At 31.1% G+C, this 69351-nt stretch overlaps 2 protein-coding genes and 2 pseudogenes across 3 annotated transcripts; 1 reads left to right on the forward strand and 3 right to left on the reverse strand.

Moving 5' to 3' along the window:
* Nucleotides 1–2396: 2396 nt before the first annotated feature.
* LOC125862674 (purine permease 3-like) lies at nt 2397–4941 on the reverse strand. Its single transcript, XM_049542798.1, has 2 exons — nt 4179–4941; nt 2397–2803 (listed from the first exon to the last, which is right to left on the reverse strand). Exons 1-2 carry the CDS (start codon nt 4920–4922, stop codon nt 2465–2467), a joined length of 1083 nt encoding a protein of 360 aa, XP_049398755.1. The 5' UTR covers nt 4923–4941; the 3' UTR covers nt 2397–2464.
* A 17172-nt stretch (nt 4942–22113) lies between these two features.
* On the reverse strand, nt 22114–24533 carry LOC125862672 (purine permease 3-like; annotated as a pseudogene).
* Nucleotides 24534–48473: 23940 nt separating this feature from the next.
* On the reverse strand, nt 48474–50169 carry LOC125862680 (7-deoxyloganetin glucosyltransferase-like; annotated as a pseudogene). The gene is made up of 2 exons (XR_007446069.1): nt 49584–50169; nt 48474–49498 (listed from the first exon to the last, which is right to left on the reverse strand). The product of XR_007446069.1 is annotated as a 7-deoxyloganetin glucosyltransferase-like (transcript).
* An 11356-nt stretch (nt 50170–61525) lies between these two features.
* Nucleotides 61526–63393, forward strand: LOC125862675 (7-deoxyloganetin glucosyltransferase-like). The gene is made up of 2 exons (XM_049542799.1): nt 61526–62136; nt 62328–63393. The coding sequence occupies exons 1-2, from the start codon at nt 61614–61616 to the stop codon at nt 63263–63265; spliced, it is 1461 nt and encodes a 486-aa protein (XP_049398756.1). The 5' UTR covers nt 61526–61613; the 3' UTR covers nt 63266–63393.
* The last annotated feature ends 5958 nt before the right edge of the window (nt 63394–69351 follow it).

Here is a 69351-nt window from a genome sequence, read left to right on the forward strand (position 1 = left end):
AACTTTTATAAAAGATTTTTTTTTTTTAAAAAAAAAAACTAAAAATTTGGGATGGAGAAGTACGGTGAGAGGAAGGGGTGGAGTGGCGTAACATAAATACTTTACATTTATTTTATAATTTTTTTTGAGAATAGTAATACTTTAATTTTTAACTTTAACTAATACTAATAACTTTAACTAATACTCATAATTTTTTTTTAATTTTTAACTTTAACTAATAGTTTAGATGTGTTTTTGCCCCTTATCTCAATAACAATCATATAAGTAATTACTTCTTATAAAAAGTACATTAACAATATAATTCTTCATGATGTAAGTATGTGTATAGTTATATTTTATTTTCATATATTGTCGTCTCCAATTAACTTGATTCGTTCCATGTACGACCTATTAAAAAAAATAAGTGCTAGCTCGCTCTCTATCATAATTTTTTTCCATTTCGATGTTCGAGCTCAAAACCATTCATAAGAGTGGTGAAATTTTGTCCATCTCATCAAAGTCGCTTGTAATATAGTATATGTATAAGTTAAATCCACTTGAATGTCAACAAGATTTGAACGTCCAAAAAGATTATTGTCGAATAGATAACAAGCCACTAACATTGTAAAAGGAGGAAAAGTAGACTAGGTAGAGTATCCAAATCCTAGTCCTAGTAATAAGGCACTATATAATATCATATGATCGATTGTGTGACTTTGTATCTTTCATAAAAGTTATTCAAATTATACTTATGAATTCATGAGTATTGATATAAAAATTAAAAGCATTGTTATTTAGTGGATTCTTCAATTTGATGAAAGCTAAAAGTGTATAAAGTTTAATATACTTTTTGTCAGAATTAAAAATAAAGCAAATAATGCTTATTGCTATTGTATGATATTTTGGATTACCCTATTTTTTAAAACTTATATTTGGATTTATATTTTGTCAATTGTGAAAAAGTGGGCAAGCACTAAGGTGCCATATAAAAAAGAAATTTTACACTATTATGGATCATTTTCAAGCATATGTAATTCTTAAGCTTCACTGTTCCTTTAATTTGCCTCAACATGTAATCCAGAGATAGTGGCATGCCTCATTCATAAATGTTTATTTCCACATAAGTATACTTCTAGTTTTCTACTATCATTTTCAAGAATCAGCTCATGTGGTTTTTTCTTCTTCTACTTTATTTATTTATTTATTGCGACCAGGGAATATAGGTGAAAGGATCGAATTACAAGATGAAAAATCAATTTTTCATCAACAAGGTGAAACTTCAAGTAACAATCCATCGGGAGCATAGTTACATTGACCCCAACATGGATGTATATATTAATGTGATACATAATTATACATCATATATACTTGGTTAAATACTAGTTATATAATATCGATATAATATATAACTCTTTATACAATATTGCATTACATATATATGGCATACACATGCTTTATTGAATTTTTTTCGTCACATATACAATTACGAATTCTATATTTTAGATGGATTGAATTATGATTCATCCATAATCTAATTCGTTTAAACCCGTTCAAATTTGACCCAATTCATTTATTTATCACCCTACTTTTCTAGGTGTCATAGATTTAAATATGGCCCCTAATTAAGGTGAAGAAAGAGAAAAATGGTGAATGTAATTCAGCTCAAACGAAGTGAGAGAATATTTCGATTTTCTCAAGACCTTGTGAAACTTAGCTTGCTTTAGCAGCCATGTGATGATCGATTCAACTGTACTTCGTGAAGGTCCATCATCAGCCTAACCACAGCTAACCATACATTCAACCATTCTGACTCCGTATTGGAAGGTCTATGCATGGACCCTCCAGACAATTTACAAGATATTACATGGATAAATACAAGGTCTAACTACTCAATTAAGAAAATGTAGGCTACTTGGGTGCCAAACAGCTGTTGAAGGACTATGAATGCAACTCCTTGCTCTTTGGGGATAAATCTTGACGAGCGTTGACCAAAATTCAGTGGGACTTACCCTTCCTTATGCGGAAATCCCTCTCCTCCATTGCTCTTGAGCTTAAGGTGGCTTAGGGGAATTTTCAGAGTAACCCTCGTTTATTTTGCCAAAGAAAAGAGGGAAGAAAAATAAAAGACATCGGGTCTGATTCTGTCAGCCCCGCTATAGATGCTCTGCATGCGCTATAGCAGCGTCGTCATAGCGGTAGGCATCCCCCTATGGCGGGATGACGTTAGCCCAGATCAGTTCAAATTTAATAATTCCATCGTGCATCCCAAATTAAAATATGACACTGAAATTCAAGAAATTTTTGGAACCCTCACGAGGTGCATTTAAATAATGATGGACCGAATCGTTATAAAAATAAACGTCTTAAAAGAATTCCACAAACCAAGACAACCCAAACTTCCATACGGGCAAAATTATAATGCTAATAAATTACTTATATAAAATTCTGCGTACATCACTAACTAAAATTATAACATTAATGTTACTCAAACTTGGTCTGGCAGGGTAGCATGTTTTGTTTTTGTAACCTTGTTGGTCATGTTATCTTTATATTCTCCATAGAAATAAGAAGCAAAACCCCAAAGGCACATAGCTAAAGCCATCCACTTATCAGAATTGAAGCTCTCAGGCAAGAAAATGACAGAAAATATTTGTTGTATTGGAACAAGAAGAGCATTTACTATCCCAAACAATAGTGCTGAGGAGCAGTAAATCATTCCAAGACATCCAATCATCATAGATTGTAGAGATATTGCTGTTAATGCTAATATCATATAGTACTTTCTTTGCCCTAATCCAAATTCTTCAGTTTCTCTAGTGATGGCCTGCATATTTTTTTTTAAAATGATTTTCTTACACCATCAGCCGTCAGGTCATTCAAATGATATCTATAGGTGAATAATATTCTTAATATGTGGGATATGCAATTTTATAAATAAGACAAGTTACCAGCTATAACAGATGAAAAGGACTTGATAATGTAGATATTCAATACATCGACGACGTATATATTTTAAACTCTCAATATTAATTTAAGTGTCTTAGAGTGTAAAAATACTAAAAGATATTTTTTAATTTTGAAATCTTAAATTAGAGATGTTTGAATCTTATGATCTTAAAAAAGTTAGGTAAAATATTGGAATATTAGAGAGTTACCCAATATAGAAAAAGAATGATATATTTTTTTTAAACCCACTAAAAAGAGTAAAATGCTATGATTGAAGATATCTCCTTGATTATCTTTGAAAATAATTAAATAAAAGCTATTTTTAACTCTATTTAATTCTTTTTCCCCTTTATGTTGCTCTACATATTTCCACTATAGATGCCACTTTCTGCTTTACTATACTATTGATACTGCTTGATCATCTTTTGAAAAGGAAGCCTTTTTTCTTACCACACAAAAAAAAAAGTTTTTTTTTATGTGATCACTCTTATAAATTAAGAGAAAGAAAGCTCATGTCATTAGTAACTCTACTTTTTTTTAGTTCCTTTTGTATACTAATCCCACAGTTCCACTATTTAGTTATTGCACTTCTTTTTTTGCTGTGGGATGCTCCAAAAAGTTTGAAACAATTTCATTGATAATACTTTTTTTTTCTTTATAGAAGAATAGCAGATTTTTATATTTAATATTTAAAAATATTAATTTTTAACTTTTCATCTTATCCTTTACTAAGATTTTGAAACTTTAATAGTTACAAATATTATGGCATATTTAACATCAAAAGTTTTCAAAAACATTTAACCTACAAATATTATGATATGTTTAATATTATAAATTTAAAAAATCTTTATTTATTTCGTAGTAAATTTTGTGCTAGATTCAAACTGTCACACAAATCGGAACGAACAGATAGTAGTACTTGCAAAACTATATTGCATATTTCTTTTGATTATTAATTTTTATATGATATTTTCTTTGCCAGACTAATTAATTTCTCATATAAGATAAATAATTTGACTTTTATAACTGACAGTATAAAATAATTTTTATACACTATTATATCACTTAAAAATAATTACGGATAATAGCTCATAATAATACACTAAATTACACTTATAATATAAAATTTATATATACTTCTAATTTGCTAGTTTATAAAAGTAAAATAACATGCCTAAATGTTAAAAATACAACGAAGTAACAAAAAGTTGCATTTTTTCTAATAGCTTAAACTTTTGAGTGAGACGTATTACCTGAAAATCTTTGTTGATAATCATTGCGACGATACAAAATAAAGATGAGAACATGGATATAAGAAACTGTATTTGCATGACAAGATCAAAGGTGACAACAACTCCAGCTTTAACATGACTATACTCAACTCCTGCATTTATAAATCCATGAAGAGCCGCACCAATAATTGTCATCACAAACCCTAACGTGTATTGTCCATTTGATTCACCTATCGGACGATCTCCATTCATGTGTAACCCTAATATAATTGACCCTAACATCATCAACACCACCGCGTTCACGGAATAATGTGTGAACTTATGTTTCACCATGAAATACGCGAAAATCACGGTAAATGCAAGGGACGTTGAAGAGAGGAGAGAAGAAATCGAAACGGGAAGATATGACGCGCCAATAGTGTAGAGGTAGCTACAAATACCAAAAAGGATACCTAAAATAGCACTAAATATTGCTAATTTAGGTGTGACAAAAAATCTAATATTATTGTTATTGGTCTTTTTTTTGACATAAGAAATATAAATTGGTAAAATAAAGATTGGGAATCCTGCTGTTAGCAATGAAGATTGCAACCATTTTCTTTTTCCACCATGTAAATAATAAATTCTAACAAGCAATACACCTGATATTTGGCCAACTGAAAGGAAGATACAATATATGAGAATTAGAAGTGTCTTAATTGACATGAAATTCTTGAGTTTCTTAGGCTTATTGTAGTTGCCCTCTTGCTCAATTTCCATGTCCATATTTTTTTTGTGAATGTGTTTGAGAGATATTAATTTGTGGGGGTATATTTATTAGTGGTACATATAAGCCAAAGAGGAAATTAAAGTGACTTTAGATTGAGGTGTATTTGTCTTTTGAGGGAAAATGTTTTTTAACGAAATTGTTTTCTAGTATTTGGTACGACGAGAATCATTTATTTTTTTATGAAAGTCTATTTTCTAATAACTATTTCAAATTTTAACTTCATATTATTACTTATTTTAACTAACACTTAAACATACCAACAATGGTTGTGTTGCAGTGGTGAGACTGTTTCATCCTTAATCAGAGGTCTAAGGTAAGTGCTCTCTAGCATAAACTTTTCCATTTTTAGACTCAAATTTGAGATTATTAATTAAGAATAGTGAATAATAAGGTGGAATAAGATCCTTCAATTTTGCTCCTTTAGTTAAGAGTAGATTATATTCTATCCATTGCACCACCATCGTTGATAATATAGTATATGTATAAATTAAATCCACGAGGATGTCAATATTGGAAGTCCAAAAGGATTATTATTAGTATTGTACAATTGAGATTTCTAGTTGTTGCACAAGCTACTGACATTATTGTATAGGAAGAAAAGTAGAGTATCGTAGTAATAAGGCAATGTAACATCATATGATTGTGTGGCTTAGCATCTTTAATAAAAATTATTCAAACTATACTTACGAATTTAATATTGATATACAAAAGCATAATTGATTCTTGAAATTAAAGAAAGGTAGACGTGCTTAATGACGAATCTACTTTTTGTCAAAAGCAAAAATGAAGTCACTAATTCTTATTGCTATTGTTATGATATTTTGGATTGCCCTATTTTTTAAAACTTATATTTGGATTATTTTTTTGTCAATTGTGAAAAAGTGGACAAGCACTAAGGTGCCATATGAAAAAGAAATTTACGCTATTGGTGGAGAATTGAATCGATTGATAAATTGAATCGAAAAAGTGTTATTCGATTAACAAGTTTTTAATGATTTTATAGAAGAAAAAAATTGGGTTATTGGTTTGGTATTGATTTTTAATATTGGGTTATTGGGTAAACCAATAACCCATTAAGACTAGTAATTTACTACTTTTACTTGTACATAAATATTAAATATCAACCTCAATATCTTACTAGTTATTTCTTTGTCCTTTAGCCTTCAATTCACACTTCATAGTGACTTTAGGTTCACAACTTCACATTTTACAAAATGTCAAAACCTAATTAAAGTAAGAACCAAACATTCCTCTTAATTTCTCTTTGTGTTACACTTGTATAGTTCTTTTCATATTTTTATTATTGTTTCTATTTTATGAGCATTTGTAAAGTTACATTATTGTGTTGTCACGTCAAATTTATTAAAGAAGTCATATATTTGTTTTATAAGTATTTTCTTATTGGTTAAACCGAAAATCGAACTGTTAAGGACCAAAATCGATAAGAAATATCGGTTTAGTTATTGGTTAATTTAACATATTTAAAAACTAAAAATCAATAGACCGAATCAATAATATATAAAATCGAACCGATCAATACACACCCCTACTATTATGGATCATTTTCAAGCATATGAAAAAAGTGACGTTTTCTTGATTGCGATTCTAAATAAGTTGTGTAATTCTTAAGCTTAATTTTTCCTTTAATTTGCCTCACCATGTAATCCAGATAATGGTTTTTTATTCTACTACTTTATTTATTTATTTATTGTGGTTGGGAAAATAGGAAAGAGCATTGAATTACAAGATGGAAAATTAAATTTTTACCGATAAGGTGAAACTTCAAGTTCCAACTCATCAGGAGTGTAGTTACATTGACCCAGGATGATTTTTGCACAGGCTCACCTATCATTGATAGCCATCGGATCTTACAAACTTGATCTCATACAAATGGAGTCTCTAAGGCATAAGCAAAGAAAGAATTATTTTGTATAGAACTGATTCAGTTAAGATGTTATAGATAATTTTGTCTATTATGCTAGACTTGTAAATTTGTTCAAAACTTGTATAGTTTTTGTCAGAATCTTAGTTTTTGCTAAGCAACTACTGAAACAATGGGTCGAGCTTAAGCTCTCCTTAGCTTTGTAATTTTATTCATCAATATAGAGGTGTCACCACCATATGGTGTTGACACCCAATTTTGGACGTTCACAATACAAATTAATCATCGAGCTTCTTAAATTCCAAATGATTTCAAACAATTGACTTTATAAAATTCAAAATGTTTTCTTTAGTTATTTTTGTCACTTTTTATAATCTTTAGATAATATATATGTTTTACATAATTATGTATATAATTAGTATATTTTATGATTATTTGAAAACTATCTCAAAAAGATTTTGTTAAATATTTGGTTAAGTTTAGTTGTACAATAGTTTACATTTAAGTTAACTATTTTATTTCGTTAAGTTTAAGAAACTCGTTAATTAATCTTGTTTAATTCGTCTTGATTTGGCCGAATTTAACTAATTAGCTCAATTTGGTTATATTCTTAAATTCAATGGGTCAATTGCAATTCACTTGGACTTATTCCTAATTCTTCAGCCTACAATTATTCCCAAACTAGCCCACCTTCTGCAGCCTAAAAACAACAATACAATGACACATACATACAACAATTCCAAACAACAACAATAAGCAGTACCCACGCGACCCCACCCCTATACACTTCGTTCCTCTTCGTTCCTTCACAGTCCAGCAACGGGAAGAACAAACCCAGATGCCCAGAAAACATGAATCCAACCCAGAACTCAGACCAGCAGCCCAGCAAATTGACCTAGTATCGTTGCATCGTCCTCTCCCTCTCTCCCTTGTCCTCTCCGTACGAAAATCTTCCAGGTGTCACAATCTTGTAGCTCGTTTGTCCTTTGCTCAAATCGGACGACCATGGTTCTTTTTCCGTTGAGGAATTGTACAAGGATGGTACAAATTTGAGCTGGCCAGCCTTATCTTGGGAGGGATTTTTTGAAATTCGAATTTGAAATTTTACCCATTCTCCCTCTCAATTCCCCCTCATTTCAGCCCTAATCTCCCTCTATTTAAACCTTATTTTATCTTCATTATAGGGGGTTGGAAGGAGAAGCCATTAAAGAAGAAGTATACAAGAAAATTACTAGTCACATACTGTTTCCAATCAATCGAAATATAAAGAAATAGGCTCCGAGTGATAAGAATTTAGGAGTTCAGTTTAGCTTTGGATTTTTCTCTTTTGTTGTTTGTTGAAGCTTTGTGGTGAAGTCGTCGCTGGCTCTTGGTTCCAATGTCGCTGCCTGGAAAAAGGTAACGCCTTTTCCTTTATAATCTTCTTCCCGTCTCTTTTTGTATTTTGATGTGATTCTTTCGATGTCAGAAAGTCTTGCTATGTGGTTGTCCTATATCTTCTGTTTAAATATCTTTAGTGATGTTTTAGTTTGAATGTCTAAATCAGCTCGATGATTGTCTCTGCTATGTTATATTGTGTTTTCTTTTAGATTTCTCAATTATTTGCTGATTAGATGTTGTTGCCACCTGCTTTCTTGTTCAAGTTTGGTTACCATTTAGAAGGGATTAAATTCTCATTTTTGCTTAAACCCTTTTAGTCTCTTAGTCGCTACTCTATCTCATTGATCTTCTACTTCATTTAAAATAGATGTCTAATCGAAGGAGGTTCGACATCTATTATATATAGATGAAAAATAACTTTAACCATGTATAAATAGTAAAAAAATTCGCCCAAGGGGGTTCATATCCTCCCTTACTTCTAGTTGTCTCAAGAATGAGTATTGATGATGCCATGTGATTATCTTTGATTTTGATTTTCTTTAAGTTGTACTCTTTTTCTCCATTCTGTTATTCCTATGTTTGTTATTAATTAACTTATTAATTCATTAATCTTAAGTGACTACTATGTTCTCCCACTATGTATATTTTTTTTTCTTTAAAATTGTTATTGTCCGGTGTGTGATTCCCTTTGGGGGAATTGTTTGTTAGTATGCATCTTTCTTGAGTCAAAAATGCGTATTTTTTATTAAGTTAGTTTGTTCTTCTCGCATTTATGTTAGTTGGATTATATATTAACTCCTTTCATTTACTTTGTGGCATGTGAACTTTACCGGAGTCTTCATGGGCTTTATCTCCGTTTTCAGCATTTTCTTTTGGGCCATGGAGGCCCAAACTTGCCTTTCTCGGGTCATCCAGCCTTGAAGAATTGAAGAGCATATTTCTGAAAGTTGACATACAGGTGTTCGAAAACAAAAATACAAGGATGAGAAGCAAAAAATGGGCCAAAAGCCCTCCTTGAATTTTCAGCTTTGTTTTGTGTTGTAATTAGGCCTATGCCTTTTATTTTATTTTATCTATGATTATCTGTTAGTTATTAGGACAGGTACAAAGACGAAAATATGGGGCCAGGGCACAAAGAAGGAAATCAACCTCTTTGTTAGTCTAGGACAGGGCCAAAGGCCCAAAATATAGAATTAGGCCAAGTACTGGCCAAGGTGGACAGAAAACCAGACTTGGGCCTACGCCCTCTCTCCCTCTTATTTTCTATTTGTTTCGCATTTATTTGATTATTTATTTGCTAGGTAATTCTAAGGTTTTTCCTTAAATCAATTCCCCAAAAGATGAACCAGCCATATCTTTTAAAATTAATAAGTACATTTTATTTTATTTGACTTTAGAATATCTAGTACTTATGTAATATCCTTATACTATCCCCCATTTCCCTTTAAAAAAATAAAAAATAATAATTTCAACTCTTAAGTTGTTATCTTTTCAAACAAAGCATGCCTATTATTAGCCAAATAGTTAATTACTGGATAATCGCATATTAGTGGGCATTTCGGATGCTTTCAAACCCTTCTCGAAATACTAATATGAACCTCAAACCCCTTTGAATATTTTCATTAGATTTCTGTTTTAATCTTTTGAAAAAGTAGTTTTCTTAATTTTACTTTAAAATTAAGTGGCGACTCTTAAAATCACTCTAAATATCTTTTTAAATAAAACAGAATGACGACTTTGCTAGGAATTTGAATGAGTTCTAACCTTAAAATTAACTTATTTGACTATTTATTTAAATTGCTTACTTGTTTCAATTCTTGTAAATTATAAATTGTTGCATTTCAAGGCATCCGATTTCGCCAAATGACAAATAGATTGCATTAGAAAAAAAAAGACGGTTATGTGTCTTACCACGATTGTCCTTCAGAAAAACACTATTTGAATTCTTTTGAAGTGATAAACGAATAGTTGGTTTGTGATCATCCAACGTTGTTTATTATACTTCACCCCGCAGTTTGTCCAACTTGGGTAACCAAGTCTTATCTAAACCAACTCTTAGTCAACTAGTGTAGAGCGAAACTTAATTCCTTTTAGCGCATTGAACTAAGATGACCCAACACCCAAGGCGTGTTGAGCTCATTAGAAAGACCACCTTGAGTCCAAAACGGCCCTATGGCCTAAACGGATGATCATACTTATGTGTTAAATTTGAAGGATGTATACGTTATTTGAAAAGTCATTGTCCCTCGGAGTTGGAAGTAGATTTTAATAGCTTTTTCCAGTCTAAAAAGGATTTACGCAAGCTACTATCCAAAAGGGATGAACATTCGGTGATGGAAAGAAGTTCACGATCAAAGGACCTTCCATGGATGCATAGTTTAGGGTTGTACCCCTGCGCGAGACTGATTATTTGTATCCTATATTCCCCATTGTGTATCCCTATTCGACTTTCATAAAATCTGTATAATTTGGATTTTTGGGGGCAATGAAATATTTCAGATGACGTTAGACATCTTTTGAATCGTTAGGCCTACCCTGGCATAAAAGAGTCACATATTTGTTTTAAAATGCATAATATTTGTTTGTGTGCTATGTGATTAACTGCTTGTGTGAATATGTTGCTTTATTTGAAGATATTCTAGCTTACTCCTCTTCGAATTGTTTTTAGAACCCCTAAGCACAAATATCAAGTCACTATCAAAAGTGCGTCCAAATACTCTTCGAATCTTTAGTTTCCTAACAAAATTTGAACTTCACTTTCAAATTCATACTCTCATATCTCAGAAAAGGTCGATTTACTCAAGTCAAAAAGAAAGGTCAAACCATGTAGGACCTGAATTCTCCTTCGTGAGATACGTAGGCAGCCTTCCAAGGCTCGGTCCCCATTTTTGAGAAATTCTTACAAAGAATTAGATCTTTCAATTAAAAAATGAGAAGTATGTCAATGAAAGATACAATCGACTTTGTCTCGACTCAAGTCTACTTTTCTGACTCACCAAGCTCAAATCAAATAGACAAATTTCTATCTATTTAGTCATTTTTCTAAATATATGGGCTAGTTTATCTTCATGTGGAGCAACTTTTATGTGTTTGTGGTCATATGTGTGATATTTCGTATAATTTATCATTTACATAGACTAACACGTTTATCTTTTGAGTTATTTTTCTTTGTCAGGAATTTAGAACTGATCTTTGTTGATAAGCTGGCTGGTCATCCTTATTTCACAAGATCTAAAGCCCCCAAAGATTCCTTCCCCGATCAAAATTTGCACAAAGAAAAGGCAGTAATGGGTGATAACAATGAAGAGATTGCCCTGACTGATGTTGTTGTGGCTCAGCCCACTGTCGCTGATCAAAATGAATTAATTATGCAATTGATGCAACAAATTGCCGAAATGAGGGTTGAAATGCAAAGAAGACAAGATCTACCGAATCTAATTTTTTCGGTCAGCCCTCCACGAGATGGAAGACCTCCACTCTATTTTCCTCCTCCAAGCACAAAATAGGTTCAGAATCCACCCTCTAACCCCGCTCAAAATCCCCTAATCATCGATATAACCGCCCCAAATCCACATCATGCCTCCGTCTCTTACCACGAGCTACCTCTTCCTCAAGGTACCAACCCTCAAACTTTCCCTCCTCATCAAAATGTCAACCCTCAAGCTTGCCCTCCCTATAAAAATCATAATGTCAACAATCCGCAAACCTTCCCACATCACCAAAATCAACATACCAACCCCAGACTTTTCCCCAAAATTACCAAGTCACTCAAAATACCCAGAATCTCTTCGTTTCTCCGCCAATGCCTCAAAAGACTACTTTCCAAATTCCAATTCCAAATGAACCCTATGCCAACTGTTCTGAGCTTGATCACTATGAGGAACAAGAGAGAGAATGGAGGTCAAAGGAAGAGGCAGTCAAACTGAATATGAAAGAAGAGATCAGGAAAGCCATGAAAGAGCTGCATTGTATTCTTGAAGTCGATGGGTTGAGTTATGAGGATTTGTGCATCCATCCGGATCTGGACCTCCCAGAAGGGTTTAAAGTGCCAAAATTCCACACTTTCGGAGGAACAGGGAATCCCTTGGCACACCTGTGGGCCTACTGTGACCAGCTCGTGGGAGTTGGAAGGAATGAAACTTTATTAATGCAGCTTTTTAGTTGAAGTTTGAACGGAGAAGTGTTAGAATGGTTTACCTCTCATGAGACAAAACAGTGATCTAGCTGGAATGCACTAGCTAAAGATTTCGTCGAACAGTTTACCTATAATGTGGAAATCGTTCCTGATCACTATTCTTTGGAGAGAATTAGGAAGAAATCCACTGAAAGCTATCGTGAATATGCGTATAGGTGAAGGTAGGTGAGGCTATCAAATATGGGATTAAAATTGGAAAGTTTTTTCGCGTTGCCGCCCCAATCGAATCTTCAGGACTGCTGAAAAAGAAGAGAGAGGATGTGTCTTCTATTTCCTACGCATCTGATGGAAAAGGACACTTCAGAAAATCCTCACCTTACAAAGGTCATACTCGAGCTCCACAAAATTCATATCCAGCTTGTTATACCCAATCAGGTTATCAAACTCCACCACCGAGTTACCAAATTCTACCTCCTAATTACCAAACTCCACCACCGAGTTACCAATTTCCACCTATTGTTTACCAAAATCCACTTCCACATTACCAAAATACCCATCCATATTACCTAGCTCTATCAGTTAATTGTTCAAATATCCAATCAAGTTACCAAACTCCACCTCCGCACTATCAAAACACTCTGTTTAGTTACCGTGCTCCACAATACCCAAATTTTCAAACGCAAGCACCAACTCACCAAAATCCTCTAAACTACCGTCAAGTACCTTCACATCCAGGAAATAATTACCATCCTCCTAGCCCAAATCTTGAAAAGAAACCTTCTAGAGTATTCACTTCTTTGGATGAGAGTCGAACACAACTTTTTGAGAGATTGAAATCAGCTGGCCTGATACAGACAATTGATCTAAATAATATCAATGTCAACTCCAAGCTTTATAGATCTGATCTTCATTGTGCTTACCATTCAGAAGGTGCTGGGCATATTACCAAGGATTGTATCAACTTGAAGCATAAAATTCAGGACTTGATAGATCAAACGGTTGTCACTCTTCAGACTGCCACTACTAATGTCGATAGTAACCTTATGCCGAATCATAGAGGGGTAACTATTAATATGGTTGAAGTCGGAGAAGATTTGAATGTGAAGAAAGTTATTATCTCAGCCAATCTTGAAAACCTTGAGAAAGTTGTAGCCCCTCCAACCAAAAGAGAGAAATCCAAATTCGTGATCATGACACCTCATCAAGCTACTGTTTTGGTGCCGAAGGAAGGTCAGAACAAGCAGAAGTTCGATCAAGCTTTTCCAAAATCATTGCCTCACTTATATCAACCTTTTCCAATGCAAAATGGTCTAGAGGAAGGAATAAAAAATTGATTCAAAGAAGGTGATATAGTGCTTAAATAGATGATTGAAACACTAGTCATACTAGACAGCGAGTCAAAGGAGCAAATGCTTAATTGGACGTCCCCTTCGCTCTTGACTACTAGCTCGTCTTAGTAGTCATAGACATTTTTTATGTTATTTCTAAAATTGGTGGTGTTCCGAATGAGGCTCGAGACCCATCATTTACTTTATTTTTGCCTCACTATGTTTTAATTTCCCTCCTTATATTTTGAAAAAAAAAACAAATGATTTATCGTCATGGCCAGAATTCTTATTTTCTTATTTCAAATGAAAAACTTTTTTATTGCGAAAATTTTGCTTTTCTTGCTTTGTATTTACTACCTAACAATATCTATCTATGATTTCAGTGAAAATATTGTCAAATCTGTCAATATCATGTCATGTCACAAGCTGAATGAACAAAATGGGGTGGATGCAGAGGAATTTGAGGACTACAATGAGAAGATCACGGTACCCAAACACTTGGTTGAGGAGTTCAGACAGTTCGAAAGTCACGAAGAGCCAAATTTAGAAGAGATAGGAATAGTGAATCAAGAAAATGATTAATGCATCAAAGAAATCAAAATTGGTTCCAATATGACAAAAGCACAAGAAAGTGAACTCATCAGTTTGCTTAGAGAACACATCGATACATTTGTTTGGTGATGCTACCTGGTTGAGCATGAACATTGGATCTCACAACTCACCAATCTACTTAAATGCTGTAAAAAGATAGAATGTTTGAAGACTCGATTTCTATCTTTTCCTTGCAATCGCTTTTATTTGCTTGTAATCGTTTATGTTTAGAATTTATCCATTTGTAATGAACTACGTCTGACCTGAATTCTCAAGAATGAGATACGTAGGCGGCCTATGTCGGCCTCGGTCACCTCTTTATCCCTTTTTAATGCTTGTTTTTGTACTTGAACTACGTTCGGTCTGAATTCTCAAGAATGAGAAACGTAGGCGGCCTATGTCGGTCTCGGTCATTTCCTCGTTTAATTTCCTATTTTTGTTAATCTGTGAGGGGAAACTACGTTTGACCTGATTCCTGCCTCAACGGGATACGTAGGTGCCACAAGGGTTCGGTCATATCTCCCATAAGATTTCTATTTTCTTTTATAATAGAAACCGGGACAGAATTTTTGAGAAGGACTCAAAAATTCTCAAGAAGAAGATCTCTATACATTGAAAGTTGCAACTGGGAAAGAATTTTTGAGAGAGTCTGAAAAATTCTACGAATCATATATCGATAGTGGGAGATACTCCAAGACATCTAACTAGACATAAATTTTTAGGATGGCCTCAAAAATTTCTTCAAGCATCACTAGAAGTTTGTAGTCAATTTTGGATATTTGGAGAATGATTAGAAGTTTAAAACTAATTTCAAATGATCTCTGACATCGTTAAAGTTCATAATCAATTTCAACAATCTCCTGCATCGTTGGATTTCAGAGTCAACTACAAAACTTCCCAATTATAGTAGATTCCGGGAGAACCATTTCAGAAATTTCCCAAGCTTTAAAGATTCTTGAATTCTCCAGAACAAGATATGGGACACACTAAAGTTTTGAACCAAGGACGTTCATTTAAGCTTGACGTGACATGACGCTTGACAGTGATCTTTTTCAGTTACAACTGTTTGAAAACTATTTTCTTAAAGATTTTACCTATATGTTTCAAATATTTTTTACATAAAATGTTTTGCATTGTCTATCGAGAAGCAAGAGATCAGAGCGATCAACTGAAGATAGCAAGACAAGGAGCAAGCGATTGAAGAAGTCAACACAGATCGGTTTGTTTAAAAAACTAACAATTTTTCTGTGGATGCAGGTCTATAAGATTGCCTCAAGTTCATCATGTTTCTCCATTCAACGAATATGGAGAAGTCAAAACGGCGAGGTACACCCCAAAATTGATAACTTTTCTGTGGATGCAGGAAAGTCATTGGAGTTTTTCAGAAGAAAAAGAAAAAGTTCAGAATACGAGCAACAACACCTCATTCAAATTCCCAGCAAAACCTGGGTCACTACGAAAATAAAGTGTTAGAAATGGGAACAAGTGAAAACATCAGTCTCAACATGTACAACCATCTTCGATGACAAATTCTGTTGATATCATATGCGATAATGTGAAATACCCAGAGGGACATCGTATTTACCATCCGGAAGGACATTCATAGAGTATTATCAAATGAGATAATATCATCACCCAGAGGGACATTATCGTTATTTTATTAATGGATCAACTACATCCTATCGACGGATCTTTATTATCATTATCCTATCAATAGATCATCAACATTATCCTATCAATGGATCAACGTTATCCTACCGATGGATCTTCTTCATTATCATTATTCTACCAATAAATCATCAACATTATCCTACCAATGGATCAATATTATCCTATCGACGGATCCTTTTCGTCATCAACATTATCTTATCAATGGATCAACATCATCCTACCGACAGATTTTCATTATCATTATCCTACCAATGGATCAACATTTCCTTACCAATGGATCATCATCGTCCTATCATTAAGATCATCGTCATCATACCAATGGATCATCAACATGTACATTATCCTACCGACGGATCTTCATTGTCATTATCCTACCAATGGAGCATCATCATCATCGTCCTATCATTATCATTATCATCATCCTACCAATGGACCTTCATTAATATTACCCTATCAATTGATCATTGTCGATCATCCTTTCGATGGAACATCATCATCATCATCATCCTATCGATGGAGTAGCATCATCATCCTATCGATGGAGCATTATCATCATCATATCAATGGAGTAACAACATCATCCTATCGATGGAGCATCATCATCATCCTATCAATGGAGTAACATCATTATCATGTCGTTATTGTCATCCTATCAATGAGGACGCATTATCCTATCAATGGAGCATCAACATCATCATCCTATCGATGAAGCATCATCATCATCTTGTCGATGGAGCAACATCATCCTATCATTATCATCATCTTACCAATGAAAGCATTATTTCCATTAGTAAGAACGTCATCAAGAGAGTCATCAACATATTACATCAGTCTATATTTTATTATTTTGATATCAAAGAAAGAGTACATTCGAAAAATTATATTGCAAATATGAGATACAAGTTTTATTGTCCTAACGTCAAGATGAAGGAACTGACGTTAAATGTTCAATGAGAGCGACTAAGTGTCAACATGGTAAAAGATGTTATCTTTCCATTTGAATTACATTTTTATGCTAATGAGTTTTATCTCAGTCTTTGTCGAGAGCATCCAAGAGGATGAATTCTCAAGTCAAACCATAGGTGCGGACGACATCAATAAGGATGCAGCACAACGTGGAACTTTTTCTTAGTAACGAACTGGGACCTAGTCCGAAGAGGAGTATCAAACTCTTAGGACGCGAGCTGAGGAACGAATTCCACCACAATCAAACCACACCCCTATCAGAAGGCATGTAGGTTTTTCTTAGGTTTATTGATTTCAGTTTCGCATCGGGAAAAGTTTTGGCTTTCGCCAGAGGCAGCTTTTCGATCTGAGTGACAATGTACAAGAGCTTTAGAAATTATGTCAGTGTAAGTTCTTAATTATGGATGCGAAGAGCTCCACATTCATGGCTAAGAGGTTGCAAACGTCTTTTTCATACTCGACTTATTTGTCACTCCTCCAGATCCAAAGGTTATTTTGCATACTAAATTTCTTTTTCAACCGATTGAGTCGAACTATAAGCAGCCTGATTCCTAAGGTCTAAGGATATGTAGGCAGCATCAGTGTTGAAACTCGGTTGTACTCCAACACTCGCTCTTAAATCTTATTCCCAAGTGTTCCGGTCTCTTCATAATTCGATATCGGGATGACTCTTGAGTTCATTCAGAATTGTGCGTTACATCAAGCGTATCAAACAACAAGTGACCTGAATTCTCATATAGCAAGAGATATGTAAGAGACCCATTTTAGGGGTTCGGCCATATTTTCTAAAGTCCGTACCAAAATCTTTTTCCAAAAGATGAAGATGTGGTCGGCCAAAATTGGATTTGTCAATTTTATTTGTCTCGGATCTCTTTCATCCATTCAACTCAAACGAGGGACAGTTGTTGACACCAAATTTTGAACGTTCACAATACAAATTAATCATCGAGCTTCTTAAATTCCAAATGATTTCAAACAATTGACTTTATAAAATTCAAAATGTTTTCTTTAGTTATTTTTGTCACTTTTTATAATCTTTAGATAATATATATGTTTTACATAATTATGTATATAATTAGTATATTTTATGATTATTCGAAAACTATCTCAAAAATATTTTGTTAAATATTTGGTTAAGTTTAGTTGTACAATAGTTTATATTTAAGTTAACTATTTTATTTCGTTAAGTTTAAGAAACTCGTTAATTAATCTTGTTTAAATTCGTCTTGATTTGGCCGAATTTAACTAATTAGCTCAATTTGGTTATATTCTTAAATTTAATGGGTCAATTGCAATTCACTTGGACTTATTCCTAATTCTTCAACCTACAATTATTCCCAAACCAGCCCACCTTCTGCAGCCCAAAAACAACAATACAATGACACATACATACAACAATTCCAAACAACAACAATAAGCAGTACCCACGCGACCCCACCCCTATACACTTCGTTCCTCTTCGTTCCTTCACAGTCCAGCAACGCGAAGAACAAACCCAGAAGCCCAGAAAACGTGAATCCAGCCCAGAACTCAGACCAGCAGCCCAGCAAATTGACCTAGTATCGTTGCATCGTCCTCTCCCTCTCTCCCTTGTCCTCTCCGTACGAAAATCTTCCAGGTGTCACAATCTTGTAGCTCATTTGTCCTTTGCTCAAATCGGACGACTATGGTTCTTTTTCCGTTGAGGAATTGTACAAGGTTGGTACAAATTTGAGCTGGCCAGCCTTATCTTGGGAGGGATTTTTTGAAATTCGAATTTGAAATTTTACCCATTCTGCCTCTCAATCCCCCCTCATTTCAGCCCTAATCTCCCTCTATTTAAACCTCATTTTATCTTCATTATAGGGGGTTGGAAGGAGAAGGCATTAGAGAAGAAGTATACAAGAAAATTACTGGTCACATACTGTTTCCAATCAATCGAAATATAAAGAAATAGGCTCTAAGTGATAAGAATTTGGGAGTTTAGTTTAGCTTTGGATTTTTCTCTTTTGCTGTTTGTTGAAGCTTTGTGGTGAAGTCGTCGCTGGCTCTTGGTTCCAATGTCGCTGCCTGGAAAAAGGTAACGCCTTTTCCTTTATAACATTCTTCCCGTCTCTTTTTGTATTTTGATGTGATTCTTCCGATGTCGAAAAGTCTTGCTATGTGGTTGTCCTATATCTTCTGTTTAAATATCTTTAGTGATGTTTTAGTTTGAATGTCTAAATCAGCTAGATGATTGTCTCTGCTATGTTATATTGTGTTTTCTTTTAGATTTCTCAAGTATTTGTTGATTACATGTTGTTGCCACCTGCTTTCTTGTTCAAGTTTGGTTACCATTTAGAAGGGATTAAATTCTCATTTTTGCTTAAACCCTTTTAGTCTCTTAGTCGCTATTTTATCTCACTGATCTTCTACTTCATTTAAAATAAGCTATCATTATTGTTATGTTGTGGCTGTCTTTTTTTTTATCAACTGAATCTTAACAATTTTCAAGGGTACCTTTACTTTCTCATCTTCAAAGTTGCAACAAAATAGGTCTTAATGCTTCGTGTAGTTTGAGATTTATTTAAATAATACATATTTTTTTTATATAAGCAGTGGGAGTATGTGCTTGATAGAATTTTAAAAATTTTGTTTGAATATTGTGATGCTTGTCTTTCTCTTGATCATTGCGGCCATGGCTCAAGCATTATCTAAAGTGATTTTATCTTTTGATGGGCTTACCGATTGTAATCAGAATCTGCGTAATAGTCTGCCCTCTTATTTAGTTTCTATGTTGATCTCTTCTAGTTTTTTTTTTCTCTTGAAGCGATAGAGTTTCTGTTAATTTTCATTTTTAGTTTGGATTGTTAGTTTGATAACTTTATAAAGGGAATAGTCAGTGGTGGATCTAAGATTTTTAATAAGGGGGTTCAATATGTGAAGAACTAAACACAGGAACTAACCGAAGGGGGTTCGACATCTATTATATATAGAGATGAAAAATAACTTTAACCATGTATAAATAGTAAAAAAATTCGCCCAAGGGGGTTCATATCCTCCCTTACTTCCAGTTGTCTCAAGAATGAGTATTGATGATGTCATGTGATTATCTTTGCTTTTGATTTTCTTTAAGTTGTACTCTTTTTCTCCATTCTGTTATTCCTATGTTTGTTATTAATTAACTTATTAATTCATTAATCTTAAGTGACTACTATGTTCTCCCACTATGTATATTTTTTTTTTCTTTAAAATTGTTATTGTCCGGTGTGTGATTCCCTTTGGGGGGATTGTTTGTTAGTATGCATCTTTCTTGAGTCAGTCAAAAATGCGTATTTTTTATTAAGTTAGTTTGTTCTTATCGCCTTTATGTTAGTTGAATTATATATTAACTCCTTTCATTTACTTTGTGGCATGTGAACTTTACCGGAGTCTTCATGGGCTTTATCTCCGTTTTCAGCATTTTCTTTTGGGCCATGGAGGCCCAAACTTGCCTTTCTCGGGTCATCCAGCCTTGAAGAATTGAAGAGCATATTTCTGAAAGTTGACATACAGGTGTTCGAAAACAAAAATACAAGGATGAGAAGCAAAAAATGGGCCAAAAGCCCTCCTTGAATTTTCAGCTTTGTTTTGTGTTGTAATTAGGCCTATGCCTTTTATTTTATTTTATCTATGATTATCTGTTAGTTATTAGGACAGGTACAAAGACGAAAATATGGGGCCAGGGCACAAAGAAGGAAATCAACCTCTTTGTTAGTCTAGGACAGGGCCAAAGGCCCAAAATATAGAATTAGGCCAAGTACTGGCCAAGGTGGACAGAAAATCAGACTTGGGCCTACGCCCTCTCTCCCTCTTATTTTGTATTTGTTTCGCATTTATTTGATTATTTATTTGCTAGGTAATTCTAAGGTTTTTCCTTAATTCAATTCCCCAAAAGATGAACCAACCATATCTTTTAAAATTAATAAGTACATTTTATTTTATTTGACTTTAGAATATCTAGTACTTATGTAATATCCTTATACTATCCCCCATTTCCCTTAAAAAAATAAAAAAATAATAATTTCAACTCTTAAGTTGTTATCTTTTCAAACAAAGCATGCCTATTATTAACCAAATAGTTAATTACTGGATAATCACATATTAGCGGGCATTTCAGGTGCTTTCAAACCCTTCCCGAAATGCTAATATGAACCTCGAACCCCTTTGAATATTTTCATTAGATTTCTGTTTTAATTTTTTGAAAAAGTAGTTTAAGTGGCGACTCTTTAAATCAGTCTAAATATCTTTTTAAATAAAACATATGGTGATAAATATTAAAAATTTAAAAAAACCCAGGATGGATGTATATATAATATATACATCAGCAATACACAATTAATTAATTATACATCATATATATTTGGTTATACATTATATTTATATAATACTCCATATGGTTTATATTGGATGAACGCTTTCTATTTAACATGGTGATTAAGAAATCAATAATAGATTGATCAAATTTACTATTTTGTCCTTTGTTCATATTAATTAGCCTTTTAAAAAAAATTAGATCTTTAAAATTTGTTTAAACTTCCAAAAGTCATATAATTATAGGGGTAAAACGAGAAAATTTAATTAATTCTATTTTGATTTAGTAAGTGATCAAGTAATACGAGACGGAGGGATTATTGATATAATATATAATTATTTATAAAATATACACTTATCAATTAGTATTACACAGAAGAAATTAATCATAGACACTAATATAATTAAATCTGCTCTTCATAGACAAACATGGAATTTGCAACCCCAGGTAAGATCAGTTCAGGATCATGGGATCCTTTTCTATCAGATAGGAAGGATTATAGCACAAAATGTACTTCATAGATTCTATATATATATATTTACATGAAGAAGAAATCACGTAACGAAAGAGCATTAAATACAATTTGTTGCTTAAACTAAAGCAATACATAAAACATTTGATGACCAAGTTAGAAATAAACATGAAACTAGCCAGTATAGTATCTAATACTGTAGCTCCGCCTTCGATAATATATATACACTCATAACATATATTCACATATCGGGCAGAGGGGTTGAAGCTTCTTTGTTGAAAAATGGTACTATATATGCAGGTAAATAGGGTAAAAATGATTTATTTTATCTTTTTTGCATATAATATATATAAGTAATTGCTAAATTTCCTTGGCATAATTTTTTTTTAAAAAAATTCCTGGCTCCACCACTATAGATACTCAACATGCTGCCATCGCTTAAAAAGTATTAAAATAAACATGCATCAATTTACAATCGAAAATAGACGTCTTAAAAGAACTCCACAATCCAAGACGACCCAAACTCCCATACTGACAGAGTTGTAATACTAATAAATTACTTACATAAAATCCTGCGTACACCACTGAATACATACAAAAAAAGTAACATTAATGTTATTCAAACTTGGTCTGGCAGGGTAGCATGTTTATTTTTTGTAACCTTGTTGGTCATGCTATCTTTATATTCTCCATAGAAATAAGAAGCAAAGCCCCAAAGACACATAGCTAAAGCCATCCACTTATCAGAATTGAAGCTTTCAGGCAAGAAAATGACAGCAAATATTTGTTGTATTGGAATAAGAAGTGCATTTACTATCCCAAACAATAGTGCTGAAGAGCAGAAAATCATCCCAAGACTTCCAATCATCATAGCTTGTAGAGATATTGCTGTTAATGCTAATATCATATAGTACTTCTTTTGCCCTAATCCTAATTCTTCAGCTTCTCTAGTGATGGCCTGCATATTGTTTTTCTTATGTTGTCAGGTTATTCAAAGAATATTTATATAGCTATGCAGACATCCTTAAGATGTGAGATTTGTAATCTTGCATGCCAATAAAATAGGTTACCTGCTATAACATGTGAAGAGGATCCAATGGTCTTGTGTGCATATTCTTTACATGGACGACGTATATATCTTAAACTCTTAAAGAAAAAGTACTTTCTCGATGTTAATTTAAGCGTTGTAGTTTGACTATGCATGAAGTTTTAGAAAACTAAAAAGAGATCTTTTCATTTTGTGGTCTTAAATTGGAGATGCATGCACATATGTAATGTATCAAAAATGCCCTTTGAATCTTATGATTTTAAAAAAAGTCATGTAAAATATTGGAATTAATTAAAGAATTACTCTTAAATATAGAGAAGAAGATATTTTGTATAAACGGACTAAAAAGAAAGATAAATCGCCCATGCTTGAACATATCCCCTTTATTATCTTTGAAAATAATTACTTAAAATTTCTTTTTCATTCTGTAAATAAAAAAAAGTTCACGTCATTGACACTGCTTTGTTATCTTTTGAAAAGAAGCTTTTTTTCTTACCACACAAAAAAAGAAGTTTTTTTTTTAAAGTGATCACTCTTATAAAGAGAAAGAATTCATGTCATTGTTAACTCTATTTCTTTCTTCTTCTTTTTTCCTTTTAGAAATCTTCATTTCTTTGGTAAGTTTCGTCATCGTGGTCAATTCAAACTATATCAGATAAAGGATAAAGGAAAACAAAGCAATTGTATTACTTTATATAGTGTTATCACGACTTTTATGAATTTAAATTCTTTTAACTATTTTTAAAATTGTAATATAATGTTTCCTTTGCTAGACTATTTAACTTCCCATACACGATAAATAACATGTTATAGTAGATTAAATTACACTTGTAATATAAAATTTATATATACTTCTAATTTACTAGTTTATATAAGTAAAATGCTAAAATAAAATGGATATGTTACTATATATGGCTATCTACATGCCTAAAAGTAATTCTTTTTCTAACTGCTTAAACTTTAAAAAGAGACGGTTACCTGGAAATCTTTGTTGATAATCATTGCCACGATACAAAACAAAGCTGAGAACATTGATATAAGAAATTGCATTTGCATGACAAGATCAAAGGTGACAACAACTCCAGCTTTAACATGACTATACTCCACTCGTGCATTTACAAATCCATGAAGAGCCGCACCAACAAGTGTCATCACAAACCCTAACATGTATCGTTGATTCGATTCACCTATCGGACGATCTCTATTCATGTGTAACCCTAATATAATCGACCCTAACATCATCAACACCACCGCATTCACGGAATAATCTGTGAACTTATGTTTCACCATGAAATACAAAATCGCGGTGAATGCTAGGGATGTTGAACCAAGGAGAGAAGAAATCGAAATGGGGAGATAAGACATGCCAAAGTTGTAGAGGTAGCTACAAAATACCAAGAAGTATGCCTAAAATAGCACTAAATATTGCTAATTTAGGTGTGACAAAAACTCTAATATTATTATTAGTAGTAGTAAATATTTTTCTTTTTTTTATATAAGAAATTGAAATTGGTAAAATCAAGATTGGGAATCCTGCTGTTAGCAAAAAAGATTGCAACCATTTTCTTTTCCCACCATGTTAGAAGTAAATTCTTACAAGCATTGCACCTGATATTTGGCCAATTGAAAAGAAGATAGAATATATGAGGATAAGAAGTGACTTAATTGACATGAAATTCTTGAGTTTCTTAGGCTTATCATAGTTGCCCTCTTGCTCTATTTCCATGTCAATATTTTTCTTGTGATGTGATTGAGAGGTATCTATGGGGGGTATGTATTTAATTATAGCAGTAGCACTAGGTAGAGCTAGTTGCAAGAAATGAGACTCATTTGATGAAGTTATTGAATGTGATACATATAAGCTAAAGAGGAAAGCTACTACTCCATCTGTTTAAAAACGAAAAACATATTTTTTTTAGTCTGTTTAAAAAAGAATGATTTACTTTCCTTTTTTCAGCAACATTTTAATTTCAGTTTTCCATGTGACATGTTTAAGATCACAAGATTAAAGGGTTTTGACATAACTTTAATTTATTACCACAAAATTGAAATTTTTTCTTTATTTTCTTAAATTCTGTGTCAAGTCAAAATAAACCATTTTTTAAAAAAGGAACTTTCTCTGTCCCATGCCCTCATCACTAACCATGGTCGTTTGGTTGGGAACAAGCTATCCTGAGATAACTTATCCCACCATGTATATGAGTTAACTTATCCCATCACTATGATATAAATGGTGGATAAGTTATCACAAACATTGCAACCAAACAAGATACAAAAACTTTATCCCATCACTATTTATTTTTATCCCTCACATATCTTTGCATTTCTTGATCGGTCGCTCAAGAGACCGACGTTCGTTCTCTTCCTCGTATTAATTTGACTTTATATAGGGTGTATTTGACTTTTTGAGGGAAAATTATTCGAAGAAAATGTTTTAATCAAGGAAGTTAGGACTAGCCGAAACCTCCTTAAATCGTTGTATTATTTTTCTTCTCTTTATTTTCTTTATTGGTAATTGTGTCCTAGTTAACCCACAATATTTCCACAACAAACTTTATATGTATTACTTACTTAAACTAACAGACATATACTTATCAAATTACATAAGTAATTATTTCTCATAAAAAGGAACATTAATAATAATAATATAATTCTTTATGCGATAAGTATGTCTGTTTATGTATTAAGTTTTTTTTTCTTTATATTATCATCGAATAAAAGATCTATTAAACTAGGGGAAAACGCTTGTTATTAAGAACATAAAATAAAAATGCTTGTATGCATACTAAATTTAGCTAACTCGAACTTGACTATTAAGTAAAAGTGATGACATTCTATCCATCTATAAGTTAAATCCACGAGGATGTCAATAAGATTTGGAAGTCCAACAAGATGATGATTATTTTAGATTAGAGGGACTAATTATTGCACAAGCCACTTGTAGACATTAAAAATTTGTGAGACTCTACAAGACGTTCAATTTGAGTTGGGATTCTACAAGGTGTATTCAATTTCAATTAGGAATTTTGGAGGCTACTCAACTTTAAACTCTAGTTCGTGTCTATATAAAGCGTACTATATTCCCTTTAAGAGGCATCTCGAATATTCTGCAAATTCATGGAATATTCATAAGGAGATCAAATTCAAATAATCCTAGTTCGAGAAATACGCCACTAACAACTCTTGAATCATGAATAAATATCTTATGAGAAAAAAATAAGAGAGGAATAGAACTGTAATCACATATTTTAATCAATACATTATATTTCTTCTTATTTTATTTGTGATTGTAATTTATTTTCAATCGCTTTAAAATTTGTTGCAAATACCATTAACATTGTAAAGGAAGAAAAGTAGAGTATCCTAGTAATAAGGCAATTTAACATCATATGATCATGTGACTTTGCCTCTTTAATACTTTCTCCATTCCAATTTAGTTATCATTATTCTAGATTTCACGGTCCTTCAAATTTGGGTAAGTTTATCATTATATCCTTGTTTAGTGTTATCTTAAAGTTAAGTTTTCAATCAATGAACATGAATACATTTATTTTGATTAATTAATTTGACCAATATACATGAATTATTTACTTAGTTTTTTTTATATTGGTGAAATGCATATTTTCAAGGCTAATAACTTTCAATAGTAAAATAGGAAGAATAATGTCATTTATGCATTGGCTTAATTAAATGACAAATATTAAGAAACATCTATTTTCATTAAGAACGTCGACGACATGTAAATAGAAATAGAGGGAGTAAAAGTATTTCAAACTATACTTGTGAATTCAAAATTGATAAGCAAAAAAGCATTGTTAATTAATTGATTCTTGAATTTAATGAAAGCTAAAAGCGTTTAAAGCTAAATCTACTTTATGTCAAAATTAAAAATGAAGCCAATGATGCTTATAATTGTTATTATTATGACTTATGAAATTTAATTGGATTACCCTATTTTCTTCCTTTTTTAAAACTATATTTGGAAGTTTTTTTTTTTTTTTGTCAATCATGAAAAAGTGGACAAGCACTAAGGTGCCGTATTAAAAGAGAATTCACACTAGTATGGATCATTTTCAAGCATATCAAAAAAGTGATGTTTACTTTATTCTGATTATAATAAATGATGTACTTCTGATTATAAATAAATGATGAAAAAAGTCATATATACTAAGTTATACATTATTTGTACAATCATATATATATATATATATATATATATAAAGCTAGATAAAAAAGAAGTGATGTGGCACCTTTCAATGGCCAAGGATCCTATTTATTTTTTTTGTGATTTTTTTGACATTTTTTCTAATTTTCTTCAATTATTTTATTTTATAAAACCATCTCCTTAATTCATATTTCTTCAATTACATAAATTTAAATATTAATTAATTTAGTAATATATATATATATATATATATATAACTCCTGACCTTTCATATTCATAACCTTCAAATTATTTAATATACAAATTTATAGCTCCTAAATATTACACTTATAAAAACCTACTTTGAGACATGTATGATGATTATTTTATTTTCATTGTTCTTCTTCTTCATCTTCTGTCTCTTTGATTGGTTAATTTTTTGTCTTCTTTGATTTGATATTGCAGAAGAGATGTATAATGAAGAATGTTAGATATTTTTAAATAGTTTGATTTTACATGGTAAAATGATTTGACATGTCTAATACTTATAGTTATCACTTTTTTTTCTATTGTAATTATACATTTCATATTATATTTTTGGATTCTTGATGACACAAATCATGAATTTTTTAAAGAAAAAATAATTTGTTTTTTTCTTTTGCTTCTCTTTGTAGTTTCTTGAGATTTTTTCTTTGCTTATTGTTGTAGTTTCTAAAGACTCTGATTATTTTTACTCTCTTCTTCCCTTTGTAGATTTTGGAGTATTGAATTATGTTATGTTGAGAACATGATCCTTCTTTCCACTTTAAATCATAACTAAATATTCTTTAATATTTTTGCTTGATTAGTTATATAATCAAGAAAATGCAACATTATGAGATATTGTTGTTATATATTGTAAGGATTGTTTATAGTTCTCCAGCCAAATCTCCAATGCAACAAGAGATGATTGGTTCATTATCAACTTAGTTAATTGGAAAATCGCCAGTATATTTTATTTTTACTGATCTGAAATTCAATTTCGTTTAACGATCTCTTCCTGCCACTAGCTATAAAATTGTTATACAAATATATAATAGAGATAAGTAACAAAAATAAAATAAAATGTCAAATCTCAATATAAAGTATAATAAAATACTAAATATTGCACACAATATATATATATATATTTTTTCTGTATATATATTTTCTGTATTTCTGTATTATAACAAGTGACAAACTATTTGAAATGACTTGCAAACTATTCTATTACATATATATATATATATATATACCAAACAATACAGAAATACAGAAAATACAGAAATACAGATACCAAACAATACAAAAAATACAGAAAATACAGAAATACAGAAAATACACCAAACAATACAAAAAATACAGAAAATACAGAAATACAGAAAATATAATACAGAAAATACAATATACCAACCAATTACAGAAACTACAATAGAGTTTAGATAACAGAAAACACAGAACTAATACTTCACAGAACTAATACAGCGGAATAACATAAATCGGCAAATACAGCAGAATAGAAGAAATTCAAATTTTTGTAAATCCTACTCAATACTACCTCTTACTCGTGTCTGGTCATGTTTATCTCATATATATCCTGTTTTTCCCATCTTTTTTTTTTTTTATGTTGCTACCCCGTTCATCTCTTCCTTTTAACATGTATTCTTAAAAACTTCTTCATTAACCCCACCCCGGAGATGGCCAACAAGACGTCCTGTAATTTTTGCGGACTTTTTTAATGCCTTAGAAACATCCTATGAATTTACAGGTTAATCCATCATTGTTATTAAGAAGTTAAAAGTCTAACCATATACTAAGGGTAGTGTTATACTACAAACATATTTACATATTAAAGCAAACATGATTTAAAATATACATACTTTACATATATTTTTAGGGAAAATTACAGGAAACATAAGAGACTTACATGACTTAGACAGAGAGAGGTTTCCCTTTCGGGAACCCCGACTGACTCTTACACACCTAAAACAAACCTTTTTACAAGCTGAATTTTACAAAAGGGATTTTTAGGAATTTTTGGATTGAGTAGTGGAGATCATTTTTATGAATATTGGGAAGGGGAATATGTTGTGTCTTTCTCTTTCTGGTTCCTTTTTCTTGTTCTCTTAAGTGTGGAGGAGTGTCTTTATATAGAGGTTGAGGGGGACTTAGCATAGAGCGTGGAAGAATCCTAATGGCCAAACGTGGCCGACACACTAAGATAATGGAATAAAAAGTAACGGCTAAAAATTGGCCAACGTTTTTACAAGATTAGCTCAAATAATTCATGTCGGGTACACATTTAGGCCCCATCGCACATGCATTATTCTCACTTCTCAAAACTTTTACACAAAATAAGACGCGTGCTTATCAGTTTTTTCCTCCTTAGAGGATAGTGATAAAGTAAGCACTCACACGACAAATGTGGGCATACCCACATGGCACACTTTTATCCCTACTTTAAATTATTGTCTTGTTTTGTCTTGTTCTTCTTCTTCTTTCTTCAGTTTGTCTTCATGTATCAAGGTTGTGAAGGGCTTCGGAATCAAAACTCATTCCTGAATCATCATCTGCATTGGGATTTTGAGCATCTTGATAATAGGAATGTTCTCGATAGTCTTCTTCTCCTGAACTATTGGATCTGGTTATGTTATTATTATTATTATTTCTTGGACTAGTATTGTTTCGTTCTGTATCTGGTACTAGTCTATCTCCGTTTGGATCTGGATTTGGTGGAGTAATTACATGTTTATCTTGTCCCTGTTGAAAAAACAGTTCTAAAGTCTTTTTTATTATGCTCTTTATTTTATCATTCTTTTTCTTTTTATGGAGCATAGTCTTCTTTGTTGTTGTCTCTACCTGAATTAATGATCTAGGTAACCTTCGCCTGGATGAAGAACCTTCACCTTCACTTTTTGGCAAAGTGACAGCCATAAACGGGTTTGATATGTCTTTACCGGCTACCGTTTGAACCGGACTAGCTGTATTTTTATTATCCGATACAGTGGATCTTTTTGCATTCGTTGGGGAATGCACACCCTGCTGATCCATTTTTTCAAGAGATGGAAAACTCTTTTCTGCGGTCTATGTATTGGTATCACTCCTTTGAATGGAGTCTTTACCTTTGAGTGATTTTATCTGCTCCATTAGTTTAGTGTTCTCTTGGAGTAATGCTTCCACCTTTGCATTTAATCTTTTGAAGGCCTCGGTCATTGAAGAACAATGGTCACAAAAGATTATTTTATCTGTGTCTTTTTGGATATTGTATTGAGGGGTCTTTTGGGGATTTTGTCTGAGGGCTGGAGAGATATAATAGTTTGGACCAAGTATCCCTCTCGCATAATCTAGTGCTTCAGTAAAATCATTAAAACCTTTAAAAAGAGGAGTTTTAACTCCATTTATAGACTCTACTACTTCTGTCCATGTTTGAAAAATATCGTTAGTCTTACCATGTATTACCATATAATATTTAAATTTATTCTCTCTACTTTTGTCTGTAAAATATTGACATAAAACATTTAATGAAGCTATAAAATATTTATTGTCTTTCTTATTATATGTCATCCATAAATTGTCTGCTAAGCATTTCTGAGGTTTGTCTAACACACATTCTGGCAAATGTCTAAAAGATAAATTCGAATTCGGATAACATTTTAAATTATGCTTACCGAAGTACATACGATCCATCACCTCTATTGATGGTGTCTGAGGTCTAAACTTCATATTACTTAATACAGTCTGAGCATATGAGTCTGATGCTGAGGCTACTTCTTTGTCTTTGTCTGTTGAACTAGTTGGTCTCATGCTGAAACAAATATACGGTTAAGTTATTTTAATATTTAGTCTACTTAATTGATCTGCTAAACTGTTATCCTTTCCTTTTATATATTCAAAAATAACATTTGGATAAATGGATATAGTATCCATAAAATTTAGCCATCTTCTCTTGCTACTAGCTTTTTGATTTATTTTTTATGAAATTTAACTATGGCTTCACAGTCAGTTCATACTAATATCTCATTTTTATTTAAAATATATAACTTAAAACTATTAAGACCATATATTATTGCTAAAACTTCGGCATCTATATTGCTCATACTTCCTTTCTCTTTATATTTTCCACTTTGATACGCACAAATTTTTTCTTCTATCTTGTCGTTGTATTTATTGGGTCTAGCTTTTAACACAGCTCCCCATCCTTGGAAACTACCGTCGGTTTCAATTATTAAATAATCAGTTTCTAGTGGTATACTTAATTCAGGAATATTTTTAACTTTTTCTTAAATTTGTTGGACTAATTTAATGTCTTCTATATTGAAATGTTTTTGCCCTTTGCTACCAGTTTTAGAGTATAGTAGTCCTGCTAGTTTTCCTAAATCTTTAATAAAATTCCTAGCATAATTTACTAGTCCTAAAAATTTTTGTAAATCTTTTGTATTGTCTAATTTATCCGGCATATCTAATACTTTTGTTGCTATATGTAGTTGTAATTTAATTTTACCTTCTCCTAATGTTACTCCTAGAAAATTTATATGGTTCTTACATAATTCCATTTTCTTTTTACTTACTAATATTCCATTTTTCACAAATAATCTAAACACTGTCTGTAGATGTCCTAAGTGTTCTTTAATATCTTTACTAAATATTAAGATATCATCTACATATACTAAGACAAACCTTTTATATTCACCAAATATAGTGTCCATTTTTCTTTGAAATATTGGAGGGGCAGTTTTTAGTCCAAATGGCATGGCTAAACATTCAAAATGTCCTTCCGGGCATGTGAATGTTGTCCATTCTGTACTTTCTTCATGCATTTTTACCTGCCAATATCCTGACTTACAATTGAATTTACTAAATATTCTTTTCCTTGGATTCGATTGATTAATTCATTTTTATTAGGTAATTTATATGCATCAGTTCTTGTACTATCATTAAGTCTTTTGTAATTAATTACCATTCTTGCTTTACCTCGCACTATCTCACTATGATTTCTAACCATAAATGCTGCTGATCTATGTTTTGATGTAGATCTTCTTATTACTCCTAAATTTAGTAATTCTTTTATTTGTACACTAAAGTCTTCCAAGTCTTGATTAGTTGCTTCAATGGCGGCTGTTTTTATTATGTATTCAGGGTTTATGATATTTAATTTACATACTACTTTATTATTTTCCCAGTATTTTAAAGGCTTTTCTCCTATTATTTTCATTTCGTCTAATATTCTTACTATGTTTTCTAAGTCCTTAGGACTTCTAATTGTACCTATCCTGTTGATTCCTGTTTGGAAATTATAGAATTCATTTTCTACTTCTATTAGAGTATAATCTTTTTCTCTTATATCATATTCTTCTTCTTCCTCGTATTGTTCCGTTTGGCCTAAATCTTTACAACATTGGCTTTTATCTTTGCAGTTTTTATAACATATCTGTGAACTATCATTTTCAGAAGTGCTTGGAGATATATCAGCTTGTCTTCCTTTTGTTTCAAATTTAATAGTTTGTACCGGTGTATAAGTAAGATGTTTAAAGAATATTACCCCATCTCTTGTAATTAATGTTCCCCCGTTATTTTGTATCATAAATTTTAATCCTAATACAAAATCTACATTTATGTTTAGATCTCTTACCCATATCCTGTCAAGTGTATACATTGGTTTATAAAATTCATTACATGTATTTATAAAACTTACCTGAGTCTTTCCAATATAATGTTGGTAGGTATTGTATGTTCCATCCATTTGCATTGCTGCAATTGGCTTGTCTAATGTCCTGATTAATTTTGGGGGTAAAATTTTTTTATTTATTATACTACCTGTACATCCTGTTTCTACTAATGCTAAAGTTTCTAGCTCAATATCTTGTATTTTAAGTCTGGCTAGGACTTTAATAGTAGTGAATTTTTTATCTTCATTACGTATGAAATTCTCATAATGGTTTTCTCTAGTTTCTATATTCATTAATTCTGCTTCTTAGGTAGATGTGTTGTACATCCCCCTTTCTTCTGTATTTTCTTCAAGTTTTTGTTTTCCTTTTTCTAACGACATTACCTTTTGCTCTAGTTCGTTTATTCTATTTTCTAATGTTATTAGTCGTAAATTTATTGTATCATTGTTTATATCCATCTTTTCACGTCCTTTTATTTTTATTTTTAACATGTTTTCTATGCAGGTGATATATCCTTCAGCATAGCAAAACTTACATTTTGCCCTTTTTTCTCTACTTGGATACCATTTACATAGAATACATTGGTTACTATCTATTCCTTTATTCCTTTCAAATTCATGGGTACATTCTTGTAAAACATTCATCATTGTATTTATTTGTAATTCTTCTAAGTCTGTATTTTTAAATTCTAATCCTATTTCATTTATTAATTCTTCATTAGCTGAATCTGAATCATCAGATCGTGTTGTTTCTTCTATTTCTACACTTACTATAGAATATATGCTTTCATTGTCTGACATGTATTCATCTACATTAATTAAAGTTTCTTGAAAATCTTCTATTAATTGATAATTTCTAGTTCTACTATTATTTCTTTTAGGGCATACATTTGCTAAATGTTCTATGCTTCCACAAGTGAAGCATTCTAGCTTATTCTTATAATTTCTATCATTTCTATATTTTCGAACATGTCTATCTTTATTTAAATAAGCCTTCCTTGCTGAAGATTTTCTTAAATAGTATTTTTTATTATTCTGCTGATTATAGTAGGGTTTATATTTCTTGTATCTTTTCTTAGGTTTACTTTGTCCTTTATCATAACTTTGGGTTGTATACATGACATTTTTACAGAAACTCATTTCATTCTGTTTTAGTTGTTTCTGTATTTGTATATTTGTGCATTTTTCTGTTAAAACTTCCATTATATGTTGTACTTTGTGTCCTATAGACCATTTACCATTTGGATTTTGTATTACTCCTTCTATTTTATACTATCTTTTTTTTATTTCTCTGCCTAAGGCTCCTGATAGTTTATTAAATAACTTTTTTCCTAATTCTTCATCAAAAGAATTTCCACTAATTGTACAGTAATAATAATAATCTTTAAGAAAGTTTTTTTATGTGAAACCAACTTGTAATACTTAACTGTTCTAGGTGTATTAAAGCATTTCTTTGTAAGACTACTAAGCCACTATTAGGGTCTTCTCCTGTAATTAAACTGTGTATTTTATTTGTAAAATTATAAGGGTTTGCTCCCAGGTTTACTAAAGCTTGGAATTCTTGTGGGAAATTAGATTTATATGCTTCCCATAAGGCCTTTGCAGATTCTCCTAAAAAAGTTTCCATATATTTATACATTGTTTCTGCGTCTGCATCTTGGTATGTTTTTGTATAGTCTGCTACTACTATTCCTTTCCATAAATCTATTACTGCATTCCACATTTGAGGGTCATGTGCTGCTATGTTTAATATTTTTCCTTTACTTCCTCCTTCTTGTAACCTAATAGGTTCTTCTATAGGCATCCTTCTACCCATTGGCCTTACGTTTTCAGTTACTGTATCTGGGTTTACCCTATAGACTCGTCTTCTTGGTACATTTCCTATACTTGTTTCTATTGTATGTTGTTGAGCAGTTCGTTGGAACGGACTAGCACTTGAACTAGTAGATTTCATAAGCTCTTTTTGACTTATTATAGAATTTCTTTCTATTTCATCTTCACTTTCATACAGATTTTCTAGTATTGCTTCAAGGTTTTCTATTTTTTCTTGGTTATTATATTCTTTTCTGTATCCTATATTATCAGTTCTAAATTCGCATGTTTTAAAATGTTTGTCTACCTCTAATATACCCATATTTCCTGTCTTACATCCTTTACATTTAAAAGTTATATTGGTATTGTTATTATATCTTCTTTCGGCTTCTTGCAAAGTTTCATCTACTTCATATCCTTCTTGTATTATTTCTATATTCATAAACTCTTTTTCTTCTTCTAATTCTAACTCTTCTTCTAAGTTTGTTTGATTAGAATAATTATAATTTGTGAATCTTGTAGATGTTTCTCCTTTTGTATTAGTATACATTAGATGAGATTCTGGTATGAGTACTTTCTTTTTATTGAATTGTTCTAGGTTCCATTCTAATCCTGCATATATATATATATATATATAAATTGTTATACAAATATATAATAGAGATAAGTAACAAAAAAAAAGTCAAATCTCAATATAAAGTATAATAAAATACTAAATATTGCACACAATATATATATAGAGAGAGAGATAATGAAAAGAATCCTCAATTGAAATATGAAAAATCATACAATTCAATTAAAAAATAATTCATTAACAATATGAGCCCTTAAGAACCAACACAATATTATATATTAATTTTTGAAAAAAATATCATTAAACTAATTATTTTCTTATATAGCTAAGAATCAAATAAACTGATTCCTCTTAAAATTTCATATGTCACAATCACATAACAATGATATGGTAAAAATACATAATTTTAACCCTACATTCTTAATTATACTCTTTAGATATAAAAATTATTTATAAGTCAAAAAGTTGTTTCACAATTTTGAGAATTCAATTAACAAAAAATCAACTATTTTTTTTAATTTTATTTTATAACATCGGCAACATTGCTTTTTTTGACAAAATTTAAATTTTTTCTATTCCTTTGATTAAATTTTGATTCTCTGCCCCTTTTTAATTTGTTTTTAATTAATTTTTCCCTTAATAAATTTCTCTCCTATAATATAAAATAAGAGAAAAAGTAATATTATATATATATAAGGTAATGCAAATATATTTTTCAAAATAATAGTAATTATTAAAAATAATGTTTATTAGTAGAAGCATATTTAGAGACATTTAATTAATTTGAAATTTCTAAAATAGATAAACAGAAAATATGTCATATAATAAAATTAAACCATAAAAATGGTGGAGGATTTTTCTTAAACATACTTTTTTTATTAAAAAAAAATATGTATTTTCTTTTACTTTTTCTCTTATTTTTATCTATTTATTTATATTTAATTTTTATCCTAAACTCACACCCTTCATCTTTCATAACCTCTATACTTAATTAGTACTCCCTCCATTACATATTAATTAAATTTTTGAGGTATTTTTTATTTTTCAAATTAACTTAATTGTTCAATCTTCAAGACTATTTTTAAAATATTCTTCCAATTTTACCCTTCATTTGGATTTTCAAGGTGATGACTTCAATAAATTTGACAATAATTAATAAGGGTAAAAATGAAAAACTATGTTCAATTTATGTCTTAATCTACTTTTCTTAAAGAGTGTGAAACACCTCAAAAATTTAATTAACATGGAATTTAGGGAGTACTTATTAGTGATATCCATAACTTCCAACTTTATACCTTCATAACCTCCAATTACTTAATGTTCAAGCTTGTGACATCTTAAAATCACATAAAAATAACATTTCTATCCAAATATATTTGTTTTAAGCTTAATTGTCCTCTACTTTAATTTTGTAGTGCATAAGCTATCGACAAAGACTACTGTGTGTAATTATTTTTATTTCTAATAAGGAGGATACAAAATGAGATATATAAAAGAGCAAAATTGATTTGGATTTTTTTTATGAAATTGTAAGAGCAAGATCATTAATAAAAGTTAGCATAAAAAATAATTCTTGGAAAACATTAAAATGTGTTTGTGGATACACTTAGCGGTGGAAGATAATCAAAATTATTATGAAGTTATTTTTAAATTTTCAATAAAATATGAATAATGAAAAATATAAGAAAAATTAATTAAGAGAATTCATTTTTGATATTTTGCATAAATTAGTAAAAAGCTAAAGACAAGCTATCTTGATTATGTTAGATACGATGCCAATTGTTACTGTTTTAAAAAATATATATAAATTAGTAAAAAAGTTAAAGACAAACTAACTTGATTCTTTTGATATACGATGCTAATTGCAACAGTTTTCTTAGTGGAATTAAATAAGCAAAGATGAAAAAAATGAAAAAGAATATAAGAGAAATGGGAGAATCGAAAAATAGTGTTGGAATAAATTTAAAGAAACGTCATTCATCCTCCATTATAATTATTCTAAATATTTACTTAACTTTTTCTCTTACACTTTAATTATATGAAAATATTATTTATCATTAATAATTATAAATATTCCTATTATTTGTGAACATTTTTTTTTTATATTTACCTTATTTTAAGAAAACCCAAGAGTTTAATTATAAGCTTTTACTAGATATTATAAGAACTTTTTTGATCTTTATGACATAAAGCTTTTTATCATTCTTTTATAATTGCTCATTTATTACGTATTTTATCATGTATTTTAACCACAATATATATATTTTTTTTATTTCTATAGTACCAAAAATTATTTTACAGACCCAAAATCATGTATCACCCATTTCTTTTCCAAAGAACGTACATATGAGAAAAAACTTTAAATTTTAATATACAATTGAAGTACTCTTTTAAGTCTTTAAATTATAGGTAGCTTATTTATTACAAATAGTTTTTCATATTTCTAAGAGTGTGTTTGGATGTGTTATTATTTTAATTTTTTTTGACATTTTTTTTTTAAAAAAAAAAAGACTAAAAGTCACACTTTAAATTTTTTACAAAATATCAAAGCTGATCATATTTAATTTTGAGAACTCATTCAAATGGATAATAAAGTCATAAATTCTTAATTATTATATTATATTATAACTAACATAAAAGAATAGGTACTATTCAACCAAAAAAAATGTACAGGTATTAGACAGTGTTAATTTAAGAATTTTGTTTTGATAAATCAATTCATGAATCAAGTTAAAATTACAAATCTAAATGTTAAATTTTGTTATTTAATCTATTTGAATTTGAAAATTAAAAAAAAAATTAAAACTTTTATACACCGCGCGTGGCGCGGCTAAATTTACTACTATCAATATATTACATAACGATTTATACAACATCGATACATTATATATATATATATATATATATATATGATCATTTTCATTGAAATATTTTTGTGACTGCACAATTACAAAATAGGTTAAATTATAATTCATTCAGTAATCTAATTTAATTCGTTTTAACCCATTAAATTTGACTCAATTCATTTATTTGTCACCCTACTTTTATAGTTGATAGATTTAAACTCTAAAGTATACATATGGTGCAGAGAGAGAAAGAGTAGGTTTTATTTGTCCATTTAATATTGAATTTTCATTTTTATGTGAATTAGGCATAAATTCATGTCATTATCTCTGGTGGAAAAAGGATCGCTCAACTCAATTATTAATTAATATTCTGACAAAAGAAATATACAGTGGTAATCAGGGGCAGAGTCACCTTGTACGATTCGGCGGAAAATTATATTAATTATACATGGTTAAAATAATGTTTTATGTATATATAGTAGATGTCGAACCCCCTTCGGCTACTTTTTGTGTCTATTTCTATAGATTTTGAACCCTCTTATTGAAAATCATGGCTCTGCCACTGGTGGTAATAGATTATTTTTTTAACGGCAATATTTATTATCGTAAAAATATTTAGTAGTAATTGAGTTGATATCTTTATATTCAGAATCACTAAAACTTTTAGCGGTATATATATAATGTTGATTATATTAATTCTCATAGTTATTATTGCCACTAAATATAATATAACGATAATTATTAGTAAATTCTTGTTTTGTTTCATATGATATTTAGATAAGCATATTTAATCTTCATTTAACAAATGTGTTGATTTTTTATATGTATGAAATATATTGTATTTATTTTGAAACTATATTACCTTCAAATATTGCCTAATATTTTACAGGTGATAAAAAAATCTTTTATTTTTTAAAATGGCCGCATGTCTAAGTAATGTATTGATACGGTATATTTAGCCGATAGGTAGGGGTGGCAAATCAAACCCAACCTGCTCGTTCCGCTAAGTTTGGGTGGGTTATTAACTCATCCGTTCATTAGCTCAATTCATTTCAATCCATTAAAAATTGAGTTGATATGTAAACCAAATTGGCTCATGAGAAATCTAGTCAAAAAATTTTTAATTTTATTTTTCAATTTGATGTCATATATATATAACTGTAATAAAAAACAATAATTTTACTATGTACTAAAATAGTTTTAAATAAACAAATAAAATAATTAAGTTTGGTAAAAATTAAGTTGGATTGGGTTTGACCCGTTATATAACCTATTACCTAACCCGTTTTGACCCAACCGATTTGATAGGTGATGGAGTATTATGGTTTTGTAATGACGGATTGTTATAATTTGAGTACTTATTCAATGTCACTAACAAGTGCTCGATATGACGAAAGTTATTCTATTGAAAAATACTTTTCGTGAAGAAACTATCTTCTTGTGCCAATACTAAGAGTGTGTTTTGTTGGCCTATTAATAACAAATTTTGTTTATATAAGTGTAACTCATAAAATTTTGAACGGAGTATGTTGAAATTAAGTGTGTTAAAAGGTAAATTTTGAGTCCAACCTAAAGCAATCATAATTGTAAAAACATTGAAGAAAAATAGTTTGTTGGTTTAAAATTGTGTTCATCCACACTCTTAACTATTTGGGCTTATCCACCATTATAATGCTCTTAGTTTCCGGGCTTTACGCAGTTTGGATAATTTTAACAAATAGCCACTTTTACGGTTGTTGATTGAAAACCAACCATCATTTGAAAACTAATTGAATTTAAGTAAATAATATATAGACGATATTACAACTCATCATGATCAAGTGATTTAATAAAGTAAAAACATATGTTAATTTAGTCATGATTAGATAAAAAAAAATTATATTCAAACGTACATAACATGCATAATTGACGCTGGTGCGCACTTAGCAATCTTAGCTTGGTGACAACTTCTTCATACATATTTGGAATATTCAAACAAAAACTTCTGTTTTTAATTTGATTTCTAACTTTTGTTGGTGAAAAGAAAAAGAGATTATTCAAAATTGAAACAAGCCAAGTCATGTTTGAAATTATTATTAGGTATAAAGTACAGAAACCCTAACAATTTGGGTGTTAATTACATCTTATTTCGAAAGTTTCTCAAATTACAATAATCTTGAATTTTTCAGAACTCGCAGATACACTATTGATTTGCTCGATACAATATAGCAAACGATATATAAGTTATGTATCAGATACATAACTATAAATCAAATGCATACTGATTTAGGTTTAAAATATTGGAGTTATGTATCGACAATAACATTTGTGTAAAATATGTTGTACAAAACCAAAGTTGTAATGTATATAGAAGTGGAGTAATGTATCCGAATGTTAAAAGAGAGAAGGAAAAATATAATTTTTTGTTATCAGACACATCCGGTTAAGGCTACCCACTTCGGTGGATCTTACCCAAAAAATTTTTTTTAAAAAAAACTAAAAAGAAATCATGTAATTACGTAATTTTCCAATTTTTAAAGCACAAAGCCAATAACAATCTCTATATCGACGTAACATTACGTTCTTATCTTTCTCTCTTTATTTTGTTCTTTTTAGAGAAAACAAAGTTAAAAAGATAAGGCTGACAAAATGGGTTTAAAAAGGTAAATAAGCATTCAATTAAATACGTGTTAGATATATATTAATTATAATAGAACAAACATTAAAAGATAGATATTCTGATGGATGATACAAATATTCATATCATTAATAGTATTTATTTATCTATTTATTATTTAGTTGTTACTTTTTTTAAGTTTAAGTTTATATTGAATTTTAGCTACCGTTTTAATCTGACTATGAATGAAATGGATAGCTATATATATTCAGCGGTAAATTATTTTTTTATCAAGTTTAAAAGATCAAATGTGTTATTCTCTTTTATTTAATTTATCTATGTTCAATCGATTCATATTCAATTCAATCTACTCATTTATTGCTTTTTGATGGAAGAAATATTAGCTTAAGGAAGCTGCATGCGGCTGTCATGCACCCAAATTTTGTTGTAGGTAGTGACATAGTATGTTTCGAGAAAAATGACCTCTTTTTTTTTTTCCAGACTTTAATATTAGCTTTTTCACGTGATTTGTTTAAGGCGATAAAAATTAAAATAATATTTTCGTTTGAATTCTGTGCAAATAAAATAAAATAATTTTTTTTTTTGTCTTATTTGCTCAAAATATAATTTTTTGCCCTTCCACATCCCTTTCTATCAACATCTTCAATAATGGACATCTTTTAATTTCATCACGTTAACATATTATTTATTTCCTTCACCACTTGTAAACATATCCTCCCAGTCCCCACTACTTTTATGTAATAAATTAGGCAATCCAATATTAATAAATGCGTATCTATTTAACCAATCACGGGCTTTGACGTTTGTCGTGAATGGTGTCTGATCTAGATAGTGGGTATCGTGTCATTTAACTTAACTTCACCGTTGATATTTGTATCTTTCAATTTTAGATGTGTATAATATGTACTCCCTCCGTCCCTTTTTAGTTGTCCACTTTAGAAATGGCACACAGATTAAGGCAACAATGATTAGCACAGTGAAGTTACAATTTTATCCTTATGACAACTTGTCACTTCAAAATTACAACCACTTCTTTGAATTCAAGTGAAATAAATTGGAGGGAAACAACATACACTTTTACAATTTTCAAGAAGTGTAAATAAGGGTATAATAGGAAAAAATTTGTTGTCCTTTCTTGATTTGTCAAAATGGACAACTAAATAGGGACAACCAAAAAAGGAAATATGGACAAGTAAATAGGGACGGAGGGAGTATTTAACTAACAACAACAACAACTCAGTGAAATCCCACTAGGTGGGGTCTGGGGAGGGTAAATAGTATGCAGACCTTGCCACTACCTCGTGGAGGTAGAGAGGCTGTTTCCAGGAGACCCTCAGCTCAAGAACATCAAATCTAAGTGACAGGAGAGATATATATAAAACAAAACAGCCAATACAAAAGATAGCGTATAATCAACAAATGAGACAATAACATCAAGAAAGATAATGGGAGTGAAACGCAGTAAACAGCATAAGGTTAGGACTACTCCAAACGCTAACAACCCAAACCCTCACAAGGGAAGACACACGCTAACCCTACTAACCTTCAACCTTAATACGCGACCTCCACTCCTTCCTATCTAGAGTCATGTCCTCGGTAATGTGAAGCATAGCCAAGTCTTGTCTAATCACCTCTTCCCAATACTTCTTGGGCCTACCTCTACCCCTCCGCGTACCCTCTACCACCATTACCTCGCACCTCCTCACTGGGGCGTCTGCGCTCCGTCTCTTCACATGTCCAAACCATCTCAGTCTCGCTTCCCTCAGCTTGTCCACCACAGAGGCCACTCCCACCTTCTCCCGGATAACCTCATTCCTAATCTTGTCGCTCCTAGTGTGTCCACACATCCATCTCAACATCCTCATCTCCGCAACATGCATTTTATGAACATGTGCGTTCTTAACTGGCCAACACTCCGCTCCATACAACAAGGCCGGTCTAACTACCACTCTGTAGAACTTACCTTTAAGTTTCGGTGAAATTTTCTTATCACACAATACTCCAGAGGCAAGCCTCCATTTCATCCAAGCAGCCCCAACGCGATGTGTGACATCGTCGTCGATGTCGCCACTCCCTTGGATTACAGCCCCAAGATACCTAAAACTTTCCTTCTTAGGAATGACTTGTGCGGCAAGTCTCACTTCCACATCTGTCTCATCCAACCCATCGCTAAATTTGCACCCCAAATATTCTGTTTTGGTCCTACTCAACCTAAACCCTTTGGACTCCAGCGTTTGTCTCCACACCTCCAACCGCGCATTAACTCTGTCCCGCGTCTCATCAATCAGTACTATGTCATCCGCAAATAACATACACCACGGGACCGTCTCCTGAATGGACCGCGTCAACTCGTCCATCACCAAAGCAAATAGGAAAGGGCTTAGGACTGATCCCTGGTGCAGCCCCATCTCAACTGGGAAATGTTCTGAGTCTCCTCCAACTGTTCTAACCCGAGTCTTGGCTCCATCGTACATGTCCTTTATCGCCCTAATATAAATCATCGGGACTCCTTTAGACTCCAAGCACCTCCAGAGGACATTCCTCGGTACTTTGTCGTAGGCCTTTTCAAGGTCAATGAACACCATATGAAGGTCTCTCTTCCTTTCTCTATATTTTTCTACCAGTCTACGCATAAGATGAATGGCTTCGGTAGTCGAACGTCCCGGCATGAATCCAAACTGGTTCTCGGAGATGGACACCCCTTTTCTCACTCTCATCTCCACCACTCTCTCCCAAATCTTCATAGTATGGCTCAACAATTTGATACCCCTGTAATTGTTACAGTTTTGGATATCACCCTTGTTTTTATACAACGGAACCATTGTACTCCACCTCCATTCATCAGGCATTTTCGCTGTCTTAAAAATAACATTAAACAGCCCAGTTAACCACTCTATGCCTGCCTTGTCCATGTTCTTCCAAAATTCTACCGGAATCTCATCGGGTCCGGTCGCTCTTCCCCTGCTCATCCTACTAATAGCCCGTATAACCTCCTCGGACCTAACGCACCTACAGTATCCAAAATCCCGAAGTCTTTCAGAGTGTGCCAAATCACCCAACACAATGTCCGCTTCCCCTTTTTCATTTAAAAGTTTGTGAAAGTAGCTTCGCCACCTTTGCTTGATAGAGGTCTCTTCCACCAGTATTTTGCCTTCCTCATCTTTGATACACTTCACTTGGTCCAAGTCGCGCGCCTTCCTCTCTCTTGCTTTTGCGAGCCTATACAACTTCTTATCCCCACCTTTGTCCCCCAACTCGACATACAAGCGTTCGAAAGCTGCCGTCTTCGCCTTCGAAACAGCTAACTTAGCTTCTGTCTTTGTCGTCTTATAGACTTTCTTAAGCGTCCGCTTCTCTTCCTCGTCTACGCACTCCGCCAATTTTGTGTATGCAGCCTTCTTCGCTTCCACTTTACCTTGGACTTCCCCATTCCACCACCAATCTCCTTTATGTCCTCCAAATTTACCCCTAGACACCCCTAGCATCTTAGAAGCAACTTCCCTAATGCAACTAGCTGCTTTATTCCACATGTTGTCCGCATCCCCGCTACCACTCCACGCCCCCATCCCCATCAGCTCCTCACCCATCTCCCGAGAAAGGGCAGGGGTCAACCCACCCCATTTAATCCTCGGTCGGTCAGATATCATCTTCTTCCTCCTATCCCTCTTAATCTTCAGGTCCAACACCAAAAGCTTGTGTTGGGTAGTGAGGTTTTCACTTGGGATAACCTTGCAGTCCTTAAATAGACCTCTATCACCCCTCCTAAGGAGTAAGTAATCTATCTGGGTCTTAGCTACCGGGCTACGAAAGGTAACCAAGTGGTTCTCCTTCTTCGGAAAGCATGAGTTAGCAATCACCAACTCAAAAGCCTTAGCAAAGTCTAGAAGCGAAGTTCCACCTCCATTTCTCTCCCCAAAACCAAATCCTCCATGAACATCATCAAATCCACTAGAAGTTACCCCGATGTGGCCATTAAAATCTGCACCAATGACAATCTTCTCGGTATTCGGTATACCTCTAACTACCTCATCCAAATCCTCATAAAAGCGCTTTTTGGCCTCCTCGTCCAAGCCCACTTGAGGAGCATAAGCACTAATAACACTCAAAGTACATCCTCCAATAAAATTGAACAAGTAAATACACACGATTTACACAATATAATACAAATAACATTGAGTGTGTCTTACGTAAATTACCATGTAAGTCATAAGACTAAGACTCATCCGTCTAAAAGGGCGGAGCCAGCATAGGGCAAGAGGTTCATCCAAACCTACTTCAGTGAAAAATTATACTATTTATAAATGATTAAACATAACATATCGTTTTGGTGAGTATTGAACTATTTTTTTTTAAAAAAAAGCAGTTTAAATTATATGTCTCATAAATGGTTAAACGTAACATACCGTTTTGGTGAGTATTGGACTACTAGTGAACTTAGCCGCACTTCGCGCGGTCATAATAACTCGTTAAATTCACTAAATAACTTTTTAGAATGGTTGAGTACTTAAAATATTATATATATTTTTTATAGTGACATCCTAATGACTATATATTTGAGAATTCAAGTTTTAATTTAGTTTATTATTAGTACTTAAGTTTTATATCTTTTATAATTTTAAATCGCTTAATAGTCTTTTATCTTCTAAAAATAGTTTTTATACCGCTAAACTTATGCTCCTTATTTTTGTAACGAAAAGAAAATTTGATCAATAAGTTGAACTATTTATTTACATGTTTATCCATATATAATTTTTCATTTCATTTATTTTGAAATTTATAAAATAATTACTTTTGCTTGTCTTAACAAAGTGTAAATTTTAGCTAAATCATAATGCATATAAATAATTACTTCTAGAGTCACTACAAAATATACTACGGAAAAAATATCATTCATGATTCTATCATACTTTTATAATTCTTTTAACATTCTATACAAAACTTTATATCGAAGTATTAGTGAAAAACATTTCAATATAGATACAAACAACCTATTTAAATTAGTTATTTAAACTTGAAAATAAAAAGTTAAAAAACTAAGAAACATAAGAAATAAATAATTAAAGTTGTACTTAGAATACGTGATGGCTAATATTTATTTTAAGACATATTCTCTTTGTTTTACATGCCTCAAATAAGTTAGACTAAGTTTGAAAATATTAATTTTTTTATGATTTCATCAAATATCATGAATTGTGAAAACTTAATTTATCATTAGACCTTCATTTTGACTATTCTACCATTTTAAGTTTTCACAACTTAAATTTAAAAAAGAAACAGAAAAACAGTGAATGTTTATGGTAAGAAATAATTAAAAAAATTAAACTATATGTATTTTTTCATTTCTTTACAAATTCATATCTCTCTCATCCTATCCAATCATAAGTAACTAAAGGAGGCATTTGATCATTATTTTTATTTTATTTTTTGGATTTCAACTTTGGAAAAACACATTTTGTCTACGAAATTTTAAAATTTAACTCAGAATTTTTAAAAACTTGAGAAATGATAAAAAAGTGTTTTCAATCCAAATTGTTGACAAAGAGTCAAAAGTAATTAGAATTTGCATTACACAACTCCAATTTTCATAAATTATTTTTCATTTTAAAATAACAATTATTTTCTAAAAATTGTTCAATGAAAAATTTTCTAATTATGATCATATCCATTGTGCCTTATGAAATTATATAATAAAATATACTGAAGCAAACTCTCTTTGGTGTCTTGTTCTCATTCTACTTCCTTTTTTCTCTGGCAGCTACGAAGGATAAAAGATAAATACATGATTAAAAGAATAACAATTCATAATATAAATAACGAACAACCTCTTTTGCTATATGAATTTTTGAGCAACGTTTTTTGTTTTGTTTATTGGCTTCTAAAACATTTTCTTCGAACTTGAATTTACATTTGTTTCTACAAAAATATAAAATTATAGTTTATAGTTCACATTTTATAGATACTCACGTCTTTTAATATGCTACTTTTGAAAAATGTATATAGAAAAGAAAATAAATATTTTCACTTCTTTTGGTATGTGTGAATTTATGAGTAACCTTTTTTTGTTATTGATTTACAAAATGTGTCTTTTAGGTTGAGACTCCAAATAACACTTCCTCCTGCAAAATATAAAATTGTAGTTTATAGTTCACATTTTATAGATACTCACGTCTTTTAATATGTTACTTTTGAAAAATGTATATAGAAAAGAAAATAGATATTCTCACTTCTTTTGGTATGTGTGAATTCTTTAGCAACCTTTTTAGGTTGAGACTCCAAGTAACACTTTCTCCCGTAAAATATAAAATCATAATTCAGGGTTCACATTTCATAAAAACTCATATCTTTTAATAAATTCCTTTTGAAAAATGCATAAATAAAAGAAGATAGATATTCTTACCATCAATTCATATAAAAGAAAATAAATTTGAGTCTCCAAGTAACACTTCCTCCTACAAAATATAAAATCATAATTCAAAATTCACATTTCATAAACACTCACGTCTTTTAATAAATCCTTCTGAAAATGCATAAATAGAAAAAGATATATATTCTTACCATCAATATATATAAAAGAAAATAGATAATCTCATCTTTCAAAATAGACAGTGAAATATCACCATCACCCAAAGTTAACTAAGCTTCTCAATCATTTGCAATGTTTCTTATATTTATATGTCCAAATATGATGTAACTACAAAGTATAATAACTCGTATGGTAAATGTCATTAAATATAATGACTTTTTACATTTTTGCATTTATTAAATTGCAATGAAACTTACCTTTTAAATTCCATAACTATTGCATTGATTTCTACATTTCCTTATAGAAACATAAGAAATACAAAGAAAGTAAAATAATTTTAGGAAAAGAGATAAATAATAATGGTGAAGAATATACTAAATATGGATAGATTAAAAAGGTGATTTTTTTTTAAGAATAAAGTTTGATTATTAATTAATTAAATGATGATTATATAATGACGTCTAATTAAAGAAAAAAAATAACGTTTATGTTTCAATGAAGAAGAAATCAACCAATTTTCTATAATTACTATATTAATTTTAGGAATAATATAAATAGATTAACATTAATTTAATGTAATATTTTTAAATACTAAAATAAAGAGGAAATTCCCAAAAATATAAGAAAAATGATAATTAGAAATCCTGATCAAAGAAGTATGCCACATCAGCCTTTTCATATCCTCCTTTCTATATATATAGATAGATTGTATAAATAAATATGTGACAATAAATAAATAAAAAATTAAGAAAACAATTTCATTAGAGAAGGAATAAGATAAGAAAATGTACTACTACTTATTTTCAGGAATAACAACAGCTTCTTGGGTCTTTTGCCTTTTCGATATGACTAAATATGGCATCCATACATGTAGATTGTAATAATAACTAAATTAAATGATGAAAATTAGGGAAGAATTAAATATTTGCAAACATAAAATGAGCTTCACGCATTGTTGCCTCTTCAGTTGCGATATACTGTAACGTACATATACATAAAGTGATAAAGGAATTAATGGAAGAATTTAAAGGAAAATGATTAATAGAGAGTATTTATTTAATTTAATCAATATATTAAGATGAAAATAAGAGTAAAAGGTAAAAAAAATGACAAAATTGATAGATACTAATGCTGGCCTAAGAGGGATGCCACATCAACACTTTCATATCCAGCTTTATATAGATATATAGATTTTAAAAAAAAAAAAAAGTTTAAATTATATGTTCTTTTACTGATAATATGCTGTCATTCTTTTCGGAACAAATGTCTAAAAAGAGTGACGCATGAAAATGAAAAAGAGAGTATTATATATTTTAGTTTGAATTAGAGGTGATAAATTTAGCTCTAAGTTAAAAAATATGCATATTTTGCAAAGTTCTTTAATTTGTATTGTCATAAGTTGGAGTTTAACTCTATATTTTCTATTTTTGGATGTGAATGTGACCAATTCCATGAGATATTAAAGCTAAACATAGTAAGAGTATCGATAAGAAAAGTAGCAAAAGAGAATCCAAAATTTTTGAAGTATAACATGTAACGCAAGAACTTAAAGAAAAATAGAGAGAAACCAAATTCGTTGAACATTTCTTCCGAACATATGAAAAACACTTACAAGAAGGAAAAACAAATGATAAAATTACAAACACTTTAACTTAATGTTTGGATGCAAGAAGAACATCATTGATCACCTTTTCAATGTTCACATAAGATGATCCTGTTGATTTTTGAGCTGAAATTTCAGCTAATTTTTTCCATTCCATTGCCTTTTTCTTCATTTCTTTGCCTTTTTCACCAACCATTAATTCCTTAACAAGGCTCTCCACTTCATCCCTTTTCACATTATTATCAATTTCCATTCCAATACCCCATTTAGTCTCACTAAACCAACAATTTGTCTGTTGTTCCGCGAAAAACGGCCAACATAACATAGGCACCCCGCTAGTAATGCTTTCCAGAGTCGAATTCCATCCACTGTGAGTCAAGAACCCTCCAATTGCCGGATGGTTAAGGACTTCTTCTTGTGAGCACCAACTTGCAAGCATTCCCCTGTTTTTAGTTTCTTCCACGAATTCGGGTGGAAGAATCGATTCATAACCCGATACAATATCGGGTCTTATGATCCATAAAAACTCTAGTTGGCTATTTGCAAGTCCCCAAGCAAATTCGATAAGTTGATCAGGAGTCATAACAGTAATGCTACCATAATTGACATAAACAACAGTTTGGTTCTTTGTTGTCGAGCCATTGTATACACTCTGGCTCCTCTTTCCATAGGCTCGACCGAAGCCCCTTCAAATTCTCGTCATCAATATGTTTGACGAGTAAATGCAAGGGGCCTATTGGGTAGACAGGTGGAAGGAGAGTCTGGAGTGATTCAAGAACTTCACTCTCTAGTGTCTCAAATGTGTTGATGACAATCGCAGAAGCTTTTCTCGCTCGCTCTGTTTCTTGGAGGGCAAATTTGACCATGAATTCATCTGGATTTGTTGTTCTCAAGAAACTTGGAAGATCCCTTAAACGTACATCTTTCATGCCTGGTATGCAATCCAAAGTTGTCTCTAGGTATCCATTTGTCAAGTAACTCGCATCTATATAGAAAAGATGATACATACGAAATATATTTTAATTTTAGGCCTCTTATTAAAATTTAGCTTTAGAGTAATGTATAAGTACCTTTAAGTGGAGTAAAACCTTTTTCAATAAGAGTGGTATAATGCATGTAACCTAAGAAACCACAAGCACTAGTTGTCCAAAACAGAACTTCAGGGACACCAATCTCTTGTGCAGCAGCTAAGGTGAAGCTCATGATACCATCGGAGACGATGCACGTGACAGGTGGCGCGTTCGACGTGTTATTAGTATCATTGAGCTTTGCAAGCAGATCTCTAAAAGGACCTAAACAAGTTTCAGTCGTGGATTTACATAGAGAAGGAATGTCTTGTGTTGCATCAGCATCACAATTTGGGAGTCCATCAGGAATAGTCTCGAATCGGAACGACGATAGGCCGTCGAGCGAATGGGGCCCACGAGCCCTAAGAAGACGTCTATGGTTAAATTCAGTGTTGACAAAAGTTATGTGAAAGCCTTTGTGATGGAGAATTTTGGCTAGTTTTAACATGGGAGTAATATGGCCTTGGGCTGGATATGGTATACAAACTGCATGTGGTTTATTTAATTCAACATTATTTGAACCCATTGTTTCAATTTTTCTAAATAAATTTCTCAAAAAGGAAATGAAATGAAGGATTGTTTTTGTATGATTTTGGTAAGAAATATTGAAGAAGATAGAGCTCTTTATATATGAAAAATTACAATAAAATAATTTAAGTGTCAAAAAAGATGAGTCTAGACTGTTATTAAATGGGAAAGGTCTACCAATTTGATTTGAATAGGCTGAAAGGTTGCTTTCGAAGTCAAATATGACTTTACTACTATATTATATATTATATAACATTCATTTATAGTCTCACAAAATTTCTCCGACAAAAATTTGTCATGCAATGCATCATTATATAGACCAACCATTCCTTATCATCAACGTGAGATTCTTTACCCCAACATTAGGAAATAAGTCTCGAAGGATCTCAGATAAAATTGAAACGATACATAAAAAATTAACATGACTTTTGTATAAGAATGACCTGCACAATTTGGAAAAGTATGGTACCATGCAAAGATTATCGAGTCATATGAAAAAGCCTATTCATCTTTAGTATAACAAAATTGTTCAAGTCTATATAAATCAATTGTCGGTTCATTTCTCAATTAATATGAGATAATTCACTCTAATACCCCCTTTACACTCTGATTCAACTGGGGCGTGGACCCAGAGGCAGAGCTAGGTGGGAGTTCATGGGTTCGGACGAACCCACTAGCTTTTTCGTATACCATATATTTGTATTAGAAAATTTAATAAATATATGTGTATTAACATGTGAACCCCTAAACAAAATTGATTTAGAACCTCGAAACTCCTAACCTTGGCTCCATCTCTGCGTGGACCGGGAGCTTAAATAGACATATTTATGATATAATGTAAAATATGACATTGAAGTCTAACTCAACTCTAAAAGCTAACTCATGAGAGAGATTCTTCAAGTCCATATAAGCTTTTATACACTTCAACTCTAAAATCGTTAGTCTATTCGTCAATTAATTTGAGACTTCCCACTCTAACTAATAACAATAGTTATAAAAGGAATCTAGCTTTTATACACTTCGTAAAATAATTTTTATATTATCATTTAAGTCCGTTGAAATATGCTTAGTGAAGATATTGTGGGTAGGTATTAGGGAGGGGAGGACAACATTTACCACCTAAAATGTCTTAACTTCTTTATTTGGAGATTCAGCCTATTTTAAAACTTCCTATATATATATATATATATATATATATATTAAGCTTTAAAATAGTAATAATTAAGGTGAATAAGAGGGTCTTAAGATTTTTTGTTCCATTTTAGGGTAAAACTCTCTCTAACAAAAGTGACTTCATACTCAATAGGACTTGAACTTGAAACTTTTGATTAAGGATAAAACAAATATTTTCCACTCCACCATAAATTTATTGATGATTTCGATTTGCTTGGTATTACAAGCTACTTGAAAGGTAATATTACAAATAACGACTCATCAAAAATGAAATTTGTGATTTGAAAAAAACATAAATACCTGATGTGACCAGTAAAATACATAATATGAATTATATAGTATATGGTTTGTGTAATTCAAATTTATACATAATAGGTGTATCTTGGATCAAGGTAATTTATGGTCTCTTTTTTTAATGATCAATAAGATCCGGGGGCCATTTTATTTGAGGGATAAGATTTAAATGCTATTGAATTGTGAGAAAATGTTCATTTATGTCATTCGTTAAGAGTTTGACTTATTTATATCATTCGCTAAAACTTTTAAGGGATGACATAGATGGACTTTTTATCAAAGTTGTTTGATGGCATATTTAAACATTTTTCTTTTTCAAAAATATTTTTATTAATGACGTCACCAAATTATAACTACCACGTGTAAAAAATGATTTTAAAAAATCAAAATGTTTTTAGTTGATAAATAATGACATAGATCAGTCTTTTCTCCAAAAAAAAATAGCATAAATAAACTAAACATTTAATAAATAATATAAATAAATCTTTTTCAGAGTTCAATCACATAATTCAATTTTTCTCTTTATTTATTTTTAGAAATAAGATTCAAAAGAATACATAGTTAATTCTGCAAAAGAAAGAACAAAAATGGAGCCTAAAAATATACTCCTTCCGTATAATAATAACTGTCCACTATATTATTTTAGAATGTTCAACAATACTTGTTTACTTTATAAAATCAATAGATAATTTTACACTTAGTTCTTATTTCATCTTTATTATTAATTATAGTCATTTTTCTATTATATTTTTCAAGACATTATATATATTATATTAAAAGTGTTATATAGTAAAATTACTCTTTTATTATTGGACATATGGAGTAATAATTGAAGGCCTCATAAATGAATGTCACATGGCAAAAAACCAGCGCATAGGAGCTTCCAGACAGCAATCTGTCAGTATTTGAGTTTTTAAATTTTTTATTTATTAATTATTGTGGTTCATAATATCTTTTACATAATTTTCATTAATATATATTATTTCATTTGTTCAAATTCATGTGTCATCGACAGAATTTTGAGATCTAATTATATTTTATATATATGTTTCTAAAATAGAGATCAATTATATTTTATAGATATGTTTTTACAAATATTTGAAGTTATCAATTATTGTGATTTATAGTACATTTTATATAAGTTTAAAATATCTAATAGAATATTTTAAGTTCTTAGTTATTATGATTTATGGTAAATTTAACGTAATTTTCAAATATATATTATACTTTTAAGAGGTATGTGCTTGTAGCCTCTTATATTTGCGATTTATAGTACGTTTCCGTAATATATAATTGTATAATAAAATATTTTAAATTGTTAATTATAGTGATTTATAGTTCTTTAAACGTAATTTTCAAGTATACAATGGATTGAAAAAGAAAGTAAGACGAATAAATTCAAGAAAAATACCAATTACTTTGAGGTGGGCCACATGAAAGCACATAGCTTCTTTTTTTTCCGCAAATTTACCACTAGATAGTGTCTAGTGGCCTTTTATTAAACATAAAAAATATCAATAGGGATAGGTGCAAGCAAGGGGCTAGGCCTTACCTTACTAATCCTAATGATGTACCTAACGTCTACTACCTAACAAGCATGAAGAAACTAAGAGCTAGAGAGAACTAAGTATTTTCTGATCACCACAGAGTTTGTAATTCAATCCATGATGATATTACAAATGAGGATGCTTAAATAATATAAAAATATGCCAATCAAGAAGAAAGTTGAGTTATCACCCTCAAACTTTCTATTACAAACGCATGAATTAAAAAATATTGATTGCCCATCAAAAGTAACTTGAAGTATTTTTCTCGTCTTCTTCAAACCTATCCAACAACACTTGATAATTTATACTTTCTTTATCGATTTATTGGATCTTGTTGAACGTATTGATACTGTCAAATGGTTCTGCTTTGTCTGTTGCATCAATAGGTGCCTTGGAACAAACTCCTCATAGCTCAAGCAAGCACATCGTTCAAAAATTGTGTACTTATAGCTCCTTATATATATATATATAAATAAATAAATAAATAAATATATATATATATATATATATAATAAAATATAGCCAGAATTAACCAATAAATCTATTTAAAAAGATTATATATAATTAATGGTCTCACATCTAAAAAGAATTAGAAAAGTAGTACAAAATATAAAAAAAATATATTATGGTTTTTCCTTAAAAAAAACAATAATTAAAATTTCTCTTCAAACTTTAGGCCTCCAATTTTATTGAGTCGGTTCTAAAGGAAAGACAACAGAAATCCTAGATATGTTGATTGTTTCTCTTAAATATTGTATGCTATTTTTAATATTTATATAAAAGACTCTTCCATTTCATAGTGTACAATTTAGAAATGGTCACTCAATTTTGTGAAACTGATTAATAAATTTAATTATACCCAACTCTAATCGAAAAATAGACTTTTTCAATACTGAAATATAATTAGGACGCTTGAAAGATGATTTGACCACTATTTCGAATTGTATCTATGTAAATAGTCTTTTTCGATACCAAAAAAATGACTTGACCACTATTTCGAATAGTATTTATGAAAAAAATATTTTTTTTTATTAAAAAAAGATAGTACTTATGATTCTACATTTTTCTTAGCACCCCCTTGTTTTGCCTTTTGTTCTTTCTGGTTGGTTGACATTGGCAACTTGATCTCTCTTTTTCAAGCTTTTCATTTTTAATATCTTAATTTAACTTTGGAAAAGACTTTCATATTATATTTATTTTATTTTTTATTTTTATATTATATTATTAATAAAGAGACTAGTGTTCAATTTGTGTTCTTCACCTTTTTTTTCATTCAAATTACAGCTAATGTATTCTTAAATTGGCAACTAAAATTGACACTCATAGTGTTCCATGACTCGCGCAATAAAGATCAAGGTCATGATAAGGAATCGTAAGATAATAACGTGTTTTAATTTGTTCGAATATATTTTATTGTTATAACAAAATATTTTGATAGATAACATATAATATAACATATCATAAAAGTCAATAGTAGAGCCAAATTTCTTATTAAGAGGATTTAAAATATAAAGAAGTTAACACATGAACTAATTGAAGAAGGTTCAATTATAAATAATAAAATTTTTCATTAAAAAAATAGAATGAATCCCGACTCCAACTAGGATCCACATTTATTTTAAAGCCGACCGTATTACAGGGCCGGCTCTATGCTTTCAAAAATAAGGCCTTTGCCTTAGGCCCCCAAATTTCGGGGGCCTCAAATTTTTGTCAAGAATAAATTATGTGTTAAAATTTTTAAAGAAATTAATTATTTATGATAAAAAGTATAATTTTTTTAAAAATAAATTATTTTATCCACTTTAACATCTTTTGTACTTTGTTAAAAATAAGAATTAACAGTGAAAAGTGTTGAACAAAGTGAATTACAAATTCTTTTTTATTTCTTTTTAAATTTTAGTTTCAAGCATTACTCTAAGCATATTAAAATGAGATATACCAAGTCATCAACTTTTTGAGTCAAATTCTATGATTCTAAACTTCTAACTCTTATCTTTATTTAATATTTATCAACTTATTACTTATATCATTATGTTAACAATGCATATAATAATTGTCTCACTTAAAGGATGTTTTTCAATGTTGTGTTGATAAAATCTTACCTAAAACTAGTAACTCAAAAAACAATATTAAGTACTAATAATTTTCATCTTAATAGTGTAATTTTTTTTTGAATAAATACATATATGAAGTGTATTTATATTTTAGGCCGCGAATTGAAATTTCGCTTTAGACCCCCAATTACGTTGAGCCGCCCCTGCCGTATCGTTGATTATATGAAAGTTTCATTATTATTGCCTATTATTAGTTAAAAGTTTTAAAAAGTACATGTAACCGGTAATAGTGTTTCACATGTGCTATGTTTCAGAAGTCATTTGGATTTTTGGACCATTGCATAATTATTATGGGGTTTGGACGCTCATAATAATAGAGGAGTGATACACGTGATATATAGTAATATAATTGGTATAGCGGTAAAACTATTTCATTCTTAATAAGAGATCTCGTGTTTGAGCCCTTGATATAGAAAAAATTATGTTGGAACATCTATGGAAGAAGGGGTTACATAGGACAACTAGGACCTACATGTAATTAGTAAGGGCTTGTATGTAATTAATAGAAGTTAGATGTTTAGTTAGCAAAAGTTAGTTATATTAGTTACAATAGTATTATCTCAGAATTTTCAACCATTACTAATTGAAATTGATGCACATGAGATACTTAAACTTTTACGATCTCCTAACATTGCCTATGCTAATATCTTGAACGATTGTAGGTAGAGGAGAATGGAGTGGCGGATGCTTTGGCTATGGAATGTAGACAATTAACCCCTTTTGAAGAAGGAAAATTAATTAATTCACCTAACTTTGCTAGTCTGATGCCTTTGATTCAATACAAATATAATAGTGAAAATTAATTATTTTAAATAAACTAGTGAGATGGCACACATGTGTTGTACAAGAAGGAAAAACAAATGATAAAATTACAAACATATTAATGTTTGGATGCAAGAAGAACATCATTGATCACCTTTTCAATGTTCACATAAGATGATCCTGTTGATTTTTTAGCTGAAATTTCAGCCAATTCTTTCCATTCCATTGCCTTTTTCTTCATTTCTTTGCCTTTTTCACCAACCATTAATTCCCTAACAAGGCTTTCCACTTCATCCCTTTTCACATTATTATCAATTTCCATTCCAATACCCCATTTAGTCTCACTAAACCAACAATTTGTCTGTTGTTCGACGTGTTACTATTATCATTGGGCTTTGCAAGTAAATCCCTAAAGGGACCTAAACAAGTTTTAATTATTGATTCATTTAGAGAAGGTATGTCTTGTGTTGCATCAGCATCAGAAGGTGGGAGTCCATCAGGAATAGTCACGAATCGGAACGACAAAAGGCCGTCGAGCGAATGGGACCCACGAGACCTAAGAAGACGTCTATGGTTAAATTCAGTGTTGACAAAAGTTATGTGAAAGCCTTTGTGATGGAAAATTTTGGCTAGTTTTAATATGGGAGTAATATGGCCTTGGGATGGATATGGTACACAAACTGCATGTGATTTACTTATTTCAACATTATTTGAACTCATATTTCAATCTCTCTAAATAAATTTCTCGTTAGGGAAATGAAATGAAGGATTTTGGTAAGGAAGATTGAAGAAGATAGAGATATTTATGTACGGAAAATATTATAAAATAAAGTCTCCATTATTACTAATATTATTTTATAGTATAATGATATTATATTGAAGCGATTACTCCAACAAAAAATTGTCATGAAATGCATCATTGATTAGAACAATCATCCCTTATTTATCAATATTTTACAAATATTATTTTTTAATCCCTCGCGCGATGCGTAGGGGTTCAAACGTCAACCTCTTAATTATTTTGAGATTCTACCTAAATCTTTTAAACTTTCTATATATTAAACATAGAAAATATTAATAGGGTGATTCCAACTTAATTATAAGAGGGTCGTGAGTAGGATATATATGCATTGTTTGGATTAAATGGAAAAATTAAATTAATTTCAAATTGAATCCGGATTGGATTTTTGGATATTTGATTTGGTTACAAATTTAGAAAGATTAAAAAAAACCAAAAAATTGAATTTTATATGTATATGTATTACGTAGGTTTATAATTAAGTTGGAGTTAACCACTTTTGTCCCTTTATAGTTTTCGAAGTAATATATTCATTTCCATAAACTATTTAATTTGTTAAAAATGTGTTCAAACTTAATTATAACTAGTAGGTTAGGTTGATTATTTAATATTAATAATATTGCATAATAGACTAGAAAATAATATCTCTTATTTAGTACAATCTTTTTAATAAGTAATGAAAATAATGAACTATTATGCAGTCCTAAAGACAAAAACTCATGTTTAGTTATATTAATTTCTGTAGTATACTGACTAGATAAATCTGAACTATTATTAAATAGAAATTGTCTTTATATGATTTCGAAACATAAAAAAAAAGTTGATTTGGACCCCCCCATAATTTTTTTTGTTTTGCCTTTTTGTTCATTATGGTTGGTCGACATTGGCTACTTGATATCTCTTTTTTCAAAATTTTCATTTTTTAATATCTTAGTTTGACTTTGGAATAGACCGTCTAATTTGGATGCTGTCACAGAGAAATTTGAATGGGTTGAAATAAATTATTCATAAATAAATAGGTGTATCAATAATTAATTCAAATTTAGAGAAATTAGGCGAATTATAATTTAGTAGGCTAATTTTGTCTACTCTAATTAATAACTTCACACTAAAATATATAAATCCATTTCCCCCATTTAATCCGTCACTCTTTTTTCCTTTTTAGACATATGTTCAAGAAGAATGACAATAGATATTCAGAAAAATATAACCTAAACTTTCCATGTTACTTTAAAATAATTTAACACTCACAAAAATTTTCAAGATTATAAGTATTGGAGGCCGTTTTTTGGCATTTTTAAAGGTTATATTTGATTAAATATCGCTACATAAATAAAATTGATGATTTTTTTTTTGTTTAAAAGAAATAGGCGTTTATGGCATACTATCTAGATCATGACATCATTCCGAGCTAACGTCAAGGCCAATGATAAATATGCATTTGTTAATATCAGAGTGTCTAATATGTTAAAAAAAGTGGGGACTAGAAGGGTATTATCGGTACTAGTGGTTAGAGAAGTGGGCACTAGGACTAGTTGATATTGAAGAATCGATATATGTTAATGTAATGAAAGGGATGGAGAAAGGCAAATAATTATATTGTACAAATAAGACAAAATTATTATTTTTTGTTATATTTTGAATCTATATAATATGTGTTAGAAAAATGGTTCAGATAAGTTCGAATTTACCTTGGAAGTTTGGATTTTGCTTTTATAGTTGGGTTCAAATTATAATTACGTGCATCTTGAATCCCTTTATTCGGATTACTCGATCTATCATGAAATTGATGATAATTCCTATCAAATCACAAACTAAATTACGTGCAAAGTTAAATTGTTCCATATCACGATGTTGTTTGGATATATGTTACATATAATATGTACTAGTTATCTTATGAATTATACTAGTTTCTAAACTATAATTTAATTGAGACCTAGATATCTTTAATTTACTTCTTTTATTTCCTTTTTTCTATGGATAATATTTTGTCACAGATGAATATATTTATTGTTATTGTTTCTAATATCGTAGTTAAAAAAAAAAAAACAAACTAAACATAAACTAAAATTTTCATATTGGAATTTTAAAATTACTCTTATAATTTTCAAAAGAGTCTTGTAAAATTGTCAAACATGTATACATCATCATGTATAAAAACAGACACTCATTCAACTCTAATTAAATTGCTCATTTTTTTATATTTTTTTTCACTACATAGGAATTTCGTGACGTATTTTAGAGGTAAAGTTTGGTTCCTTTTGTGTTTCACCTTTATGATGAAATATAATATATCTTGGCGATAGCCTATTAATTAATTTTAAAAAAATACGCGATGATCCTTATGTTTAAATATTGTTTTATCATTTGAGAATTTTGCTTGCTTGCCTTTTCATATTTATATTCTCGAAGAAAAAAATATATATCCATATAAAGAAATTGAGAAAAGGAATAGATTCCTTCTGAATTTGTATCGAAAAGTCAGTTACACGTTTCAATTATCATGACGATCCATTACACACCTTTACTACTTAAAAGTGAATTTAATATCACCGTGGGACGTGTAACACCACTCTCACAATATGTGGTGTATTACACTCGCTGTCACATCAGCGATATGTCAGCGTCATGTCAGAAATTATAATTTTTTTATATCCTTTTTGTTTTTTTCTTTATTAATTAACTTTTCTTTTGTTTGCTATATTTTACACTTATTAATTTCTAATTAATTAGTAAAATTCTCTAATAATTATATCTTCTTCATAGCAAAATTGCAAAGAAAAAGGTTTCTACAATGGCCACCAAGAAAACTTTCCGAAATTCAAAGTTGATTCGTATAGTGAAAGAATTTCTTCCGTTCCAAAATGAATCACAAGAAGACTGCTTCCGTTTCTTGACCATGAAAATCGAGCTTCCAATTGCAAATATTTTTTCAGATCCGGACATACTATTTTTTTTTTCTTTTTCTATGTCCTTCGTGGAGGTTTCTTAAAAGATAGGAATACTAGGAAAAATAATTTGCTTCCCCTTTTCAATCGATCGCCTATCTTGTTTACTAAAAAAATCTCACCATAGCTCCACGACTGAGAAACCCCCAAGACCCCTAGTATTGTTTTGATTTTTTGCTGGGAGGTTTATGGGTAAAAAAGTGGTGTTTTTTAAGTAACTTGTTACTACATTGCTTCTTGTTACTGATTCAATATTTAATTTTAGTTGGGTGTGAAGAAGATGAGAAGGGTGGGGTATGAAGAAAAAGAGATATGGGGGGGGGGGGGGGGGGGGGGATAAGGAGAATTTTGATTTTTTAAATTGTTTTTTTTTACTGTAATTATTATCTTACGCGCATGATTTGTTTTTATTTTATTTTATTTTGCCATATCAGTTTTAAGGGTAAATAAATTCACTTTTAAATAGTATAGGTGTGTAATAGATCATTATGATAATTTAAATGTGTAATTGACTTTTCGATACAAGTTCAAGAAAAATCTATGCCTTTTCCCTAAAGAAATTATATGGTAAGGCATTTGAAGATATTAACTTCTACAGGGTAAAAATAATAATGTGATTTTGTTTAAAATTTTATGATAATTGATATGAGGTACATATGCAACGCGCTTTTAGATATTATTAATTGATATATACTTTCTCCATTCAATAATAGTTGTTCACTATAATAAAAATAGTTGTCCAACAATACTTGTTCAGTTTAGAAAATTAAGAGATAATTTAATTTTTGTGTCTATTTTACCCTTGCTATTAAATAATATTTATCATCTAACACATTTCTCAAAGCATTAAATTTAATGAAGTCAAATGTTATTCCTATTATTTATTATTTCTTAAAGGATGCGTCAATTCAATAATAAACAACTATTGTTGAACATAGGAGTAAACACAAAATTTCTATTTATCTTTGCCTCAATTTTTGCTTTTCCCACCTTTTAAAAAAAATAATTTTATGGGAAATATTTAAATATGACATTAAATTTTGAGAAAAAAAAAAAGGTTTATCCATGTCATTATTTGTTAATTGCAATGACATAGATAAGTCAAACTTTTAATGGAAACATAGATGAGTACTTTCTCAAAATAATGGCATGAATGAGCCCTTTCTCAAACGAAAAATGACATAGATGAGCTAAATTTTTACCGGATATCACAAATAAACCTTTTCTCAAAATTCGATGTCATATTTAAACATTTTCACTAATTTTATTTACATAATATTTTTAAAAAACTAAAAGTTAACCTTGTAAAATTATTGCACATGTTATTATATAATAATTTAGTTATTAGATTTTTATCCAAAAAAAAAACAATTAGTTATTAGATATATTGTTGCTAGGAAGAGTTGTTCAAGTAGTTGTAAACGCTCTTCATCTCCAATACTAAAATTATGAATACAAATAATCGAAAAAGATAGAAGTTCCTACTCCGTAAAAAATAAAAGTCAAAATATTATTAACACTATTATATCATCATCATCATAACTTCTACAATATTTCATGCCACATCTATGATGCATTGAATGACAAATATTACTTAGAGATATGGTATCTTACCAATAATGCATAATAAAACTATATAATATAAGTATAGTAAGTCATATTTGACTTCCATACCTGCCTTCCAGCCTATACAAATCAAATTGTTGAGTTTTCCCATTTTACAACACTATTTTGTCTTCATCTTTTTTGGTACTTTACTATCTATAAATATCTCCATTTTCTTCAATCTTCCTCACCAAATCATACTAAAAAAAAATCCTTCATTTCATTTCCCTTTTGAGATTTTTTTCTTTAGAGAAATTGAAAGAATGGGTTCAATTAGTACTGAATTAAACAAACCACATGCAGTTTGTATACCATATCCAGCCCAAGGCCATATTAATCCCATGTTAAAATTAGCCAAAATTCTCCATCACAAAGGCTTTCACATAACTTTTGTCAATACTGAATTTAACCATAGACGTCTTCTTAAGTCTCGTGGGCCCCATTCGCTCGACGGCCTTTCGTCGTTCCAATTCGAGACTATTCCTGATGGACTCCCAACTTGTGATGCTGATGCAACACAAGACATTCCTTCTCTATGTAAATCCACAACTGAAACTTGTTTAGCTCCTTTTAGAGATCTTCTTGCAAAGCTTAATGAGACTAGTAACACGTCGAACGTGCCACCTGTCACGTGCATCGTCTCCGATGGTGTTATGAGCTTCACCTTAGCTGCTGCACAAGAAATTGGTGTCCCTGAAGTTCTGTTTTGGACAACTAGTGCTTGTGGTTTCTTAGGGTACATGCATTATTCCACTGTTATTGAAAAAGGATATGCTCCACTTAAAGGTATTACGATTTATTGATGTTTTTATTTGTCTATAGACGTATTCAGAATTTGGACTTGATGTTGCAACCTATATAGAACACGTTTCACTTATCAAATTATTGGTTTTATTGAATTTTACAATAAATTTATGTTACGCATCAATGATATTTTTGATGTTTTAACCGTTTTTTCGATTTTTGGATTATTGTAGATGAAAGTTACTTTACAAATGGACATGTAGAGAAACCTTTGGATTTTATACCAGGCATGAAAGATGTACGTTTAAGGGATCTTCCAAGTTTCTTGAGAACTACAAATCCAGATGAATACATGATCAAATTTGTCCTCCAAGAAACAGAGAGAGCGAAAAATGCCTCCGCGATTATCCTCAACACATTCGAGGCACTAGAGAGTGAAGTCCTTGAATCGCTCCGAACTCTCCTTCCACCGGTCTACCCAATAGGCCCCTTGCATTTACTCGTCAAACAAGTTGATGACGAGAATTTGAAGGGGCTTGGGTCGAGCCTATGGAAAGAAGAGCCAGAGTGTTTACAATGGCTCGAAAATAAAGCACCAAACTCTGTTGTTTATGTCAATTATGGTAGTATTACTGTTATGACTCCAAATCAACTTCTTGAATTTGCTTGGGGACTTGCAAATAGTCAACAAGAGTTTTTATGGATCATAAGACCAGATATTGTATCGGGTTATGAATCCATTCTTCCACCCGAATTTGTGGAAGAAACTAAAAACAGGGGAATGCTTGCAAGTTGGTGCGCACAAGAAGAAGTCCTTAACCATCCGGCAATAGGAGGGTTCCTGACTCACAGTGGATGGAATTCGACTCTAGAGAGCATTACTAGCGGGGTGCCTATGTTATGTTGGCCGTTTTTTGCGGAACAACAAACAAATTGTTGGTTCAGTGAGACAAAATGGGGTATTGGAATGGAAATTGATAATAATGTGAAAAGAGATGAAGTGGAAAGCCTTGTTAGGGAATTAATGGTTGGTGAAAAAGGCAAAAAAATGAAGAAAAAGGCAATGGAATGGAAAAAATTAGCTGAAATTTCAGCTCAAAAATCAACAGGATCATCTTATGTGAACATTGACAAAGTGGTCAATAATGTTCTTCTTGCATCCAAACATTAAGTTTATAGTATATTTGTAATTTTATTTTCTTCAATTTTACTTACTGTGTTCTTGTAATAAGAGTTGTTCATACTATGTTCGTTTTCATAATAATAACGGCAAGTTAAATAAAATATGTATTTATTGTATGTTTAAGATCGCAACTATCTATCTCTTTTTTCGTTTTTTTTTTTTAAATTGCGTTCAATCAAATATCGCTACATAAATGTGACTGACATAATTTCAGAGTGTTATTTAAATTATTTATGGAGAGTTGGGTGAATCTGCATTTATCTCTCTGGATCGTGGAGCCAATCCCAGTAAACATCAACGCACATGCTATTATTTGTTTGGTGACATTGACAACACATACATTAATAAAATAAATAAAATATTCAACGCGTCAATATTTAAATTGATAATAACAAATAATACTAAGTGGCGGCAGAGCTAGAAGTCCAACACCAATAATCAATGATGTACACAAAAATTTTAAAAAGCAATATCGATATTTATAGAAGAAAAGATAAAGTTTAATTATCATACATATAAGTAGGTTCTATTTGTTGACTCCAGAACCCTCAATCTCAAACAACAAAATCAACAAGGAAACCAACACATGAACGACTAACTTTTTCCAAATAGTATCATTTTGTTTAATATATCTCTTTGTAAATATTAATATATACTTGGTAAAATTTTCAGACGAAGAGGTGTTGTTTGACACTTCTATACTCAACATGGGTTCGCCTCTACTTGTAATCATGTTATAAAATTAAAAATTTATTCAATTAAAATTCTAACTTGGCATCTAATATTACATATTCAATGGGATTAATTTTATGAGTCTCGAGCTAATCACTCTTTTTCAATAAATCCAAGTATTCGTGATTTCATAGGAACAAAATAAGTTGGCATTTTGAACAGGGGCGGATCTATGAAGGGGTGTGGGGGTGCCACGCCACCCTCGAACTTCGACGGAAACTCTATATATACATAGGTATATATGTATAATACTTCCTCCGTCCCATTTTATATGGCAACATTTGACCGGGCATGGAGTTTAAGAAATAAATGAAGACTTTGAAATGTTTACCAAATTGCCCCTTCAAAAAATAGTCATATTAAAAAGTAGACTCACTTTTCTCTCTCCTCATAAATGTATTGGAGTACTATCTTTAAGATTAAGTGGGACCAATAAGAGTAAAAGAGGAATTGCACCTTTGAATACTTACCATATAAGGGAATGTAACATTCTTTTTGGGACTTACCAAAAAGGAAATGGTGCCACATAAAATGGGATGGAGGGAGTATTTATATAAATATAAAGCGTGCCTGTCACGTCTCGAGCCTACACCCTGGACGTGGCCGGCACTCGAAGACTATTGTTGGTTTCAAGCGAACCCTTGGCCTGGCTTACTTAACTCAGCGGACGACTTAACTCAACAACAAAAACTCAAGTAATAGTTTAAATGATAACACCTTAGCCAAAATGGCAACTTATGTCTCAAAATAAAAGTATCTGCAAATACAAAGATGAGAGACTCAAAACTAACTGTCTGATTGTCCATGAAGCTTCTATAATACTGAGATGGATGTTGGGACAGACCTCACAACATCCTAATAGAGAAAACTAGGAAAGAGAAATAAAAGAGTCCTCCGGAATGCAAGGAGGCTCACCACTAACTCTGGAGTGCTCAACTGGATCAACGATGCGTTGGATGTTGATCGTGGTTACCTGCGTCTGCATCATAATAAGATGCAGGCTAACTGGAATCAGTACATTGAATGTACGAGTATGCGAGTTGAAATGCTAAACCACAACTTAAGCTTGAATGGAGTACAAAGGAACACTTACCTTGGCTCTGTTTAACTCATGAATAACTGAACTCAATATAAAACAATAAGACACATGCAATATATATATAAAACTTGTAAAACAGTGTAAACAACTTAGTTCATTAAAGATAAGCAATAACAACTCAACTTTACTTATATATAAAAGTAATATAACTTTAGTGGGAGATTCTTTAACCGACAACCACCACTATGAGCCTTAGTGATGATACAATGTTTTACCTCACATTGCCCAAGGACCATTCCATACCTTGCCTTGATATAGGACCTTACTTAACTTAGTGGATCCACTAGCTTAACTTACGTGATCATCTAAAAAGTATGACCCGTTAAATCTCATGTTGGCCACATGGTTCTTATGGAGATTTGAGTTAATATGAACTCGCATCCCCAATTCGGTGCTTAATACTACTCCCAAAATATAATTTAGTTCATATGTGTTTTAAACACCTCTTTCTTTAGTTTGAGATAATTGCTTAAAGCTTAGCCCAAAAGCATTTTTGGAATCGATGTTCCTTTTCTTTGCTCAAATGTGAAAACATTTATAAACTTCTTTGGAAATACATAGTTCCCTAATAACTTTTGAGAAATGAACTCAACTCTTACTCTTTGCTTTACTTGAAACTTGAGCCTTAAGCCTTAAAACGAAGTTAAAACGTTTAATAAAGACTCTTGAAAACTTTAAGAAACTTTGCTTTGACTTGCTTCTTAACTTCTAGACTTGACTGTTAACTTCTTTGACTTTGATCTTAACTTTCCTTGAATTGTATTATGGATTCAAGGCTCATGATCTCATGTTTATGGATGATTTCACGACGTTTAGATGTGCCTTAGAGTGTTGGAATCAACTTAGAAACATAGGTACATTGCTAAGGAACAAGTATTAAAAGGTGGGGGACGAATGGGGAGAACAGGCGTCCCTGGCGCCCTGAGAGGCGCGGGGCACCAGCCCTCAAACTTCAGAGACTGGGCTGGGGAGCGCTGACTGGCGCGGCGCCCCAAGGGGTGGACTTCAGAGTCCCTTTTGGGGGGCGCTGGCTGGCGCGACGCCCCACCCTTTCCCAAGGTGAACCCCGACTTTTCTCCTTCGTTTTTCATCTCTAAACCCTCTAAACTTCTATGGTTCTTTCCCCAAACACTTAGGATCATTAATACCCTCAATACCCAATAGATTTAACTCGGAAAACAACCCGGAAACACCAATCAAATCCACACTAGGCATTCAACAATCAACCAACAAGAATTCAACAATGTTTTTCGAGAACTTCACTTTCTTAACATTCAAACAACTCCAAATCGTTGAATTAAAATAAGTTGGTGTGTGGGTGAACTAACCCAACACGAAAAGATCTCACATACCTTAATAGGGATCACCCCCGACGAATTCCACTCGCAAGCTTAACTGAATCTTGGCTTTTCTCCCTTTCTTTCTTCCTTGCTCTTTTCTCCAAGCCCTAAGCGTGAATATAATTTTCTAATCTGACCAAAATAAGCTTTTACCCCAATAAATCCCTAAAAACGAATTAGGAAATTAATTAGAGAAAAGACTACTTTGCCCTTCCCTAAATGCGGATTGAGCCTTTCCTCAATCCAACAGCCCAACTTCCGGAAGGCATATCTTACTCATACGATGTTGGAATTTCGCAAACTCGGCGGCGTTGGAAAGATCTCTCCAAGGGCTTTCCAACCATATCAATAAATACTCCTAAATTATCCTGAGATAGGAGTTATGGCCGTTTGAAAATGGTCCAAACTCATTTTCTTAACTTATACAAAATTTCCAGATTTCTTTATTCTTTCCAAAAATCAATATTTTCATATTTTAATCTCTTTATAGCCATTTCTAGGTGCAAGATGTTACAGTGCCACCCAGAGAACAAAACTGGCTTGTGGTGCCACGGTAGGAGGACAACTTTAGAAGGCTGATGTTGCGGGTTTGAATCCCATTTGTACCTATTTTTTTGAGAAATTTGCTGCAGACGTTTTATAAGAAAAAAAAGGCTCCAAGCATGTTTTTTTAAGGAAAAACAGCTGGCACATTTTTATTTTTTTTAATAATTGTTTATCGATAAGTCTACTTGGCACCCACGAACTCTAAATCCTAGATCTGCCACTGATTTTGAACGACCAATAAATCTACTATTATTAAGTATTATTAATAAGAGAGATTTAAATATATCTTTTAAAAGTATATTTTGACTATTACATCACTTGTGATAGTATAGTCATGGTGCAAGGCGCAAATTATATTGGGGAAGGATATTTTTTCATTAATTTTGTAACGTTCATGATCAAAAATAATATAACGGAGGTTTACAATAAAAAGGATATTTTTCACCCTTTTTCGTTATATATTTATATTCTCACCAAACACCAACAACTTGAAAATAATTTTTTGGCTACAGAAATATAAAAATGAGATCATATTAATCTTAAGAAGTTCGTCAAAGATTTGATCTCACGATCAATAATTATACTATATAAAAAATCATCGATGGAGATAACTTTTCACGTGTCTCGATCACATAACTTTTTCTCTTTATGATTTGAATTTTAAAAAAAATTAAAATTAGATAAATAAATGAAAAGAGTAGTCTCCACCTTAGTTTTATAACTAGGAATGATCCTTTTGCCAATTTTATTTGTTTCGTATCATGTAATTGATTAGAGACTCAATTAATTCAGATTTATATATACTATACAAAAGTTTACCTTGGTAATAAATTATTATTTCTTATCGAAGAAAGACTTTATTTTTTAATAAATGGTGTTAATATTACTTGTTTGTTACTATTAGAAACAAGTCGGCATATATTTTTTTATGCATATATGCTGAGGTCGGCAATGAACTCCATTTTTGTTTGTATAGACCAAAAATGATGTGCCGTCATTTACACAATTTCTATTCTTTTTTTTTTCGTTATTCACTAGGTATTTAATATCTGTATTAATGTTTGACTAAGTTGAAATTTGTGTTTTAAAAGACTATTTTATTATTACCCTGTCATTTTCTTTTGCATTAGTACTATGTTATTATGGTGAAACTTGAAAGGACTAAACTATTGTTTTATTTTCAATCAACAAGCTATAAACAAACACATTGAAATCAAGATAACCACTATCACAATAGTATAGAAGGAAAGTAATTATTTACGTGTTTAATTGGTAGTTGCATTCTAAGCAAACTATGTCTCTTTCTTTATTTTCAAATAAAAATTATCACAATATTTTATTCTAGGGAAAAATATCCGAAAATCTTAATAACTCAATTGGTTGGTTATCTAAACTTTCACTTTATTAGTGAGAGTTTGCTTCTCCACCTTATAATCCTCTCCCCAACCCCTAAATTTGCAACAAAAAAAACACACACACACTAAATTTTTACCTTGTTGGTGAATATGGTTCGATTTCCTACTTTGTAATTATATCTCCTCCCCCATTTTCCTTTCCACTCCCATATTTGTATTAAGAGAATTACTAAACTTTCATCTGGTTGGTAAAGATTTGATTTTCTACTTTGTCCTCCATTTTTCCTTCCCACTCATAAATTTGCCAAAAAAAGGGAAGCCAAATCTAGGTGATTAATCATTTAATCTGTGACAAATGACAACACAACTTTTGAAATTAAGAAGCAAAGAGATAGAAAAAATACATCTATGTGTTGGATTCACATTCTTTCTTTGACTAATCCATCACTTCAGCCTAGTTTTTTTGTCTCGATGCATGGCACTTGTTCAAAAAATATTCAATCTGTATGAGATAGAAACTATTCGAATGTTACAACTCTTAATTCTTTGGTAGTAGACCTCTTTGATAGTTCGACTGTTATCCTTCGTCTAACTCAACTATTCGACTGTACGGTTATTAAGATTGCGAGTCGAAAGGAATGGAATAGAAGTGAAGTGGGGATCACGAACGGTCTTCAGTGAGTTTGAAGACCTCTTTTTAAAAAATGACTTATACACGTACGAAACTTCGCTATATTTATACTTTCATTTTTACATTGTTGACATTAAGGGTGTGTTTGGTAGGAAGGAAAATGTTTTCCTGGAAAACAAGTAGATTTTTGACTTATTTTCTCATGTTTGGTTGGTGACTAGAAAATATTTTCCAGAAAAGATTTTTTAGTGTTTGATTTATGAATGAAAATTATTTTTGGGAAAATATCTTTTATTTTTACTAGATAATACTTAATTTTATTTTTTGGGGGGTGGGGGCTGATGGGGGGCGTAGGAGGTGAGATGGGGTAA

Source organism: Solanum stenotomum, chromosome 4 (genome assembly GCF_019186545.1).
Source record: "Solanum stenotomum isolate F172 chromosome 4, ASM1918654v1, whole genome shotgun sequence".
Lineage (NCBI taxonomy): Eukaryota > Viridiplantae > Streptophyta > Magnoliopsida > Solanales > Solanaceae > Solanum > Solanum stenotomum.

Coding starts and splice junctions, on each gene's coding strand:
- LOC125862674 (XM_049542798.1), bottom strand. CDS start 4,922: ATGGACATGGAAATTGAGCAAGAGGGCAACTACAATAAGCCTAAGAAA. Junction 2,804..4,178: donor TTATCAACAAAGATTTTCAG/GTAATACGTCTC, acceptor AAAAATATGCAG/GCCATCACTAGAGAAACTGA.
- LOC125862675 (XM_049542799.1), top strand. CDS start 61,614: ATGGGTTCAATTAGTACTGAATTAAACAAACCACATGCAGTTTGTATA. Junction 62,137..62,327: donor AGGATATGCTCCACTTAAAG/GTATTACGATTT, acceptor GGATTATTGTAG/ATGAAAGTTACTTTACAAAT.